Here is a 71612-nt window from a genome sequence, read left to right as displayed (position 1 = left end):
AGCGAGCGTCTCTAGGCACCATCTTCCTTACCATCGGTTATTTATTTGAGCCATCAGCATCTCCATCTGTTCCCACCCACGACAGCGCAAGGGCAACATGGTACAGTGGAAGGAGGTGGGCAGACCTAGGACGGAATTCTGGCTCCACCGCTTACTTCCGGTGATCACGGACCCCTTCATCTTTCTGAGCCTGTTTCCTCAACTGCAAACTGGGACTTGTTAGTTTCGGCCTCACAGTTCTAAGCATTCAAGAAGATAATATATGTAATGGTACACAATATCTGGTACACAGTGGGTTTTCAATAAACGGGGAGTTCGCGGCTCCCTGAGGAGCTCCCTTTCCTCAGGGTGGGGTACACTCCTGGATGCCCAGTTCCCTGCACTATCTGAGGGCTGCACCCCTGTATGTGTTTTCAGAGAGGTCCACCAGGAGAGCGGGGGCCCCCGGGCCCCCCGGGGCCACCGGGAGTGCCTGGATCCGACGGAATCGACGTGAGTCTCTAACTTGGGACGGGAAGGGGAGAGAGGCGGCGGACAAAGGGGAACTTTGTGAGCCCTGGGAGTGGGGGGCGGGGGGCGGGGCGGTGAGGTTGACGCCTGGAGATGCAGTGCCCCCTGTTGCCAGTAGGCGGCGCCAGCCTGCACCACAAGGAGACCGTTTGTTCTACAAAAACCTCAAACCAGCCTCGAGAGGAAGAGCCCCTCATAGCCGCCGGCGGACAAGGAGCTGCTGTTCCGTCTGCCCGCCACAGCTCACAGCGATTCCTTATCCCTCGCCCCCTCCTCCCTTCTTTTTTGGGGTGGGAGACACCCTGCCTCCTCGCCCTGCCCTCTGGCACGTCTGGATGCTTCTTCAGGGTAGCTTGGGAGCCTCGGCCAGACCGCTGACCAGCTAGGGCCAGACTCCGGTCTCTTCTCTTTGCATTTTTCTCCCCGATTTAGAACCAGCTGGTCTCGTTCCCTGCTCTCCCTACCACAGTGAGGGTTAAATACCACATTCTGGATGCTCCCCCAGGAGGTCAGCCTCATGTTTACCCATCTCGACAGCCTTCTATTCAACCTGGTGCCCCACCCTCCAAACACAGGGCGCAGGGTCCCTGCCAGGCTCTCTGGCCACCACAGGCTCTGAAATGCCTGGAAGCTTCTCTGGGGCTGAATGTGATTCCACAGCCCATGTCTGTCCTCCACCGAGGATCCTTTGTCACAGGGGGAGGAGGTCTTTCTTGCCTTGGTGACAGACTGAATCTGTCCCCTTGGTCCTTGTCCCTGCCCCATCTCGTTTTCCTGACCCCAACCCAGAAGGCCGCCACTGCCCCCTTCGCTTACCTCCCCTTCATGTTTTCCTAAAAACCCCACGTTTCTCCCCACACTTGCTCAAATCCAAGAGGCACCTGCTCTCCGAGGTAACTTGGAGCCAACAACCCTGTTCGCAGGTCTCCTAACTGGCCCCTTACCAACACTGGCATGACTAGAACCCACTCGCATGCTGTTATCACCCTGTCCAGCCTGCCTGGGATTGGTGTCAATCCACCTATGGTTTTCTTGAGGGAAAGGGAGCTATTTTCCTAAAAAGCACAAGGCTTGAGAGGACCCAGGACAGAAGAGAGGAGAGTGAGGAGAGGAGCATGTGGGACGGGCCAGCCGGGGCTTGTGTGCCCATCTGGGGGAGCACGAGCCATAGTGTGCTGTCTCAACAACTTGTATCTTACAGGGTGACAAGGGGCCCCCTGGGAAAGCTGGCCCTCCGGTGAGTGCTTTTTCCTCCTTGACCTCTGACCCTTCCAGGTCTTGCCCTCCTGTGTCTAATGTTTGCTCCACTTCTGTTTTCAAGGGACCTAAGGGAGAGCCTGGCAAAGCGGGGCCAGATGGGCCAGACGGCAAGCCCGGGATTGACGTGAGTACCTACCTGAGCGTCAGGTAGAGCAGGTTAGGGCTCCACTCACTGACTTCCAGAACCCAATTCTGGCATCTTCCCTGATCTGCTATTCGGAGCAAGATGGAGACTCTACAGCTGTGAGCCCCCCTCACCTTCATATGAGATCTTGACCTCACACCCACCCCAGGAGCACTGAATCACAAGCAAATGGGGGTCCAGACAGGGGTTCTGCTCATCAGCAGAATTTAGTCTCACATTTCTGGCCCCCAAGTATCAAACTGAATACTCTGGGCAGAGCTCTCCTTATGCTCCCTCTCCCTTCCTCTCCTTTTTCCTTCCCCACTCCACCCGTCCCAGCCCCAGGCACCACTCAGGAGAGAAACATTATTTGATTGATACCACAGAGTTCCCGGGGACCCCAAGGTCACAGGCTCCTGGACACAGCCAGGGGCAATGGGAAGTCTTCTTTTTGGGGCATACATTTGAGTCAGTCACTGAAAGATGGGAGGAAGAAGAGGCCCCCATGCGTTGCCTTTGCCCTGCTGGTGCAAGAGGTGCCCATTAGGGCTGTGACCAGCCACCAGGGCCATTCCAACTCGTCCACACCCTGCAAAGATTACAAAATATATTGCCTTCCACATCGGTTTTCATAGCCACCCAGAGAAGCAAGCATGATTATTAATCCATTTTGCAGATGAGAAAACTAAGGCTCAGAAAAAGTTGCCAAGGGCAGACATCAAGAAAATGGCTAATCCAGACCTATGTCTATCTAGGTTTTCTAGACTCCTAGACTGGAGGCATGAGGTCTGGGCTGACAAATCTTTGGGCCTTGGTTTCTCATCTTTCAAAAGACAATAATCGTCAAGGACTATGGTGGGGACTGGGGGAAGGGAAAGTGAGGTGTTGACGCCCTTAGGCCTTCACGGAGTGTGGTGAAAGGCAGCCTGGGCCCACCCAGGAGAGACCTCTGGACCCGCCCTGCCCCACGGGTCAGGGAGCAGGTTCGCCCCTCACGGATGTACCTTCTCTTTCTTCGCCAGGGTCTGACTGGAGCCAAGGGGGAGCCTGGTCCCATGGGGATCCCTGGAGTCAAGGTCAGTAGCCTGCTGGGGGCCTCAGCACGGGAAATCTAGCGCCAGAGTTTGGGAGGGGCTTCGGCAGACAGGAGCAGGGACCCAGGAGACCCCAGCCTCTGAGCCTCCCCCATTGCTCTTGCAGGGCCAGCCTGGGCTCCCAGGTCCCCCCGGCCTGCCGGTGAGTATAACTGGCAAGGGCTTTAAAGGACCCTTTGTGGGTAGGGGGACTTGTAAAAGGAGCCATGAACCTAATCTTTTCTTCTGTTCCAGGGCCCTGGCTTCGCCGGACCTCCTGTAAGTCTGCAGGGGTGGGGCGGAGTCCCTGGGACTCTCTGGGAAGGAGGGTACAGAGGGCTTCCAGGGGACTGACCCGCATGGGGAGGGGCCAGCGTGCCGCGGTGGTGTTGGAAATGGGCAGACTTGTCAGAGAACTCTGGGCGTATCCACTGGCTCTGAGATTCTCTGTCCCTTAAAGCCCTAATCTGTCAGCTTCTCTGGTGTTGGCTGCAAAGTGAAAGTAGGGAAGAGGGCTCTGGGTCCCTCTGTGCCAGGACTGGGCTGACCCTCTGAGGCATCCCAGCCACTGATGTCTCTGTCCCTAGGGACCAGCTGGACCTGTTGGCCTCCCTGGTGAGATGGGAATCACGGGCCCCAAGGTGAGCCCCAGCTACCCCTCTGCTCACTCTGCCTCCTGCCCTCTGCCTTCAAGCTGGCAAGCTGAGTATCTCTCCAGGATTTCCTGAGTCTGCCTCTGGCCACCAGGGAGCTCCTGCAGTTCTGGGGCAGAAACCCCTCCTGCTGAGCCCACCCTGTGGTAGGTCTTCCAGGGAGGCCAAGGGCTGGGGCCATCCCCCCGAAGATCAGGCCTTGATCTCCCCAAGAGCCCAGATCTCAGGAGGTGACCTGGAGGGCAGGGTGGACAGTGCAGTGGCAGGAACTGGAGGAGGGGGCAGGGGTGACCTAGGCAGGACTGGACAAGGGTATGATTTGGGCCCTTCTTGCTTCCAGGGGGATCCTGGACCAGAGGGACCAGCAGGGCCCCCGGGGCCCCCTGGGAAACCGGTAAGTGTCCTCAGACCTCCCACATGGCAGTGTGTGGCTGGGGAAGGACAAGAGTCCTTGGCGCAAGCCTGGGGTGGGGACAGTTTGCTTCAGGCTCCGTCTCCATACATCTTTTCTCAGGGCCGCCCAGGAACCATTCAGGGTCTGGAAGGCAGCGCGGACTTCCTGGTGAGAGGCGGGGTGGGGGAGGGGACGGGGCGGGGGCGGGGGCGGGGCTAATCCGGTGAAGGGGCGGGTCATCTTGAGAGGGGCGGGCAAGGAGATAGGTTCCTTCAGGAGGTAGGGTCAGAGGGAGATGGGGAGGGGCTGCAGCTGAGAGGTGCAGCCAGGTGCGGTGGGAGGGGGGATCGGAGCTGGCAAGGTGGGGAAGCACTGCCCAGTTGGCCTGGGACTGGCCAGTGACCACAGAGCCCTGCGGGATTTCCTTTCCAGTGTCCAACGAACTGTCCAGCGGGCGCAAAAGGGCCCCCGGGGCTGCAGGGAGTGAAGGTGAGCTCCTGGCCCAAGTTTTGGGGGACGGGGTGGGGGGGGCGGGGAGGGGACCTACTCTGAGCTCTCTCCTTCCCTGCAGGGGCATCCTGGCAAGCGCGGGCTTCTGGGAGATTCCGGCCGCCAGGGAAAGCCGGTGAGTGTGAGGGCTGAGGGCCCTGGGAGGGTGTGTGTGGAGAGGGGCCTACAGGAGCCTGCCCCCCATCCTTCTCCCTTCCCCTTCCCCTGTGGGGCTCTGGGGATAAAGCCTTGAGCTGGGAGGCAAGAGGCCTAGATTCTAGGTCAATGTGTCCCTGGGCAAGTCCGTTCTCCTTGCTGTGCTTCCATTTCCCCATCCGTCCGTCACATGGGACCGTATGGTTTCTAGGAGGGCTTCCTGTCTGCTTTTGCTGGGAAGAGGATGGTGTCTTTGGGTGTCTGTATGTTTGTCTCTCAATCTGTCTGCCTATCTGACTGCTCTTTCCTGCCCCTTAGGGTCCCAAGGGAGATGTGGGTGCCTCTGGAGAGCAAGGCATCCCTGGACCGCCGGTAAGGAACATTTTCCAAGGGCCCTCCTCACCTCTCCTGGGAGACCTTAGTGGAGTCATTCTCCTGCTCTGGGCTTTAACTTGTGAAAGAGACACTTGTGTCCAGCTGGTGTGTCTCTGGGTGCGGGCGGAGGGAGGCTGAGGCTGACTGTGAGAGACTGGGGGACAGGAACCAAGGCTGTCAGCCAGAAGACTCACCTGAGGCCCAGCTTCTGCACTGTCCCTTTTGAGTGACGCTGGCGAGTCTCTCCCGTCTCCGAGCATCAGTGACCATCCGTGATGGGGACTCCGTGCCTGCCTCAGAGAGGCACTGAGAAAACTGAGGTGGGGGGGTCAGGGAAGGTGTCACGAAGTGGGCCTTCTAGTGGCCATCGCTGTCATTCTTCTTTCTTGACAGGGTCCCCAGGGCGTCAGGGGCTACCCGGGCATGGCGGGACCCAAAGGAGAGATGGTGAGTGGGTCTGGGGTGTCCTGCAAGAGCTGCTGGAACCAGCCCCCTGGCCTCTGGGGTCCAGCCGGGACTGACCTGTGACCTCTGCTCTCCCCAGGGTCCTCACGGGTACAAAGGCATGGTGGGCTCCATCGGCGCCGCCGGGTCACCAGTGAGTCTGCTCCTGCTTCCGCCCCACCCACCTCCTCCAGACACACCTCCTAGGGCTGCGGAGGGCTGCGGCTCCCTCTGAGCCCTCATAACTTGCATTTCTGTTTGTCCTTCTTGCCAGGGTGAGGAAGGTCCTCAGGGGCCACCAGGCCGAGCTGGGGAGAAGGGTGACGTGGTGAGTCCTCAGGCACCCCTGTCCAGTCACAGCCCCTGGGGAGAAACGGGTGGACTCAGCTCCATCCAAGGCTCACGTGCATGCACAAACGTGTGTGTGTGTGCATACGTTATTCTGCGTGTCTGTGCGTGTGGGTGACTGATGTGAGGGAGGAACGTCTGTGCCCCGAGCCCAGCCAGCCCCAGCAGCCCCCTCCTCCAAGCTCAGCCTGTTGCTGATCAAATTCAGACTTTGGGAGAACCGTGTAATGCAGTCCCACGGTCACTGGGGCCAGACAATGAAATTCCAGGGAATCAGTCATGGGGCTAATGGGATTTGGTCCAGATCCCAGTTCTCTTAACTCTCTCTTTTTTTTTTTAAAGTAAAAGACTATCTCTTTTGAGCAGTTCTGAGTTTACAGAAAAATTGAGCAGAAAGTAAAGTTAGGGTTGTTTTCCTTTTTGTTAGTTTTTTTTTTTTTTTTTTTTTTTTTGCGGTACGCAGGCCCCTCACTGTTGTGGCCTCTCCCGTTGCGGAGCACAGGCTCCGGACGCGCAGGCTCAGCGGCCATGGCTCACGGGCCCAGCCGCTCCGCGGCATGTGGGATCTTCCTGGACCGGGGCACGAACCCGTGTCCTCTGCATCGGCAGGAGGACTCTCAACCACTGCGCCACCAGGGAAGCCCCTTTTTGTTAGTTTTTTATTGTGCAAGTTTTTTAACAAACGCAAAAGTAGGGAGAATAATATAGTGATCGCTTATGTACCTACCTCCCCAAATTAACCTTTTACCGCTCTCACTTCATCCATCCTCTTCTTCCTTTCTTTCCTTCACTTCATTGTTTTGCTCTGATATTTTCAAGCAAATTCTTAACATTACATCATGTTACCCACTTCTGAATGTATCTCTTACACATAAGGCTCTTTCCTCACATAACCACCATATCATTATCACACCAACAAAATTATCAATTATTCCTGAACATCATCTAATCATCAGCTTGTAGTCAGTTTTTCCCAGTGATCTCAAACATGTCTTTTCAGGGTTCTTGTTCAAATCAAGACCCCAAACCCAGTCCACACACTGTCTTTAGTTGTTGTGTTTCTTCACATCAGTGTCACTCAGGGCCTTGGTGGGTCTCAGGAGCGCGGGCTCCTCCCCTGTCCTGCTCCAGCCCAGCCTGCTTGGTGCTGACCTCTACTCCCTCCCGCTAGGTCCAGGGCAAACTCACACAACTAGGCCCCTCTCCTCCAGCCCCTGCACAGCATGGCCTGTGCCACAGGGACCCTGGGACCCAGAGGCCACTGTTCTCAGCTGTTCCCTTCTCTGAACAGCCAGACAGGAGTTCAGCCTCCTGCAGGTGATCTGATCTCTGTCTACTTTGCAGGGCAGCCAAGGTATCCGAGGACCCCAGGGAATAACAGGCCCGAAGGGAGCAACCGTAAGTGGACAGAGGGCGGGGTCCAGGCAGCTCTCCAAGCCCCCAGAGGAGGAGGAGCCTGGGATTCTAGACTAAACTCTGTTGCCGGTGGGCTGTCACCTCGGGAAATACTCTCTTTCTGCGCCTTAGTTTTTTCACATGTAAATAGGGTGGTGATGTAGGAGAGGTCCTGGGACACTCATCACCCACACAAGGGAAGGACTGTGGTCCATTCCATGAAATCCCTTCCCACTTCCACTCTCCCACCCCCAATTGGCTGGTGGGGCTTCCCAAGGTGACCTGACCCACTTCCTACACACAGGGACACGGGTGGGTGGCCTGACTGTAGGCATCTCCCCACTGTGAGTGTCCCTTCAACTTTCCTCCTGAGCAGGGCCCACCAGGCATTGATGGCAAGGACGGGACCCCAGGCACACCTGGCACGAAGGTAGGAGTGGGGACGGCTGGTGGGATTGGGGCAAGGGTCAGGGCCCTTTCCAGCTGAGGCTCTGAGTCCCATCACACTGAGCCTGGAGGCCTAGGAGCCTGGGATCCTCACACATGTCACGGACACATTCCTGGTTGCCTTGGGGCCTCAGTTTCCTGCCTCCACTCGGGTGGGAGACTCATCTGTGTCTCTGGTTCTGTCTCTTGCAGGGCAGTGCAGGACAGGTGGGGCGGCCAGGAAACCCGGGCCACCAGGGCCTAGTGGTGAGTATGGGGTGGAGCCATGGGGGCTGCCACACAGCAAGTTGCTTATCCTCCTCCAGGAGGCCAGGCACTCTGTGGCCCACCTCCCCAAGGTGGCGTGAGTGGCTGATGAGATGGAAGTCACACACCCAGGGCTCGTGCTCTAGTCCTTGTCCCCACCCAGCTCAGGCCTCCTCACCAAGTCTGGCCTGGCTTAGGCTTCGTCATTCGGACAGTTGCTCCGGCCTTCTCTTTGACCATTCCAACCGTCCATGTTGGCTAAGTGGAATCTGACCATTTCTCTGCTAAACACCTTCCGTGCTCCCCCTCCACTGCTGCCTCCAGGAAAGCCATTCTGTCCAGTCACTCAATAGAGTTACTGAGGTACAGTAAGTGGCAGGGAAAGTTACGAACAGGACAGCTACACTCCTCGTCCTCACAGCTCATCTTAGCATCTAAGGACCACCCTGATCTGAGCCCAGCCTACCCCTCTGCCTCATCAGCCACTGCCTCTCTTCATCCTCTCCCTTCTCAACATGGCCTTGGCTTTTCTGCCTCCACACATTCAAGCCTTACTGGTCCCTCTGCTTGGAATGCCCTTCCCATCTCTCTGTGCCTTCTCACCGTCAGGCCCACCTCCATCCCACACCTTCTGGGAACCCCCATCCCTCCCTGCCAGGGGTACTGAGGCAGAGGCCTGCTAACATGTCCATGTGCAGACTGTGTTCCTGTGTGCACTCACATGTGGCCCTCTTCTCCCCATGGGCCACAGGCACTTGTAGGCAGGCCCTTCTGTACCCACCTCCTCTCTCACCAGGGATTCGCGGCTAGGCACAGTCAAGTTCATGGCTGGGCCTTCTGCTGTTCAGCTTCCATAAGGCAGGGGAGGAATCCGGGAGGCAAAGCAGTAGGTGCACAGGGCTCCCCCTGCCAGGGGAGAAACTGACATCAGCTTCCTTCTACAGGGTGTGCCCGGCCAGCCTGGGACAAAAGGAGGCCCTGGAGACAAGGTAAGAGGGCAGAGTTCGCTTCATCTGAGCAAGCGAGCCTGGGGGCAGGGACCAGGGACGCGGCTTAAAGACTGCAAGGCCCAGTCCTCAGCCCAAGCTCAGAGACTTGGCCTGGACACAAGTCCCTTGGGCCTAACCACTTCCCTCCTGTCACCTCCCTCCCACCCTCATCCTGGCTAGAGGAGACAGAATGGCATGGCTGCATATCTAGATGAGAAACAGGAAGATCAGTGGAGTCCAGAGGACCTCACCAAGAACCCTCTCCTCTCCCCAGCTCATTTGGTTCCAGAGTCCTTTTAAGGTTCCCTGGGCTTCTCCGAGGCCAAGGGCCTGACTGGGCTACACAGACTGACCTCAGAACTGTTTTCCTGCAGGGTGAGCCAGGCCGGCAAGGCTTCCCAGGAGTCTCTGGTTCCCCCGGGAAGGAGGTGAGTGTCCCCTCTTCTGACACAAGGCCTCTTGCTTTGCTCCCTTCCCCTGCTCCCCCAGGCCTGAGAACCCTGCATGCATTGTATGAGGCCTGAGTGAGACTGTGAGGTGGAGCCCTAGCCTAGGGGTGCCCTCGGTGCCAGTCGAGCCTCCGCCACTGACGCAGGGAAGCTCTCTTCTCTCTCTGGGCCCCGGTTTCCCTGTGTACAATGCAGAGAGGGTGGGAGCTGCTTCTGTCCTGGGGTAGGACCTCTCCAGATGGCCCAACTGACTGGGGCTGAGAATCCAGCAGGAAGTCATTCATTCATTCATTCATTCCATAAACATTCACCAAATATCTGCAACCCGCTAGACGCTGAGATAGACAGTCTCCTACTCACGTGGAGCTTACAGTTTCGTGGGAGAGACAGACATTAAATTAAATAAATGATCGCATGATGACTACAACTGTATAGGGTCCTATGAAGGAAAAGTGCAGGGACCGGAAGAAGAGGAGGTGAAGGAAGTCTTCCTGATGAAGCAAATTAGCTGAGCCCCAAGGGTGGGTAGGGGCTGCCAGGTGTGGAAGGGAGGGATCCTCCAGGCTATTGCTCACCTCTGATTTCTCTGTCCCCCAGGGAGAGCCAGGGCCTCGAGGAGAAATCGGTCCCCAGGGCATCATGGGGCAGAAGGTAAGTGCCTGGCAGAGTGGCCCCTCCCTGGGGGCCTCTGCAGCAGCTGGCACTGCTGGACCCAGGATCTGGGTCCTCTCAAGGCTCCAGTACCTGCCCAGTCCTGCCCAGCCTGCATGAGGCCTCCGAGTCAGGGCCTCAGTTTGCTGGTCTGAAGTGGAGCCAAGGACCTCCACGGTGGTGACAGCAGGAATGGAGGGCACCCTGACCACGCAGCGTCTGGGATCTGGCAGGGAGAGGCTGCCACTGCTGATAGCCGGGATGTGACCTTCACTTTCCATTTCAGGGTGACCACGGTGAGAGGGGGCCAGTGGGACAGCCAGGCCCTCAAGGCCGACAGGTAAGTGCAGGGTGGCTGAGATGGGCATGGGGAGCATGTGTGGGCACCTCATCTGACTTATTCCTCTGGTTTCTTTTCTCCTCAGGGCCCCAAGGGGGAACAGGGTCCCCCCGGAATTCCAGGGCCCCAAGGCTTGCCAGGCATCAAGGGAGACAAGGTACCAAATGGGGCTGGAAAATACCAGGGAAAGACGCCTTAAGACTCTGGGGGAGGAGTCGGTGGAGGGCAGTGAGATCCTTGAGCACCGCAAATCTTCGTGGAAAAAGTACTACCTGTGGGTCCCAAGGGACCCCGGGGTTGGGGGGCGGTGCGAGGCGGAGCTGCAGAGGGGAGTGTGGCCAGGAGCCGGGGTTGGGGGGACCCTGTGGACCCAGCCTCCCCTGGACCCGAGCTCACCAAGCCCCGGACTCCCCGCTTTCTCCAGGGCTTCCCAGGGAAGACCGGGCCCCGCGGCGGAGTGGTGAGTGCCAGCATGTCCCCTTCCCCCGCCGTCTGGGCATCACGAGTCGGGGCGGGGGACGCGGGTGTCACAGGCCAGCACAGCCGCCCCGCCTCTGCTCCCACGCCACGCGGGGCCACCGCGGTCTGACTCGGTCTCAATCTGCAGGGCGACCCGGGGGTGGCTGGCCTCCCAGGAGAGAAAGGCGAGAAGGTGAGCCGGCTGCGGGGGGGCGGCGGGCGGGCCCTGGGACCCCACCGCCTCGTGACTGCGCTTCCTTGTGCTTGCAGGGCGAGTCTGGCGAGCCGGGGCCCAAGGGACAGGTGAGTCCTGCAGCCGCGACACCACCTTCCCCCTCTCCCGCCACCCCCTTCCCTCGGCGCCGCTGGGGACCAGGACCGCGGCTCCCCAGGCTTCCCTCCCCCCCATCCCATCCTTCCCCGACCCCGACCCCCGCTGCCCACAGCGCGTGCGTCCTCTGACCCCGGCTCTGCCCCGACCCCTCTCGGCAGCAAGGAGTCCGCGGAGAAGCCGGCTATCCGGGCCCCAGCGGGGATGCAGGCGCCCCGGGGGTGCAGGGCTACCCCGGGCTCCCGGGCCCTCGAGGACTGGCTGGAAACCGAGGCTTGCCCGGACAGCCCGGGAGGCAGGGCGTGGCGGTAAGTTGGCCTCCGGGGGAGGAGGAGTCTCTTTGGAAGGCCATCTCTTTGGGTTGCTGTTTATCGCCCCAAAGGCTGGGAATTACCAGAGGAAGCTGGCTTCCCTGAGGCTGGTTCCAAACCTCAGGGTCAGAGAGGATGGGTGTGGGTGCAGGAGGGATTTCAGTCAGATGCTGAAACTACTTCAGGTGAGAAAACGGGAACAGGAGGGGGTCATCGCGCTGGAGCGGTCAGCCCTGGCAGCCAGGGGCTTCTTCCTGAAAGACCTCCTCTGCTTTCAGGGTCGAGATGCCAGTGACCAGCACATCGAGGATGTGGTGCTGAAGATGCTGCAAGGTGAGGGGCCGGGGGCCAACAACTCCTCACAAGTCAGGGCATCGCCATCCTTCAGGAGCCTCTTGAAGTGGCCTTGCTGGAGAGTCTGGAGTCAGGGGCAGCCATTCCAGCTCTGCCTCCAAGGGGCTGGGGACCTTACCTACATCCCTGCCCTCTCAGGACCTTTGACATCCGTGCAACAGCCTGAGGAAGGTGGAGGTTAACCCCCAGGCTGTTCTGTGTGCACACGTAGGGACCAGGGGCCAGGGGCCAGGATGCTCTGCCTTCCCCAGTTTTACTGAGCTGACACCCATCTTACAGACTTCTCTGTCTCCCTCCCTCCCTCCAGAGCAACTGGCAGAGATGGCTGTGAGTGCCAAGCGGGAGGCTCTGGGTGCGACCGGGATGATGGGTCTCCCAGGACCCCCTGGGCCTCCTGGGTACCCAGGCAAACAGGGACCCATTGGGCACCCTGGCCCTCGGGGCATTCCTGGCATCGTGGGAGCCGTGGGTCAGATTGGCAACACCGGACCCAAGGGTGAGTGCTATTCTGTGGTGGCCAGGGGATGAGGGTTTGGCCAAGACCAGCCCCTGGGGGGGTCTCAGTTACTGAGTTGATTGCCCTGTCTCCTGTTTTACCTTTCATCATTCCCCTTCCCAGGATGAGGTATAGACACTTTCACCCATTTCTCCCACATGTGACTCCTGGGCTTGCTTTTTCAGTAGCAAATTGATAGAAATGAATGTACTGTTTTACAGATTGGGTTTTTGGGGGGTTTTGTTTGTTCTAAATTTACTTAGTGGTACTCCATAAACCTCCTTCCACGTCTGTAAAAGTGGGGAGGCAGATTAACAAAATACTAAAGGCAAGCTCGAGTCACAAGACAGGTGTGAGTCCAGACTCTACCACTTTCTCATTGTGGCTCCTGAACAAGTTACTTGTTTATCTTCCTGGGCCTTAGATTTATCATCTGTAAAATGGGGATATTAATAGCAAGAACCTCATAGTTGTCATGAAGATTACACTTATAGGTAACTTACATAGAGTTGGCACAGAGTAAATGCCAACTATTGTTATTATTAGACACTTTCCTGTAAAGAACTTTATCAGCTGTATAGTCTTCCATCCTTTGGACTTGCCTTTATTTAATCAGTTCTGCAGTCATTTCCAACCTTCCCCTATTATAAACTAGCACAAAACAAATAATTGTTGTGTGTGAAATAGAAATTAAGTAGCAAGCCAAGTAGAAAAAAAGCATTTTCCTATTCTGAAAAACTAAGGCTTGATTCTTTCTCTGCAGGAAAACGTGGAGAGAAGGGTGATAGGGGAGAAGTTGGACGAGGGCATCCCGGGATGCCTGGGCCCCCAGGGATCCCAGGTAAGATCTTGGCACTGCCCAGTGGCAGTTGTGTCCCTCGGCTCTGGGATTAATGACCCAAAGACAACTGGGTCTCTTCCATGGAGGCCTCATGCTCAGCCAACTCAGTCCCACACATCCGATCTTTGATACTTTTGGAGCACCCAGGAGCCTCTGGGTGGAGTCTGGCTGAGAACTGGGCAGCTGGGATTCTGAGGACTTCCTGGGTTGCACAAAAATCTGCTTCATGGAGGGAAAGGAAGGGGCATATGCTCCCCAGGGTCACTGATTGGGAGTTGGGAGGAAAGGACAATCAGAACCTCTGTGTCTGTGGCAGAGTCCCTTCTTTCTGTGGTGTCCTTGGCTTCATTTTCCCCACCTGAAAAATGAGACAGGAATTCTAAAGCTGAGACAGGAGTAGGCCTTGATGTCTTGACCTTCTCCCTCTCACAGGACTGCCTGGCCGGCCTGGCCAGGCAATCAACGGCAAAGATGGAGATCGAGGGATCCCAGGGGCCCCAGGAGAGGCAGGCCGACCTGGCCTGCCAGGCCCCATGGGGCTGCCAGGCTTCTGTGAACCTGCGGCCTGCCTTGGAGCCTCAGCCTACACGTCTGCACGCCTCACAGAGCCTGGATCCATCAAGGGGCCATGAGCATCAGGCCAAGACAGAGCCCAGTGGGCATCCTGGGGGGAAAGGACTAGGTGCCCTCTGGGTGGACATGCATCCCATTCCTCTGCCCAGGAAACTAGCTTTCCTGGGACCTTTGTCTGGGACCCAGGAGTCCTGAGGAAAAGGAAATTCTAAAACATGGGGGAAGGGAAGGGAGGACATCGGAGTGAAAAGGTGAGGCTAACAGACAGGGCAAGTGGCACCGGAGAGTGCACGGTCCAGAGGATGGGGTGGCTTTCCTTCCCAGAGCACCGCTCAGATGTCACCAAAACAAATGTCTCCTTAATTTGCACCATCCTCCACTGGCCATCTTGTCCTTGGGGCAAGTGGACTGACGCCTTTGCTGGTTCCTGATTCCATTTTCACCCCCTGGGCTTACTGGGTGACTGCCCAGAGGTGGCCATCCTTAAGCCAGTCCACTACTTCCTCCCTGCCTTCCTCCCATCTGAGTATTTAAACACCCATCTCCCTTCCTTTCTGGCATCACCTTCTCCCACCAAACCGCTAGATCCACCCAGGCCTTTCTGTAAATAAAAGCCCCTGACTTGGGTACAAACCAGGATGTGAGTGCTGGGCTTAATTTCTTGTGGATTAGGGGTGGGCCTCCACAACCTGAGCAGGATGGTCAAGGGCTCCAGAAGGGGAGGGTGGAGGGCGGGGTACCTGCCTCTGGGTACATCCTGAATTATGAGGATGGCACAGCATATTTGAGGAACACCTGTGGGATGAACCTGCAGGTAGAGTTAGGATGGTGACCCTCTGTCTAACTTTGGGCAGATCGTTCCCAGCCTTTGTACAGCTGGGCAAGGACTTGGCCTTGCCTCATTTATTCAGTAGAGCGCACCCAATGTCTTGCCAGGGCCTGACACACAGGAGGTCCTCTGTGAGTTTTGGCACCCACCGTGTGCTGGCCCTGGGGCAGGAGCTGGCAGCCAAGACTGGAAGACCTGGCTCTTGCCTTCCAGGGGCTTCTAGGCCTGTGAGAAAAACAGACCTGGACCTGGATGATGAGGGCAGAAGTGACATTCACTCATGCCACTTTCACTGAGGGAACATCTAGGGGAGACTGACTTAGATCTGATGTGTCGGTCTGAGGGCTCCCAGCCTCATAGCCATGTAGGCCAGCAAGGCCACTCCAAGCAGCAACAGCAGGAAAGGGCATGGCAGGTACCTCTGACCCATGCAATGATGGGAGCTTTTGAAATTCAGGGAGTGACCAATCCCTTTGCGCCATTATTGATTTGGGCATTTATTCCCCCAAATGAAGCATTCTGCCAGCTTCCTCCTGGAGACACAGGACTCCGGCCTGAGGTCCCAGCATTTGTGAAGCTTGGTCTCTCTTACACCTCACCCTAAACTTGGCTGTAGCTCTCCACTTATGCTGGAGCAGGCTTCTCTTCCTCTGGCCAGCAGATGCCGAGAACTCCCCTCAGTAGCCTCCCCTGCCCCAATACACACACACACACATACACCCCATGGGTGACCTCTCAGCCTCCTTACCTCAATCCAGGGACAGACAGGAAGAAGGCAGGGTAGCCCTAAGGGCCACAGAGGTGGCTTCACCCTCAGAGCTTTGGCAAATCTGGAGTCACAGCATCCCAGGCCCCTCCGAAGGCCCCGTTGCTGCTGTGGCTGCCAGGGGAGCTGCTGGAATGCAGCATCTAGAGCTCAGTGGAGGGGAGAGGGTGAGGGCTACAGGAGGCAGCTGAACCCTGGCCCTGAGCAGCAGGCTCTCAGGCATCTCCTACCTGCTGGGGGAGGGCTCGCCTTCCCCAGGCCATGTCACTTTACTTGTCCCGGTGCCTGAAACTTTGGGCTTAGAGAGCCGGTCTATTCCTTGAGGTTTCCTCATGCGCTGGCCCTGGCCTCTTTCCTTCTCCCTCTCTGTGACTTTCCCTGAGAGTAGTTCCACTGGAGGATTTGAATTACACGATTCACAGATCTTATGCAGAGTTACACCTCATTCCTTATGACTCAGGCATTTGAAGGAGCCAAAAGGGGGCTGATTCCTAGGAACTAGTGGCTGGTAGCCTTTCTGATACTTCCTGGAGGGTGATTCACTCAGGAAAAACACACATCCTTACTTGGATCTTACAATTCTCCCAGAAGCCTCTCTGACCTCAGGTCCACACTTGGACCCTGGTACATTCCATTCCAGCCACTCCAGCCCCTGTGCTGCTCCTCAAACATGCTGCACCAGCACACATGCTATTTATGCTCTCTACCTGGAATGTTCTTTTTCAAAATATCACGGTCAGCAACCTCACGTCAGGTCTTTACTCAAAAGTGACCTTCTCATCCCTACCCCAATATTGATACCCACCTTGGGTTTTACTATTTCTCCTTAGCACTTATCACTATTCAACATACAACATATAACATACAACATATAAGCTCCATAACGGCAGAAACTTTGGTCTTGTTTGCCACTCCATTCCCCAGCACGTAAAACAGTGCCTGGTAAAACATAAGTGACTCTGGTTGATAAGACTATATAATTGAAATTTGCTAAGAGGGTAGAATTTAAATGTTTCACCAGAGATACATACATACATACCTCTGTACATAAGAAAAAAATCATTTGAAAAGAGAAAAGTAAACAAAAGAAAGTTTCAAAAACAAAACCTCAAAACAGTGGCTGGCACATAGCAGGTGCTCAATAAAATAGTTGTTAAGTGAATGAATAATATGTTCAGGGTGCTCAAAGAAGACCCCACCAATCGTCAAACCAGGAAGGAAGGGATTTGGTCTCAGCTTGTGTGTGGCTGAGGCGTTTTCCAAGATGACCCAGAGCATCCAGGTTATTCCCTCCACCGCCAGGAATGGGTATCATATGATGGCACCAGGTGGGCTTAGAAGCTGACAAACCCTCGGCCAGGTAAGCGCTGGCAAGAGCAGTGGAGCAGCAGTAGACAGGCTAATCCAAAAGATCCTGGTAGGGGCAGAAATTTCCCCAGGATCAATGGTGGGTTTGTATCTTACCTGTAAAGGAAGGCTTCCATTGGTGACAGGACCCATAGCCAGTTGTCCTGGTTAATGGGCCTCTGTCATGCTGTTCATGAGGTTACAACCAACTAAAGTCAAATGGATGAGAAGAAATGTGTCCTTTGCCCCTTTGCACACCCTCTCTGATAAGCACCTCAAACTCAACTCATCCCAAACTGGTCACTCCCTGCCCCTAACCTGTTCCTTCAGGGTCCCCTATCTCAGTAGCTAGTTCTGCCATCTACCCGGTACCCAGGCCTGAAACCTGCATCACCTTTAACTCCTTCTGCCTTCACCCCTTCTTGCTAATTCATCTCCAACCCTGTCAACCACCTTTTCACTCATTTGTTTAGCAAATATTCATTCATTCTGTGAGTGCTGTTGTCTCAAGTAGAATGTAAGCTCTATGAAGCAGGGGATTTTGTCCTGTTCCCTGCTGTACCCTCAGAGCCTACAACAATGTATGGTATTTAGCAGGGACTTAATACATATTAGCTCCATGCACGATTGTATTATTCAGGACAATATCCATTTGCTTTATTATGGCACACAGCCCTTTACACCTGGCCTTCCTCTCTAGCCACATTCCTCGCTCTCACTTCTCATAATCCCCCAAACGCCCCAGGTTCTCATGGGTTTGTACCTCTGTCCCTGGAATACCACCCCCTTGCCCTTCCTTGTCTAGCCGATTCCTACTCCTCTTTCAAAACGTGATCATGTCTTCCAGTAATCGTCTCCTCACTGCAAATGCCAGCTGGGTTAGGCATTTCTGGTTTTGTGCTTATTTACATCATAGCAATTATGGTGAATTATTCATATCATTATTAACAATTATTATCATTATTAACCAGTTATTGAGCTCTTATTATTATTATCAGCTAGTGTGCTAAACACCCTGCAAACATGATCTCATTCTACCCTTACGACAGCCCTGCAAAGCAGGTATTATCCCCATTTGTCATGTTAAAAAAGGAAATCTCTCTCAACCCCACTTCTCCCTACAGCTACCATCCCATACGTTTTGCTCCCTTTTCTGGGACCAAAAGATTGTATAATCTGGCTTCTAGCTAGACATCTAGTAGACATCTCAACTTTAACAGGAGGAAAATGTTAAATGCTCTGCCCCTCCAAAAGTCCTCCCTCGCCCCCCTCTCCCCGCCTCAGTTACTGGCAACACCATCCCTTCTGTTACTTAAGCTAAATATGCTGGAGGCATCCTCTACTCCACTTTCTGTCTTGCACCTCACCTCTGACCCATCAGCAAATCCTGTTGGCTCAGCCTTCAACATATTTCCAGAATCCAACTACTTCCCATCACTTCCCTGACTACCACCCCAGGTTCCATTTTTACTTCTTGCTGGAAGTATTTTTTTTAAACATATTTATTTATTTATTTGGTTGCATGGGGTCTTAGTTGCGGCAGACGGGCTCCTTAGTTGCAGCACGTGGGCTCCTTAGTTGTGGCACACAAACTCTTAGTTGTGGGATGCACGTGGGATCTAGTTCCCTGACCAGGGATCGAACCTGGGCCTCCTGCCCTTGGGAGTGCAGAGTCTTATCTACCGTGTCACCAGGGAAGTCCCTTGTGGAAGTACTGCAAGAGCCTCCCAACTAGTCCCCTGCTTGTACCCTTGCTCCTCAGCATAGCAGCCAGTGATCCTGTTAAAACTTAGACCATGTCACTCCCTGGCCCAAAACCCTCCAATGACTTCCACTGTAGTCTAATAAAGCCTGAGTCCCTCCAATGGCCTACAAGACCCTGTAAATCTGCTGCATCCCTACCCGTCAGACTTTATCTCCCACCATTTCTTCCTAGAACACCCCACCCCAGCCTCTCTGGCCTTCTGGTGTTCCTCAAACAGCAGGCCTGCTCCCACATCAAGGCCTTTACACTTGCTGTTCGCTCTTCCTGGAATGCTCTTTCCCCAAACACCTGCAGAGATCACCCACTCACTTTCTCCAGGTCTTCGTTCAAACGTTACCTTCAGTGACACCTTTTATCAACTCCCCTCCTCCCCCCACCCCACAAACACCTCAGGTCCTCCTTTTTCTCTAAGACATGCATCACCATTTGATATCTGTTTTGTGTATTCTGACTGTCTATTTCCCACACTAGAATGTAAACTCCACGAGGCGGGGATTTTCTATCGTTTACTTACTAACGTGTTCCCTAGCACCTGGAGCAGAGCTTGGTACAGCGCGTGGGCACAGTATTTGCTGACTAAATGACAGATGGAGAAATAAAGGCTCAGTCAAGTTCCTTACCCGAGGTCTTCCTAGTAAGTGGTGTGTTGCATTCTAGAGCCCTGCCCCGGATCTTGACCCTAAGTTATGCTTCCCTGTTTGTCAATCATCAGGCAGAGAGCCAGAGGGGAGCTCTGACCTGAAGGCACAGGTTATTTGTTAACTGAGATGCCAGCTTCATCCTGCTTGCTGGGTAAGAACAGTCCTGGTTTCACAGGTTTTTAGAACACATGGAGATATCTTCCTATCTGTCTCTGGTCATATTGCTTGGGAAACCCTCCTCCCTGGAAACTATCCTGGATAATAAGAGAAGAGCCAGAGGTTTCCCTATCCATATTGTCTGAATAGGGCCATACCATCCCACTATGGATTATTCCTGCTTTTCCACCAAACTGTACACAGCCTGACACAAGAGTTACTTGCTCACATCATCATGATCTTGAATCAGGAGTTTCTGGAAAGAAGTTCTCTGTACTTTTCTTTGTATAGCATCTATGACAGAACTGAAGGCCCTCAAGGTAAGCTTTCTGCTAAGGTAAAGCTTTTCTGCAAATGACGACAGAAAACTCAAAACAGTCAAAGCTACATAAAGTATATATGTATAAACGAATCCAAAAGATTGATGACAAAGACCAACTGGAAGAACGAGTCCTCAGGGAGGGGAAATATCACATAAAGGATTAGGGGTGAGCGTGAGAATATACAGGTAAAGGGCAAGCTGGAACCACCATTGATACTAAAGTCGTTGATTTAATCCCAGCTCCTATCCTAAACAGAGGTAGGATTTATTAGTAGCTCTCAGACTTCAGCAAAAAGCCAAGTCAGATAAAGGCAGTATGTACACACAACAAGGACTCTGCCTTAGATTCAGAGATAAACCCTGCTGAGGTCATGCCATTTTATCTGAGGCCTTGATCTACTTCATTCTGCCCCCTGCACATCCACCAAATATTAGGGTGCAGAGCGCCACCTCTTTCCCTCCTTGGCTGGCCTCTTTACTCCTTCCCCGGATTGGTCAATACCTCAGGAACCTATCAGTATCCTCTGGCCATCCCTATGCCTCCCATAAACTGTAGGTGACCAGGTCAAAACAATCACATATTAAAAAGCTAGTTACTGGGACTTCCCTGGTGATCCAGTGGTTAAGACTCTGCGCTTCCACTGCAAGGGGCGCAGGTTCGATCCCTGGTCAGGGAACTAAGATCCTGCATGGCACGGGGTATGCCCCCCCCAAAAAAAGCTAGTTACTGCTGCCACATGAAAGGAAGACTAAAGAGGCAGCTGGAGCAGACCAAACAGGCCCAAGACAATGAGAGGTTATGGGAATGGAGTAGGAATGGTTCTGAATGACACTTCTGAGAAAACATCAGCAAGAACCAGTGGCACTCTGGAGTGGAGCACTGAAGAGGACTCTGAGTGAGGTGCAGTGATGGTCCTGCTGCCACTCGGCACTCAGGCCGCTCCTTCACACTACTCTTCATGTAGTGGGTTGGCCAAAAGGTTCATTCTGTTTTTTCCGTAAGATGGCTCTAGTAGCACTTAGTTGTCTTTAACTTCATTCAAAATAATTTTGTTAGATTGTACGTGACAGCTGTCATATCAGCGTGCATTTAAAAAAGACTTATCGGGCTTCCCTGGTGGTGCAGTGGTTGAGAGTCCGCCTGCTGATGCAGGGGATACGGGTTCGTGCCCCGGTCCGGGAAGATCCCACATGCCGCGGAGCGGCTGGGCCCCTGAGCCAAGGCCGTTGAGCCTGCGCGTCTGGAGCCTGTGCTCCGCAACGGGAGAGGCCACAACAATGAGAGGCCCGCGTACCGCAAAAAAAAAAAAAAAAGACTTATCAAAGTTGGTGAATTTTTATGTAGCCATTTTAATATTGAAGATGGAAAAAAAAAGCAACATTTTCAGCATATTATGCTTTATTATTTCAAGATAGGTAAAAACGCAACCGAAATGCAAAAAAAAAGATTTGTGCAGTGTATGGAGAAGGTGCCGTGACTGATCGAACGTGTCAAAAGTGGTTTGCGAGGTTTCGTGCTGGAGATTTCTCAGTGGACGATGCTCCACGGTCGGGTAGACCAGTTGAAGTTGACAGCGATCAAATCGAGACATTAATTGAGAACAATCAACGTTATACCACGCGGGAGATAGCTGGCATACTCAAAATATCCAAATCAAGCACTGAAAATCATTTGCGCCAGCTTGGTTATGTTCATCGCTTTGATGTTTGGGCTCCATAGAAGTTAAGCGAAATAAACTTTCTTGACCATATTTCCACATGCGATTCTCTACTTAAACGTAATGAAAAGTTCCATTTTTAAAACAAATTGTGACAGGCGATGAAAAGTGGATACTGTACGAGAATGTGGAATGGAAGAGATCATGGGACAAGTGAAATGAACCACCACCAACCACACCAAAGACCAGTCTTCAGCCAAAGAAGGTGATGTTGTGTATATGGTGGGATTGGAGAGGAGTCCTCTATTATGAGCTCCTTTCAGAAAGCCAAACAATTAATTCCAACAAGTACTGCTCCTAATTAGACCAACTGAAAGCAGCACTCGATGAGAAAAGTGTCCAGAATTAGTCAACAGAAAACGCATAATCTTCCATCAGGATAACACAAGGCCGCGTGTTTCCTTGATGACCAGGCAAAACTGTTATAGCTTGGATGGGAAGTTCTGATTCATCCACCATATTCACCAGACATTGCACCTTCAGATTTCCATTTATTTTGGTCTTTACAAAATTCTCTTAATGGAAAAAATTTCAATTCCCTGGAAGACTGTAAAAGGCACCTGGAACAGTTCTTTGCTCAAAAAGATAGAATGTTTTGGGAAGATGGAATTATGAAGTTGCCTGAAAAATGGCAGAAGGTAGTGGAACAAAAGGGCGAATACATTTTTCAGTAAAAGGTTCTTGGTGAAAATGAAAAACGTGTCTTTTATTTTTACTTAAAAACCGAAGGCACTTTTTGGCCAACCCAGTACTAGCACTTGGTTCCTCTAGGGTAATAAATATATAACTACTAGGTAACAAATGACAGACAAATTTTGTCAAATTAAAGACAAAGAACATCAATATGCATTGACAATTTTTAATGTTTCACTTGTGCAGAGCTGAAATTTGTATTTAAAGGCACAGAAGGAAGGAAAGGCAGTTATCACAGCATGAATTCACAGATGAAAGATGCTGGATCAAATCATAGCACTGTTCCTCTTTAGCCTTAGGAAAATAAATAATGCGGTACTAAACTAGATGTTTATTTTTATTATATTTCCATGTAAAGACATCACCCAAATATCAGCTGAGCAAAAGACTTTCTGGCCAGATACCAAGCACACACAGTTGATCCCACTTTGGAATAAATGCCCAGAAGGCACACATCACCAGTGGGTGGGAGCTCTAGGCACAAAGTTGGGTCTCATTCAGAAAGTGGACAGAGATTTGAATCAAACATGCAGCTTCAAAAACTGGAAATCTTTCATGACATTTGTTTTGAAAATAAAAATTGTCTGCATATCAAGAACTATAATTTTCTAAAATGGAATCAGGCCTGATTAAATAGCACTTATGACTTACTGATAAAAATTAGAAAAATAAAAACGGAAACTCTTCTGTCCTTGAAAGAGATAGAAAATTATATATTTTCCTGTAATATCATAAGAGAATCATCAGTCTTTCAATCTTACATCTCTTAAAATGTCATTTCTTCTTTCCACATTCTCCCACTTTTAAAATAGAAAAGCCTGTTCAACATGGCAATTTCTGCTAAGTAAAAGGATGCACTATTTATTGAATACAACAGTATGAATGAGAAAAAGCTGAATGTTTAGAAAAATACTCGTGAAGGGCCTCCCTGGTGGCGCAGTGGTTGAGGGTCCGCCTGCCGATGCAGGGGATACGGGTTCGTGCCCAGGTCTGGGGGGATCCCATATGCCGCGGAGCGGCTGGGCCCGTGAGCCATGGCTGCTGGGCCTGCGCGTCCGGAGCCTGTGCTCCGCAGCGGGAGAGGCCACAGCAGTGAGGGGCCCGCGTACCACAAAAAAAAAAAAAAAAAAAAAAAAAAAGAAAAATACTCGTGTACCCCTAATGGGATCATACCCACCAGGTGGAAAGAAAGAGAAAGACTTTCTTAAAAACAAAACCAAAACCCAGTGATTTAAAACATTCTGTACATAATTTCTAATTTCAAAGCATTATTAGAAACTCCTGATCAGTGTATAGCAAGAGGGGGAACAGAGAAATTTGATAGAACAGGAGAGAGCATATTTCTAACTACTTTCATTTACAAAACATCAGCCTTACCAATTATTATCTTTCTTCCTTATTTAAAACATTTATTGGCCAGCTTAAATCATAACAGCATGAAAGTAAAAATAAGTCTCAACTTAGGTATGAACACAGTGATTCAGGACCACTGTTTCTACCTTACAGTGAGGATTCAGAGGTGGTGTTCCCTTTTAAACATATGCCCCCAAACGCCTTATATGCAGGTTCCATATAAGCATGTAAATAAAACAAGTTCTGTATTTTCTCAAGTAATTTTACAAGTGATGGTAAACTAGATTTTAAAGATAAAACTATGCCTTTAAAAACATTAAGCCTCAAAATTTCCTCCAGTGTTTTCTTTAAGAAATGGATTATTAAAATCATTTTTGAAATGAGATATTAAATGTATTTAAATCTTGGCTTTTCCATACTTAATAATTTTTCTTAAAAAAAAAAAGTTTAAAAACATCAAGAGCCAGAACATGCTGCCAGGACAGAAATAATCAGAAATGTCATCAGTTGCAGACCCTGGGCAACTCAGTCTTGTTTTGAATTTTTCAAAGCCTGAAGTCTCTCTAGTAGTGGAGGATGAGAATAATGCCACATAGAAAACAACCAGTCAGAAACAGGGAAACCCAAGTTATCTTTGTTTAGTTTGATTAAAGCAGAATATAAGTCTTTAGCCTTCCCAAGTTTCTTGGCAAATGCATCAGCTTGAAATTCAAATCTGCGGCTTAGGACTGTTAGGCAAAAAGAAAGAACCTGAAAAAGTAAATAAAAGTGTTTTAACCACTGCTCCCCTCTTTGTTGTCACTAAAGGTTTCATGAGCCAAAACTGTAGAGGAAGTTTGGCTCAGGATAAGAGAAACAGCAGGCCAAAGGAAAGATCACTCATATTTAGGGGACCTAGGGTGGGGGAATTATTAAAAATTGAGCCTTTTCCCCCAAAGCCAACAGACCAGGAACAGATATATATATCCAAAGGAATGTCAGTCTTAACAAAGAAATACTAATATTTGAGAACCTGCCATGTGCTGGGCACTGAATTGACGCTTTACATATTCTCCAACAATCCTACAAGGTAATTACTCTTACTCCTGTTTTACGGATGAGGAAGGTGTATCTCAGAGAGGTGAGATAACTTGCTTGTAGTCACACTGCTAGAAGATGGCAGTGCTGAAATTCTTGATGATTCCAAAGCCCATGGACACTACCTTCCTCAGATACAGGTAAGATGTGGTGATTTATATTCAGACTCTTCTTTTTCTTTTTTAAAAAAATTCTTGCTCACTTATCCACCTTTAAATGATAACTGAGAACATTCTAATATATATATATGTGTGTGTACACGCACACACACACATATATATATATATACTATAGCCACTAATGACAATCTCAAAATAGAATTTTCTAAAGTGTTCTGAGTTATGGTAGCTTCATCAGAATAAATGTTCGGTCCCTGAAGGTGACAACTATGAAGAGGACAAATTTCATCCGAAAATATAAATTTTGAGGGAAAAGTAATTTATTTGCATATTGAAGTATTACAGGTTGAATGACATGATGTCTATTTCTTACCTTAAAATATGTCAGCAAAAAAAAAAAAAAGTTTAAAAAGTCTCTCCTCTGTACCTCTTATTGCCACTAGCAGATGCAGAGTTTCAACATAAAGTCTGGGAGTTCCTGATACCTTCTTAGATATGTTCAAAGCTAATATCTGAATTCTACCTGAAATTTCTTTCCAAATCTTGAATGTACTTTTTGGGACAGAATCATTAACTAGTATCTATCTATCTATCTATCTATCTATCTATCTATCTATCTATCTATCTAATCTATCTATCTCCTGATTTCAAGTGTCCCAGGCTAACTGTTCCTTGAATCTCACTGTAAGACATAAATAGAAACATAAGCAGATACTAACCTATATCTACCTACTCTGCTGTAGGTTTCCGAGCTCTTCTTGATGGGGCAATTTCCCCATTTTCTGGGAAAATATGTCTTTCCTATAATGACCTCTTAAATGCTGACATTAAACATAAGATTTTCTGTTTAAATATTTAGTCTTTTTGAAATGAATCTCCTGGGCTCACCAAGGTTTTTAAAACAGTTGCTAATATCTCACATTTCAAATTACTCTAATACCCCACATTTACTTAGACATTTTTTGAAGTGAACTCAACTACTCAATATAAGGAGACAAAGACAAAAACTGAGAGGCCAAATTAGATGCCCAAAGGAGAACCACTAACGTTACTGGTGCCTTACTTATAAGAGGACACTTATACTCAGTCAGAATCTAGTAACTTTTACTTAATGAGTTTGATTATCTGATTTCCCAGTCTATGATTGGTTGAAGAAGAAAATTATAAACAGATAATGACCATAACAGAAAGTTACACTGATATTAGAAAGGATTATCAGCCTGACAGTGATCGAAGAGATAAGAAAATTAGTTAAACAAATAAACAAACAAACAAACAGCATAACTGCTTAAAGAGCAAAGCAGTCTGGGGCATTTCATACACATAGCTCAGTGTCCTTAAGGCATTCCTGAATTGTGACTGAAGACAGAAATGACAATTGCCACTATAAGGTGTTCTATAACCTCTTTAAGAAGTAACAGTCTGTATACAGCATTTTATAAATATTCTCAGCAAAAGGTAAAATAAAAAATTAAAACATTTAGAGTTTAAAGATAATAAATCTCAGTTCTCTGGAAAATGAACGTAGATTCTGTGGACAACGCTATACAAACATGATCTATTCCTCTCCATTTTTCTTTGCTGGTGCCTTACACCCCAGCCCACCCCCACCTTTTTTAGAGAAAGTTAAAACCTTAACTCTACAACCTGTCCCAAGAAAGAATTCTTCTGAATGGAGACATCTCAAGATCCCCGATACTACTTCTTGGCTTAAAGTGGAAGTCTAATCAATTAGTATCAGGACATGTTGCCATCACTAGATTTATTCATATACAGTCTCATTAATCTATGTCTTATCACATATACGGAGTCCCCCTACTGAGTGGTTCTTAAACTACACTCATCATAAAACACCCAATTCTGATTCAGAGGGTCTGGGGTGGGATGCTAAGGCTATTATGAATCAGGTGGTCAGGGAATACAATCAGAGGAACACTGTCATACAGCCTCCCTTATCCAGTCATACTTACACTCAATTATTATTTGCTTTGTCCCCTCACACACAGAAGGTTTTCACCCAAGCACTGGTGAATATGTGGTCTAGGACATAGCATTCCAATAGTTAATCTCCATCTACCAAGTCTCTAGGTACCTGTTATATCAAGGTTTTCACCACTAAAGTCTAATTCTCCACTTTTTTTTTCCCCTAACAGTATGCAAGCACTTATTATTTGGGATTGGGTTTTTCTGCTATTTTCTTATACTAGCTAGTAAATCAAGGGACTAAAACTTTGTTTCATCTGCTTGTTAAAACTATAGTTTTGTTTTGTTTTTTCACCACCCTAAAGGTTCTATATTTGAAATAGACAAGGGCATATGTGAGATAATTTTAAAGAATATACATTACCTCATTATAAGGTGAAAAAATAAACTGGAAGATGATCAATAGTCCAATTAGAGTGGGTTGGCTGTCATAAAAACCAAATGCAACAAAAAGCTCCTTTCGACCAATTAATACAGCAAACAAGAAAAAACACAGGAAAGAATTCATCTAGAAAGAAAGATACAAAATTTCTAAGTTATTTCTAAGCTGATTTCACTGTGGGATCAGTAGAACAAGACATCATGATGATGTGATTTTAAGAATGATGTTAGTGTAATCACAGAAAAAGTTATTTAGGTAGTTTTATAGTTTTACTTTTATTCTAGAAGGAGAGAGGGCCTGAGTTGAGGATATATATACTAATTCATTGTTAGTGGATAAATAATGGTTTAGCTGGATGATTAGGTCCTTGGAGCAAACTAGTGGATGGCTAACAAGAAGATCTGGAAAGAGGTATGTGGTAAAACTTCCAAAATTAGCCCAGAGTATGATAATACTTAGGTCTAACGTGAATGTAAACCAAAAGCGTTCCACAGTAGAGGAAGCCCTCTCAATGATCAGGTGGAGAAGATACCTGCTCTGTGGATGTTAGCCAGCTTCTTTCCTTAGCCACTCTAGGACTTGGTCAAGGGCTCATGAACAGAGTGGCCATGGTGATAGGGATGGAGTCAATGCATTAATCAACAACACAGACATCCCCCCACTGGCTCTTGCTGAGTGTCCAATTTTTCAGAAGAGGCAATCAACCCTAGCCCTGATGAGGTACCTCAGGGACCAGCCCACCACCCTCATGGTAGGCTGATTCTATTGGACCCCTTCCTTCATGAAAGCAGCAGTGATTTTCCTTATTAAACTGAATAACTTACATTAAACTTGGATTTGGACTTATTTAATGTCTTACTCACTGCCATGTATCCGTACAACATAGCTTCCAGCCAAGGAATTCATTTTTATACCTATAGATGTAAGGCAACAGGAAGGCACGTACAGGGGTACACAAGTCTTCCCATATAATCCATCACCCAGAACCAGCTGGCCTTTTAGAAAGGTACAAAGACCCATTTAAGTCTCAGTTGAGGCCATATATGCTCAGAACCAGTCAACAAAACACAGTGCTACTTCACTTAGAGCCTTAAAACTGTGGTCACTCTGTTGGTTTAGTGGAATTAATACCCAGAAGAGGAGTATTACAGAAATTATTATCTTCTTTATATTTACTACCTTTTCCAATTTTTTTTCTATGGGTATATAATGACATTTTTTTAAAGAGAAAAAATGTTCTTTAAAAAGTATTTTAGGGCTTCCTTGGTAGCGCAGTGGTTGAGAGTCTGCCTGCCGATGCAGGGGATGCGGGTTCATGCCCCAGTCCGGGAGGATCCCACATGCCGCGGAGCGGCTAGGCCCGTGAGCCATGGCCGCTGAGCCTGCGTGTCGGAGCCTGTGCTCCGCGGCGGGAGGGGCCACAGCGGTGAGAGGCCCGCGTACCGCAAAATAAATAAATAAATAAATAAAATAAAATAAAATAAATATTTTAATACCCAAGTTATCTGGGCTCACTCCTTTTGATCTTCACAGCTCCTTACCTGAGCGACTCAGGAGGTGGTGATGATAACAACAGTAAATACTTATATAGTACTTACCATATTCCAGGTACTACTCCAAACTCTTTACATGTATTAACTCATTTAATTCTTACATCAGTCCTATGAGATATCATCACTCAATAATGGAATGGAGGCAGAGAGAGGCTCAGGAACTTGCCTGAGATTACACAGGTAGTAAGTCAGGGAGCCGTGATGTGAAGCCTGGCTACAGAGTCTGTCTTAACCTCTCTACTATATGAACTCTCATGCCTGCTATATTTATGCCTGCTATATGGCTATCCTGCCATAAAAAGAGAATTGTCACTCCAAACTTACCTGGCTAATAATGATATTTTTGACTGTGTGTCCCAGCTTCCAGTGCCCCAGTTCATGGCCTAGCACAGCAAGCACTTCCTCATTTTTACATCCTTGTTTCTTATTCTGAATCGAAGAACAAATTGAAAATAAATTATCAACAAACTTCAAAAAGTTTATACCTTTTAACCCAGAAAGAGCCCTTCTTAGATTCTAACTTAAGAAAACAATTGGACTTTTGTGCAGAACTGTTCATTCACTTAACAAAACATTCCCTGAACCACTCCACATTAAACACCGGGTTAAGCTTGAACACAGAATCATGAACAAGACAGACATATTCTGACTTCATAAGTCTACTTTAGATTAGAAAAAATATAAACTTTTATCAATAGGACAATAGTTAAATAAATCATGACATGGTCATGTGACAGCCATATTATAAACCCATTAGAAATGTTGCTTTCAAAGATTATGTTGCAACATGGGAAACTGCTCATGATAGTGCCAAATAACATTTATGTTATACATCCACTAGATGTATATCCACTAGATGTTTTCAAAGATTATGTTCTGACATGGGAAAATGGTTCATTAGGTGAAGAAAGCAGGAAACAAAACTAAAAATATATAGTATGATTCCAATTATGAAAAAATGCAAATGTGTATGTAAAAATACACAAATATAGAAAACAGACTGAAAGTATATCAAAATGTCAACAATAGTTTTTCTGTATGGTAGAATTACAGTGATGTTTATTTCATATCTTTCCTATTTTCCAAATTATCTGCTAATAAGCACATTTCACTTATGACCTCCAAAAACACCAGGAAATGCTATTTAAAAAACTGAAACTTCCAAGCTAAGATGGCAGAGGGAACATTCACATCTAATTTTATTCCCTCTAAAAACTCCAGTAAAACTACAATCAAGAGTTGTTTTTTTTAAAGATATAAACCCACAAGGATAGGGAAAACAGGTGAGGTGGAAATAGCAACAACATTTTGGAAGCAGACAGACAAATGATAATGGACTATGCAGGCCAAAGAAAGTTACATCATAAGCTAGCAGTGGAGAAAAGAGAACCAGCCTGATTTACACTGGCTGAGAACACTGATTAACACTGAGAGTCTTTAAAGGGCTCGAGAACTAACAGTACCAGGTAATTCTGGAACTGGGGAACAGGAGGTGGTGGCTGAAATAAGAACTGAGAGCTGTTTGAGAAATGGTTAAAGCTCCAGATTCCTTCTCCAACTCCACACCAAAAGGCAAGTGCTCCTCCTCGTTCTGGCAAAAGCCTGAAAGCTCATTCTCCCTGGATAGGGCAAAAGAATAGGACACTTCAACTGGGAGTTCGACATAGTTGAGGGCCTGGGTACACTAGCAACAGACCATGTATTTGCTTACCTAATTGTATGGTACACTGAACACTGAGAACTCCCTCTCCCAAGCTAGTCCTCTCCCCATACCTGGCTCCCAGATAACTACCCACCAGGCAAAAGATTAGAAGACTACTCCCTGGGAACTGACCATTCTACCAGGAAAGACCTGAAGATACTAACAGCAGGTATTCCTCAACTACAAGCACACCCAAGCCAAGCTACAGTGAAGCTCAAAGTTGATAAGCCTTATCTATAGGCTCAGAGATTCCAGTCAGGTTTTCAGTCCCATTCCTTTACTAAGGAGTACACGAACAAGGATTATCAGGTATACAAGGTAAGTAAGCTGTTAAGATGGAAGACCAGATACAGAAAAAAATGCAGTATGGAAGAAACAGAAATTATAGAAGGAGAAAATTCAGAGATAAGATATTACATTCGTGGAAAAACAGAGGATACTGTAAAAATGGGAAATTCAGAGAAAAATAAATCTTGGAAATTAAAGCTTAATAGAATGATTGGAAGGACTTCCCTGGTGGCACAGTGGTTAAGAATCCACCTGCCAATGCAGGGGACATGGGTTTGATCCCTGGTCTGGGAAGATCCCACATGCTGTGGAGCAACTAAGCCTGTGTGCCACAACTAATGAGTCTGCACTCTAGAGCCTGTGAGCCACAACTACTGAAGCCCACACGCCTAGAGCCTGTGCTCCGCAACAAGAGAAGCCACCACAATGAGAAGCCCACACACAGCAATGAAGACCCAATGCAGCCAAAAATAAATAAACAAATTTATTTTTTTTAAAAAAGGTTGGGAGATGATGGAATCTCCCAGAAAATAGAAGAAATAAAGAAATGGAAAAGCAGGGGAGAAAAGCTAAGAAAGTTCAATATAAGGAAGCCAACATTCAAATAATAGGAACTCTGAAAAGAGAGAATAAAAAAATGGAGAGGAGAAAATCATCAACAAAACAATTCCAGAAAGTTTCCTAGTACCAAAGAACCTCAACTTCCAAATTAAAAGGGCCCAGTGCATACCCAGCACAATGGGTAAAAACAGACCCACTATGTTACACATTTGAAACTAATATAATATTGCAAATCAACTATACTTCAATTTTTAAAAAAGGCTCACACCAAGGCATGTGAAATTTCAGAACACAGAGAAAGGATCCAACAATTTTCTAGAAGCGTAAAAATTAAGGTAACATACTAAGGATAAGTAAACTGAATGGTTTCAGACACCTCACCAGCAATGTTGAAATCAAGAAGACAATGGAGAGAGTTCCCTGGTGGCCTAGTGGTTAGGATTCTGGGCTTTCACTGTTGCAGCCCAAGTTCTATCCCTGGTAAGGGAACTGAGATCCCACAAGCTGTGTGGCGCAGTCAAAAAATTAATTAATTAATTTTTAAAAATAAAAATAAAGCAATTAAAAAAAAAGATGATGGAACAATGCCTTCACGATCTTGAAGAAAAAGTATTTCCAATCTAGAAATGTAAACCCTAGTCAAAGTGACAGAAAAGAATGTGACAGAAAAGTGAAGGCATTTTGATGCAAGGACTCAAAAATTTTACTATGCAGTCTTTCTCAGGAAGGTACTGGATTGAGGATGTTCTTTACCAAAATGAAGGGGTAAATTAAGGAACAAAAAGTCATGGAGTACAGAACACAGGAGACCCAATGTAGGAGAGAAGTGAAGGAAATCTCTAATGGTAAAGGGCAACCCCAGAATGACATCTATACACCAGCTAGAGAGGGTAACCCACCCAGATTTGAACAGTGTGACTCGAAAGAAAATCTGTTGAGGGCTGCCATGATCACACTCTCAGTCACCATACCATCTTTTTAACCTGAAGAAACTAGTAGAAGATGTACACTATCAAGAGAACACAGCAAATCAACATGGAATCAAGGATGAGCACAAGGGAAGTCCAGTATGAGAGCTGAAGAGCAGGGCTTCAGGGAAACCACCCCAAAGAAAGAAAATAGAGACCTCTCTCGGGGTGTGGCAGGGATGAGGGGGACTAAAACTAATAAGGTTAATGATGCAATTAAACTTGTAGGAAATTATACTGAAAGACAGCAGAAGTTGTGAGAAGAATTAGCAAAAAGATAAAAGGATAACTAAGCACACTTTAAAAAAAAAGCAATTATTAAGCAAGAGGGAAAAAAGGTAAGGCATGCTCAGCAGTGAATAGGTACAACACTGTTTTACAATAATGTTTACAAAAATGTTTTGATACTGATTAAACCAAGAACTGTAACAGGACTATATTGGAAGAACTGAGGGAAGGGAGGAGCAGAGCGGATGTTACGACAAGAGCTAAATCCTCATCTACTGTACGTGAGAGTCAAGAGATATAGTGTCAGGGACTTTGCTGGCGGCCCAGTGGTTAAGACTCTGCGCTTCCACTGCAGGGGGTGCAGGGTGGATCCCTGGCTGGGGAAACTAAGATGTCACATGCCGTGCGGTGCAGAAAAAAAAAAAAAAAAGAGATAGGGTCAATAAATAATAGTACACATACAATATAGAAAAATGATATGTGTAAATGTCAGAAGAAGCTAAAAGAGTTGCAGTCTGTGGGGAAAGGGCCCTGGCAGGACGTGAGCAGCACAGAGAAGCGAGAAACATGAAACTGCTATATTTTATTATATACTTTTTTTGTACTCTGAATTCTAAACAATATGTTTGTGTTACTTTAATAAAGTAAAATTTAATGTTAAAATTTATTGGAGCCCTGCTTCCCTAACTTTATGATAGCCTCTCAAACCAACATTACAAATATATATGTAAATACACACATACACACACACACATATACACACAAAAATATATACATACACATGCATACATATGTTTTTTTCCTTCAACACATATGAAGAATAGGCCAGGAAAGATTTAAAAAGTAACAACAAAGTTGCTAACATTTATTAAACAGTGACTATGTACCAGGTCCTCTGTGCTAAATACTGTATTATAATTCATTTATACATCATAATCACCATATTAGATAAGTACACTTATTACTGCCCTTTAAAGATGAGAAAATCTAGACAACTGATGGGAACATACTGTATAGCACAGGGAACTCTACCTAATGCACTGTGGTAACCTAAATGGGAGGGACGTCCAAAAGGGAGGGGATATCTGTATGTGTATGGCTGATTCATTTTCTTGTGCAGTGGCGGCTAACACAACATTGTAAAGCAATTAATTAATAAAAATTAATTTAAAAAATAAATAAAGATGAGAAAATCTAGGTACAGAGAAATTAACTAATTTTCCTATGGCCACACAGCCAATAAGTAGAAAACCTGGGATGCGAAGCCAAGTAGTCTGATGCCAGAGACCAGTGCTTTCAACTTTCACACAGCTATAGATATAAAAGTAAATTATTCAACATTTATTAAATAAACAATTTTTTAGTTAACAGATATGTAATCATTTGCATATTATTATAGTACTGGTTTTAAAATAACTAAACATAGGGAATTCCCTGGTGGTCCAGTGGTTAGGACTCCATGCTTCCACTGCAGGGGGCACAGGTTCGATCCCTGGTCTGGGAACTAAGATCCTGCATGCCTCATAAAAATAAATAAATTAAATAAAATAACTAAACCTAAATGGTAGGTGGTCATATGAATGATAAAATATAATGTTTACAAAGCCAAATAAAATTCTCACTGTTTATAAACTTTCCAGATTCAATTTAAATAGTGCCAGGACACAATGAACAATTTAATCTTATACACACACTCTCACATGTGCATACCCACATTCACTCACCAACACACACATACTCTGAAAAAATCTTAAAATGCTTAATAAGGTAAAACAAATATCTTTTAAACATACAGTTTAGTTTATTTTAAAGTAAGAAAAAGCCAAAGGTGAGGAGTTGAAATTAACATCCCTTGCATGATCCCATGAAGGGGTATACTCTGAGTCAGAGTGAGCCAGAAAAAAAAAAAAAATGCTGGCAAAGTAGTCCAACTGTCAAGCTCATCTAAAGTGGAAAAAAAAAGAAAAGTCTCCATTAAAATTCAAAAACATCATCTGCATGGTCCAGAAAACCCCAAGATGAGATATTAAAGTGCTTCTGGGGCTTCCCTGGTGGCGCAGTGGTTGAGAGTCCGCCTGCAGATGCAGGGGACACGGGTTCGTGCCCCGGTCCGGGAGGATCCCACATGCCGCAGAGCGGCTAGGCCCATGAGCCATGGCCGCTGAGCCTGTGCGTCCGGAGCCTGCGCTCCGCAAGGGGAGAGGCCACAACAGTGAGAGGCCTGCGTAACGCAAAAAAAAAAAAAAAAAAGTGCTTCTGGCTTGGTAGCACTGGAGCCAACTGATAGAAGCAAATACAAATCCTCTATTGAGGAATGTACCCTAAACCCAGATGCTTCAAGATTCCCGAAGATTAAGATCATTGACATATTATGAACTCACAATAAAAATTACCAAATACTTCAGAAAACAAGCCACAATGAGCAAGAGTTAGCAGAAACAATATGGAGCTAGCTGCATTAGCTCCTTAAGACTTCAGATACTGGAATTATCAGATACAGAATAAAAAGAAGCATGTTTTATACAAACAAGGGAACTAAAAACATGAGGAAGGAATAAGAGACTACCAGAAATGACTGATTTGAAAAAGAACCAATTAGAACTTTAAAACACAATGGACTGGTTAAAGAACAGATTAAATATAGCTAAAGAAAGAATCCATGAACTGGAGTGTAGAGCTGAAAAGTTACAGAATGCAGCTCCAAGAGACAAATATAGACGAGTGGTTAGCACCCATGGGAGACAGAATGAGATGGTATAATATTCATCTAATTGGAATTCCAGAAAGATAGACTAGGGAGAACGGGAAAGAAGGAATACTTTAGATAATGGCAAGGAATTTTTAAAACTTCAGGAAAGAGTCCTTAGATTTAGGAACCACAGTATATCCCAAACAGGACTGGGATAAAGAAGTCCATACTTTCACAACACGAAAATCAAAGAGAAATCTTAAGAATAACTGGAAAGAACTAAAAAAAAAAAAAAAAAAAAAAAAAAAAAGACAATAGGCTCAGAGAAGACTTTTTTTTTTTTTTTTGGCCATGCTGCAGGCAGGATCTTAGTTCCCCGACCAGGGATCGAACCCATGGCCCCCTGCAGGGGAAGCACAGAGTCCTAAGCACTGGACCGCCAGGGAATTCTCACAGAGCAGACTTTTTCAACAGGAACAAAGGAAATCAGAACAGAATAGAAAAAAAATAAATAAACAAATATTAGGATGCTAGGATAAATAGCTGTCAATCTTGAACTGATATCTAGAATGAGAGTGATATAAAAACAAAAACAGGGACAACTCCCCTGGTGGCACAGTGGTTAAGAATCCGCCTGCCAATGCAGGGGACATGGGTTCAAGCCCTGGTTGGGGAAGATCCCACATGCCGCGGAGCAACTAAGCCAGTGCATCACAACTACTGAGCCTGCGCTCTAGGATCTGAGAGCCACAACTACTGAGCCCGAGTGCCACAAGTACTGAAGCCCGCGCACCTAGAGCCTGTGCTCCACAACAAAAGAAGCCACTGCAATAAGAAGGCCGCACACCACAACGAGGAGTAGCCCCCGCTCGCCGCAGCTAGAGAAAGCTCGCGTGCAGCAACGAAGACCTAACGCAGCCGATAAGTAAGTAAGTAAATAAATAAATAAAACAAAAACAACTTTCCAAAGAAATTTCTAAAGCATATGCTCTGGAAGAAGCAAAGTAATTTCTAAAAGGAAGGTGTGAGATGAATACAGAATGGTAAGCAAAGACACAGGTAAGCACATAGGTAAACTTAAATAATGACTGCATAAAATAATAATAATGCTAATTTTAGGGGTAAAAAATAAACAAGATAAAACTAAAATATAATATGAAGGGGGTATAATTAGATCAAAGTGTTTATTTAAGGTTCCTGGATTGTTCAGGAAGCAGTGAAGATATTGTATATTTTAAGATTTTAGGTTATATGGGCATGATTTATTTTTAACAGCAACCATTAAAAGAATAGTCATATATGAACCTTCAAATCTTAATGACAACCCAAATATCATTTTTTAAAAACCTTCAATAAGTTCTAAAAATAAAGCAAGATGAGGATGTGTGTGTATATGTTTGGGGTGGAGGTGGGGGGGATATGAAAAGGATAGAGGGGAAAAAAGGCATAAAATAATATGGTAAAAATAATTCCAAATATATCAGTAATCACAATATACATGAATAAATAAAGCTTGTCAAAAAAAAAGATAGTGAGTGTTAGATTGGATTTAAAAGCAACCATAACAACAAAGTCTATCTATGTATGAGACATCTAAAATATAAAAACAGTAAGGTTAAAAGTAAAAGGATGAATGTGATATGGTGATGGTTGCACATTATATACTAAAACCCACTGAACTGTACACTTAACCAAAACATTAAACAGAAGCAATATTGTAACAAATTCAATAAAGACTTTTAAAAAATGGTCCACATCAGGGACTTCCCTGGTAGTGCAGTGGATAAGACTCCATGCTCCCAATGCAGCGGGCCCAGGTTCAATCCTTGGTCAGGGAACTAGATGCCACACGCATGCCACAACTAAGAGTTTGCATGCCGCAACTAAAAAGTCCGCACGATGCAACTAAGACCTGGTGCAGCCAAAATAAAAAAATTAAAAAGTAAATATTTTGGGGGACTTCCCTGGTGGCTCAGTGGTTAAGAATCCGCCTGTCAATGCAGGGACACGGGTTCAAGCCCTGGTCTGGGAAGATCCCACATGCCGCAGAGCAACTAAGCCCCTGCGCCACAACTACTGAGCCTGTGCCCTAGAGCCCTCAAGCCACAACTACTGAAGCCCGCGCACCTAGAGCCGGTGCTCCCAACGAGAGAAGCCACCTCAATGAGAAGCCCGCACACTGCAACGAAGAGTAGCCACTGCTGACTACAACTAGAGCAAGCCCGCGCGCAGCAACTAAGACCCAATGCAGCCAAAAATCAATTAATTAATTAATTTAAAAAAAAGTGTGTTGTTATTTAAAAATAAATATTTAAAAAATATTCTTAAATAAAATAAAAAATATTCTTGTTTTAAAAAAATAAACAAAATAATAAAAAAGCTTCATCTATGGGACACATATCTATCCCGCAACCATTACACAATATATACCCTAGAAAGTGAAGGCTAACAGTTTTGAAATAAACTCCAGCTACTTAAAAGAGTGAAGTACAACGGCTTCCCTGGTGGCGCAGTGGTTGAGAGTCCGCCTGCCGATGCAGGGGACGCGGGTTCGTGCCCCGGTTTGGGAGGATCCCACATGCCGCGGAGCGGCTGGGTCCGTGCGCCATGGCCGCTGAGCCTGCGCATCCGGAGCCTGTGCTCTGCAACGGGGGAGGCCACAGCAGTGAGAAGCCCGCGTACCACAAAAAAAAAAAAAAAAAGTGAAGTACAAAAAAATATAGACAAAAAGGGAATTTATTTTGTTTTATACACCTTAGAAAAATGCAACCTAATGGAAACACAGGCAGCAAGATACTGGAATCTAGATATTCTACCACTTTTCCACTCCTTCACCAATTCCTCATTTTTAAGGAAAATGATCACTTAAAAATGAGGCTGGGTAGAGGGATAGATTAAAATGACTGGCAAGATAGCATTTACATTTATTATCTCTTTTCCTTTTAAACATCAGTATTTAGGTCAGAATACATTTGGAAGAGAAAGTAAAGAATGAGATAACTAGCCTAGTTTCTTAAATGGCTAAGAGACACGTGTACCTGTACCTTCAGGGAATGGCCATCAAGAGGGAATAACGAACAAAGCACCAATTAATAGACATGTATTCTAAGGGGGAAATAAAGAGGTGCAACTGAAGATTTATATACAAAAATATTCATTGCAAGAATATTTTTAACAGCAAAAAACTGGAAACAACCCATACACCCAATAAGAGGAGAATTATTTTATTTTATTAATTAACTGATTTATTTATTTATTCATTTATTTATTTATTTTTGGCTGCTTTGGGTCTTCGTTGCTGCGTGTGGGCTTTCTCTAGTTGCGGCGAGCGGGGTCTACTCTTCGTTGCAGTGTGCTGGCTTCTCATTGCGGTGGTTTCTCTTTTTGAGGAGCACAGGCTCTAGGTGTGCAGGCTTCAGTATTTGTGGTACGTGGGCTCTAGAGCACAGGCTCGGTAGTTGTGGCGCATGGGCTTAGTTGCTCCACGGCATGTGGGATCTTCCCGTGGGACCTTCCCGGACCAGGGCTCAAACCCGTGTCCCCTGCATTGGTAGGCGGATTCTAACCACTGAGCCATCAGGGAAGTCCCGAGGAGAATGGTTTTAAAAAATGATGATTTAGGGCTTCCCTGGTGGCGCAGTGGTTGGGAGTCCGCCTGCCGATGCGGGGGGCCGCGGGTTCATGCCCCGATCTGGGAGGATCCCGCGTGCCGTGGAGCGACTGGGCCCGTGGGCCATGGCCGCTGGGCCTGCGCGTCCGGAGCCTCTGCTCCGCGGCGGGAGAGGCCGCGGTGGTGGGAGGCCCGCGTACCGCAAAAAAAAAAAAAAAAAAAAAGATGATTTAAAATAAATATATATAGTATACTATATATATTTATAGTATACTATATATATATAAAGTATATATATAGTATACTATATATACAGTAAGATGTTTATGGTTAGTTGGATTATTCATGTTTTCTAATTTGTCTATTAGTTTAATAATAAGCAAAATAGGCTGCTTTGTTTAATGATAACAGTTCCCACTCATTAAATGGTCTATGTACTAGACGCTGTATTATTAGATATTTTACATATAGTTTGTTAATCTCCACTACTACAAGGCAGCTATCATTATCCTCATTTTATATAAAGTAACACAGTCTTTAGGTTTCTGTTTTCACTAGTTACCTGCTTCCCAGTATGGACTATGAATTAATTCTTTTATAAAACAAGCAGGTCTCTATTAGATAACATAGGCTCTTGTCTCTTGGTTTAATGTCTGGGTTTAGGAAGCTATTCAGAACTGCATGGAGTCACATTCAAATATATGGAATGAAAAGAGCTTAAATAAGGGTCACTTTCTGCAGAAAGGAGACTTGTTTATTGGTGGTAGATTCTTAGACAAAACTGGATTTTCTTTTCTTCCCATGCAAATTTCACATACAAGAACAAAAATAAGTACCACATATCTTTCACTTTTCTATAGCACTTCCCTTTTCATAAAATTCATATGCTGATTCATTTGATCCTCACAACACCAAGCTGCGCAAGATGGGAAGTAATATCTTCATTTTAGAGATAAAGGACACTGAGAAGTTAAAATCTCTTAAGATCACCTTGCTAATAAGTAGTGGGTAAAAGCCAAACCCACATCTCTGGATCTTGTCCTCTATTATACTTATCAACTGGGAATACTTTCACATGACCCTAGCACTTGCTGGGGAAATACTTGTTTTCTTCTATAAAAGTACAGCTTTTATACATTAAAATTTTTCCTTTTACTTAAACTGCTTTTGAGACAGGTTGTTCCAGTGATCGAATTTGTCTTCTGAAGGATAAAACTGCAGACAGTAAGTTTCCTAGACATCTTTTAAAATGTGAATAGCCAGTATGGAGATATTCATCAAAATGTTAATAGTAGTTATCTCTAAGAGGAGGGATTTCAGATAACTTTAGTTTTCTTCTGTTCAAAATGAAACACTTCATCCTTTCTACATGATCCAGACTTAAAACCATTTTTGCATCCTCCACTGTGTTGTACATAGTAGGCGTTCAGTAGCAGGTGCTGAATAAACCACTATTTCCTAAACTTCTGCCACACCTATGTATTCTCTGTGTGATTATTTAATATCTTTTAAAAAATCAATTCACTTTTTAAAACTTAACCTTATCCTAAATGACAATTTTCATGAAATCATGATAAGCTAGTTTTAGCTTTTTCCTAATATACATTAATACACATATAGCCATTCAAATTTCAAATATTGGTATACTACCTAAAATCACCTCACCTGTGGTACATGCACTGGCATTCTGCGTCAATCTTTGACTTTCTCCTTTACTCCCCATAATAGCAATCACCCAAGTACTTTAAATCCATCTTTTATTATGACTCCACACTTATTCTCACCTCTCACTCTAGTGTAGGCCCTTATTTCATGCTTATCTTGGTTATCTTGATGCAATAGGCCCCTAGAAGTCCCCCTTGCCTCTAATCTTTGCTCTATCATATATGTTGCCACCAAATTTTAAACTTCCTAAAACAAGCTTTGGCCTCTACCCAAATCAATCTAAACTTTCCAGGCCACTGAAAATGACCACTCAATGTCTTCAGGAAGAAGTACTTTACAAACTGGTCCTGGCCTATCTTTCTATCCCCTTCTACAAGAATCCATTTATTCATTAGTCTCAGAATAGCCGTTGTATAGTTGTCTTTATAGCTTTATTCATTCCATATCTTCAACCTGAAAAGCTCCATCCCCAAGTCAAAATTTTGCCTAGTTCAAATATCCTCTCTTTTAAGAAACCCGTCTGACCATTAGCATCTGCATTAATTTCTTAATTTCTAAAAGCCACACTATTTCAGCCACTCATTTACCACCCTCTGCCTTAAACTATGGGCTATTTGTATACATATCTACTCTCCTCTACTACAGGTTCTCTAGGTAGGACTATGTAACTTATACATAGATGCTAAAATATTTGCAGCTACTCTTCAAGAAGCCAACAAAATAACTCAAACTCCATTCAACATGGTTCAAAAGACTAATCTTTTCTAAGATTTAAGCCAAAGAACACTGTTCTCACAGATACTAAAGGTCAGTTATTTCATTACTGAAATCAGCAGACCACTATCTAACACCCAGGTTTGGCTATAAAGTAATCCACCCTGTATGTGGATACCTCTTCAGCAGGTTGACTTGCTGAACTTGCATGATTCCCCACTGTTGTCACCTGGTTACTCTTTTTGGACTTCAGTTTTCCTGTCTATAAGATGACCTTAAGAGCTCTTCCTAGCTTAAATTCCTATGACTCTTGGTCAGACCAAAATGACTTTTATTCCAGTATCCGGACAGGATAAACCCACTTGTTTCCCTTTTTTTTTTTTTTTTTTGGCCCCACCACACGGCATGTGGGGTCTTAGCTCCCCAACCAGGGATCGAACCCGTGCCCCCGGCATTTGGAGCACAGAGTCTTAACAACTGGACCGCCAGGGAAATCTGATAAACCCACTTAAAAATAAATATAATCAAAGGAGTTAACCTTCACCCAATGCTGTTTAACCCCTTCACAGAATTTTGTTCCATCTACATATTTATAACAGGCTAGGCACTCTATTAGACCATCTCTTTAGAGGCAAAACAGATGCTCAGTGATAATAGTTATTTTCTGGTACTTAAAGTACATAGAGTACAAGGTTATTCCCATATATTATTTCATTTAATCTTAACAACCCTAAAAGGTAGGCATCTTTATCCCAGTGTTTTTCAACTAGGAGTGATCTTGCCCCCTCCTTCCAGCACCCCCCAACCCCGGGGACATCTGGCAATGTCTAGTGACATTTTTCATTGTCACAGTTGTTGGGAAAGGAGGGATTGATACTGGCACCTAAAGGGAGAGGCCAGAGATGCTGCTAAACATCTTATGACGCACAAGATAGCCTCCCATGATGAAAAATTGTCTGGTCCAAGATGTCAATAGTGCCAAGATGAGAAACCCTGATGGCATTGTCTTTCAGTTAAGAAATCAAAGACTTAGAGAGCTTAAGTTACTTGCCCAGAGTTACACAGATCCAAAATCATCTCTGAATGACACCAAAGCCAATGGCACATTCCGTCATACACACAACTACTGGAGACTGTTTCTGATGAAATATGTACTGTTTTCTTATCAGTGTTTCCCCTCCCCATTTAGTCTTGGTATGATTTTGCTAATCAGCATTAGCTGACCTCATCCAGGAGAAGATTCAGAAAAAGCTTTCTCAGACTAAAAGGTCAGATTTAACAAATGTCTTCTCTTGTGCTCTCACTGCATCCACTATTTATAGCTTCAATGCAGCTATTACCATATTGTACTGTGCTTGTATGACTTTCTCCCCTTTAGACTATAAACTCCTTAAGAGCAAGGTTTGCCTCTTTATTTTTGTATTCCTAGTGCCAAGGAAAGTATCTCAGCACAGAGTTTACATTTCATAAATATTTGTTAAACAAACAAAAGAAAACTGACCAAGTTACATAGTTTACCCAAGAATGCACAGCTACTAAATGACAGAACCAGGATTCAAATTCAAGTCTCTCCACTGCCAAAGCCTATAGTTACTATATCTCAATGAAGCTAAAAATGAGATGTTTATTGCCTTTTTATCTTGCCTGTGGGAATTCTTCAATCATAAACATGTCAGGAATTATATATAATAAGTCCCTGTTTTAAAGACAGCTTATAATCATAAGAATTTTCCTACCTTATACATGTGTACATTCTGTGAAAGCTTGCAAGGTAGTTAGCATGTAACGATAGTGATAATCTCTCCCAAATACCACAGTTATAAAGGGGCCACTGTGTTTTTATTTGATAGTCTCCCTGAATTCAACACTCACTACATAGAAATTAATGTTATTTTGAGTTGTCACAGGAACTGTTCATAAAAACTAAGCCAGGGTCTCTTAGGAAGAGAAGAACTCACTTTAACTTTAGCTTTTATTTCTTCACTGTCCCCTTCTCCATCATTGCAGGGTTCCATGCCAGACTCCTCCTGGATGTCTTTGTTTAGTACAGAATACTCTTCTAGTAGAGTGTCAAACAAAACTATTCGCTTGTTCTTGAAGAAGCCATAAAAATAAGCATTGCTGTGGGAAGAGCGTTTAGATCCTAAGGAAAAGACAGTTCAAAGCATGGAAAATAATTAAAAAGTATGGGGTTTTTTGGAGAGATGCCTAGAAACTGAATTACTGGAAAGGACATTAACATTTTCAATTGTTTAACACCTGAAGAATATTATATCAACATAAATCACCACCAGCAGTGGAAAGTGCCTGTTTCTCTGCAGTCTTGACAACAAATATTTATGCTCATTGCAGCTTTATAGCAATAAGTAAATAAATAAAGCCTAAATATCCAACAGTCATGGAATGATTAAATTATGGTAAAGCTATGAAATGGAATTTTAAGCAGCCAGAAAAAAAGTATACTTTTGAAATATTTTAACAAGATAGGAAAAAGCTCACCAACATAACTGAAAAGGATGTAAAACTTCATGTATATAAAATTCCATTATTGTCATGAAAAAATGTACATGTAAATAGAAAAGCAGAAACACAAACCTATTAAGAAATATATTAAAATATTGAAGCGTTTATCACTGGCTTCTAGAAATATGGATTTTTGTTCCCTCCCTTATACTTTTCTCTGTTCCAAGGCTTTTAAAGTCAGTATACTTATTTAAAACTATCTTAAAAAGACTGAAAAAAAAAACCCTAAATTTTTAACAGTAGCTGAACTACAGTTGATTTTTATCTTCTTCTTTATATTTTTCTTTATTTTCTATACTTTATTTTCTTTATATTTTATGTTCTAGCATGTGCAGTGAATTTAGTGGTTCAGAATGACTTTAGGTTCAAATCTTGGCTCTGCCATGTATTAGTTGTGTAAATGTAAGAAACCTTCTTAATTTCTTTAAGCTTTATTTGCCCGTTTATGATATGAGGCCAGGACTTTTTGGTTTGGTTGCCTGGAAGTTAAGAGCCAAATATGTGGTCCAATTTTATCAATAATATAGGATCTTAGGATCTGGAAAGCTGGGTATCTAGATCTTATACTTCTATCTCATTTCTATCTTCTCTGATTCTAATTTTTAAATTAATTTTAAAATATTTCTTAGAAGCTACCTGAAGTTATCTATGGAAGTAGGCAGATAAATAAAACAAAATGAATGTCTTAGTATCTCCCACTGGTCTAAGTATCTCAAAGTGTGGCCCAAAGAATGCCTACACCAAAATCACCTATGGGTACTTGTTAGACGTAAATACTAGAAACACCCAATATCTGAGAATGGAGCCGAGGAATCTTTAAACAAACTCTCCAGAGAATTCTTATACTCACTAAAGTTTTAAGAGTCCCTGCACTAGACCATAAGTTTTTTGGCATAGTATCACTATGCCTTGCATGTAGTATTTATTCAATAATGCTTGTTTACTGAATGGATTTATCGTACCACTTGAGGTATGAAGTAATGTATTTGGGAACTCTGAAAACCAAAACGTTCTATGAAATTGTAAGGCATGGCCAGCTGTCTCTTCATCTTTCATTTATGATGTCTTATCTTAATCAGCTTCTTGGCAGCATTTCATACCGTTGACCACTCCCTCCTTGAAACACTTTCTTCGACGACTATCTCAAGAGAAACACCATCTTCTCCTGGTTTTCTTCCTACCTCAATGGTCTCTCCTCTTCAGCCTCCTTTGCTGGCTCTTCCTCCTCTGCTGACTCTGACCTGAGCCCCCTTCTCTTCTCTAAGTGCCTTCATCCAAGGAGGTATCTACATGCCAGATACAGATACTTCCATATCACTATTTCTAGCCCTGACCTCTCCCTAGAACTCTGGATTTATATATCCAGCTGCTTATTTGACAGGCCTACATCTCCACATGGATGGCTAAAGTACCTATCTGTTGTTTATATTCTCAAGTATAGTTTTTTCCCAGACCAGTATTAGAATTCCCTTGCAGAGTTTAGGGAATTTCGTATCATGCAAGTCTTGTGAGAGACTGCTTCTCATTTGAGAAATCTAAAAAGCTAGCTATCTGCTTCCCCAAGCACTCCTGGCAGCTAGCCCAGTGCCCTGGCTCAGTCAATCAGATGCACCCACTGGGGACTCTGAAACAGTTAGCTAATTACATAAAGAAACAGGGCAGTGAGGAATGAATTCTGCAGGTGCTAGTGGAAGGGGTGTCAGGGATACACACTGCTGACTCCAACATCAGGAGCTACTAGCAGTGTCCTCCCCAGACTGGTTCTGCAGGACGATTCTGAGTTCCTAGTCTCCCGATGGAGAGCCCACTTCCCAAGTTTGGTAAACTTAACTTTCCTGGTGACTTTGTGAGTTATCAAATATTGTTTCAATAAGGAATTTCTCTGGTTAAGTCAGCCATAGTTGGTTTCTATGGCTGGCGTGCAACTAACTACTGCTTGTAGAACTCTAGTACAATGTTCAATAGGTATATAACACACCCATCAGAACTTAAACCCTCACAGACCTGCTCTTCTCCCAGTTTTTTCCCATCTCAGTAACCTACCATTTATCCAACTGCTTAGTCCAAAAATCTAGGTCGTTATCTTTGATGTCTCTTTCTCTCTTATCCCTTTACATGTCATCTACTGGCAAATTCCATCAACTCTACCTCTAAAACACATCCCCAGTATATATCCACTTCTCTCCATCAGTTACTACTATTCTAGTCTAAGCCACATTATCTCCTCCTGAACAGCACTGGCCTCCTAACTGCTCTCCCTGCTTCTACTCTTGCCTCCCCTACCGTCTATTCTCTATATAGCAACCTAAAATAGGTAAAAAGTACAAACTAGGCCATGTCACTTTCCTGCCTAAAACCTTCAATAGCTTTAACCCTAGACTTAAAATAAAATCCAAGCTCCTTACTCTGATTTACAAAGGCTTATGTGGTCCGACTCTCGCCTACGTCTCAGATTTCATGTCATAACACTTCCCTGCCATGTGGTAGCCACACTGGACTTTTTTCTGTTTCTTGAAGATACAAAGCTCTGGAGGGTCTCTCCATTGATCTTGGCATGGATGGCTCCTTCCTTCAGATCTCAGCTTAAATTCATTTGCTCAGAGATGTCTTGTCTGATGACCTAATCAAAAGTATCTACTCAGCCTTTCTTTACCACTTCACATCAGTTTAATTCTCTGCACAATACTTACTGATACTTTCTGAGAGCAAGATTCTTGGTTTTTCACTCGGTTTTTCCTTTCAATTTACAAATCCATCATGTGTGTTGTTATTGTTATTAACAACATTCATTCACTCAAAATATTTTTGACAACATGATTAACAACAACAGAAACATGCATTGCAGATTAGTAACTTCTGTTTAGCAGAGGTAAGTTGTCCAAAGTCACACGGGGAATCTGTGCTAGAACTAGAATTTAAACGCATGCCTATTGGCTCCACAGCCTGACCTCTGAAATGCTACCCTCCACCTACTCAAATTTTGATTTTCCACAAAGTCCCAGCTCATGTTATAACCCTCCATAAAGCCTTCCCTGACTATTTCAGCTAAAATCTTATAGCACTGATGGTATATATCACATATCTTCTCGACTACCTCTGTTGTTATAGCATTAGCATTCAAGTTATCTGATTATAAGTGATCGGCAACTTAGGTTGCCCCTTCAGTAAAAGCGCCTCAGAGATTGTTCTAATACTGATCATTGTGCTACTAGTTTAATATTATTAAAAGACTAGTAATCTCAGAGGCCAAGCAGTAGTATGAATTGGCTTCTTTTTCTACTATTTCCCCACAGACATGTTCTAACTGTGCCTTTAGTTGGCCACCAAATGCCCGAGATTTCTACACTCTTCTCGTTGCTGTTAATTCATTCTTTCTAGTTGTGACCATCTCTGTCCTCCCAGACCCTGCAATTACTTCTCAGTTTCTACTCCTTCATCTGCCATAGCTACTTCTCAATGGTGATTTTTACTTTAGAGGAGGAATGGGCAAACTATGGCTTGCAGGTCAAATCAAACCTGCTGCTTATTTTTATAAATAAAGTTTTATTAGAAAACAGCCATGCTTGTTTCTTTATGTATTACTATGGCTGCTTTTGTACTATCATGGCAGAGTTGCAACAGAGACCATGTGACCTGCAAAGCCTAAAATAATTACTGTCTAGCCCTTTACAGAAAGCATTTGCCAGACCATAGTTCAGAGGAAGCAAAACTGAAACCCAGAGATGCAAAGTGACTTGTCCAAGATCCCACAGCTGGTAAGTGGCAGAGGCAGAACTACACTCATTCATTTACATGGATTTTAATTTACAGATTCTGAAAGTCATGGTACCACACAGTTTTTCTTTGCATCTTTGTAGCTTTCCTTGAGACTTTAGTAGTCTTACACAAGCTAATAGATAGATAGCTTAATTTTCAAAAGCAATCATCAGTAAAGCAGAGTATAACTAATCTAAAATACCAAGTGGTACCAATCTTGGGTAATCTGCAGGTGAAATCAGAGTCCTGCAGAACACTGGAAGTTTTCTTGGTGGAGACAAAGCCAATAACATTGGTTTTGTTTTTGAGCCCCCGAACCAGTGCCAAATGGAATCTAAGCAAGAAACCAACTCAATTACATATAGGAGCCAGGCAGGTAATAGAAGTGAATAAATCAGTCTAATATCATGACATAGCAGGGAGTGATAAAGGCCTTGGTGCAGAATTAAAAACAATAAAGCCAACCAAACATAGCTGTAGGCAAGAGCGGGACTTGGCATCAGGCCACCAGTTTCTATCCCTGGACTATGTCATCAATTCTTATAAATCTTCAAAAGCCAAAATGTAAAATCTTAATCTTTAAATAACAAAAACAAACAAACAAAAAAACCCCCAAACCAACTGATTTGTTCTTTTATTAAAGTTTTAAGAATAAACTAGTCAAATAAAACAAACCACTCAAATAAAATCTTCTTACCCCAGGGAGCCTTACCTTGAACAACATACACCTTAGTCAAAGGGAAATCAATACTCTTTGCCATGACTTCAATTTCTTGTTTAAGCTTTCCCTCAGGAAGAGGTGTGAATTTGTCAAATAAAGGGGCAATGTAATCAGCATAGATGGTGACAAGCACCTGAAACGCAAATATGAGAACAACCTATGAATATGTCCTTAAAGAGAAACTACTCACTATACAGATTCAATATTAAAACTATGTGATCCCAGTCCTGAGAACAGGGACCTTATCTTATTTGCTCTGGTATTCCCAGCCCCAAATAGTACCAGTATAGCATTCAATATCTGTTTGATGAATTAAATCAAAATGAATAGTCTCTATATGGTAATAACTGAAAAGCCAAATGGTCCATTCAAAACTATCTTGGGGATTTCATAAGCCCATCATAACTTGGAATTCTGTCTTTCAAGGTAGTCATAATAGACTTGAAGTGTTTGCTAAAAAAAAGAAGTACTAGAGCTTGACTGTGTGCTATTATTTGGTCTGCCTGCTAACATTACTGACCTGCAGTTCATAACTATACACACTGGTTGAAACAGCACTTCCTTAAGCATTTTGGGAGCATTTCCTCTGCTCTCTCTCCTGTCACTTCAATTTGCCATACAACATATATTTCTAAGTCCAACTAGCACCCATTTTCCGGTCATGATCCCACCAGCAGGAAGTGAAGCAACGAGCATCATGGTAATTCTGACTAAAAGAAACCTCACCATCAGTGCAGCTGAAGGACGTATTTTCTGGGGGCTGTTAACAGGCCATTTTGATTGTGTTGTAGTGTTTGTGCTGTGAAGCAGTTTGGAATATGGGAAAGAGAAGAGGAAAAGAAGACGTGAAGAAGGGACAATGGGGAAGCAGAGAGAGGAGAAAGGAGGGAGAAGGAAGAGGGGGAAGAAGCGGGGGCTGTGGGGGGAAAAGGGAAGAGGCAGGGCGAGGGGGAGGGGCAGGAGGAGAGGGCAAGGGACAGAGAAGAAGGGGTAGAGGGCAAAGGGGAAAGGAGGAAAAGGGAAAGGCAGGGGAAGGAGGGCAGGAGAAAGCAGATACGTTCATGCTTTCTTTTTCTTATCCCGCTTACATCTATTCTCTCTCCAAAATATCCATGGTTTTTAGACACTGGAGCTCAGTCAAGAGTCATCAAATTGTCAAACTTAGTCATCATTCTGGTGGCAACTCACAAATGCACAGCCCCAAACTGCTTGGCAACTGGATCATTAAAGCTAACTAACAACTAGCTTCTAGAATCTATAAGAGCCAGTATAAGGAGAAGAAAATCTATCGTCAGTCAACTCTCCCGTTTCTAAGCTAAAAGCAGAAAACAGAAGGGGAATTTATATGAGCACCTATTTATATTTCTTCTGCTTCTTAAGAACCATTTAGATGCTAATGACGATTAAATGACAGTTATCTCACCAAGGAACATTTTGTAAAAGAAAATCAAAACAAAGATTTCACTTACCAGAGACACAACTAGTGTGAACAGCCAGGCATAAATAAAAAAATAGTCTCCCCCAATTTTAATAATGTAAAGTAGAAGTGAAGACACAGGTAATAAAATGCACTGAGTCACAATAAATTTCTTGATTGCATCTTTCATGAAAAACCCCAAAGTCTGAAAAAATAAAAGGTCATCATGAGAAACTAAGAAACTGCTTTTAAAATAACAAATAAGTGAATAGAAAGGATACATTATTAAAGCAATTTTAAAAATTAAAAGGCAGTGAGTGACAACAGGTAGCCTAAGACAATAAGTCAATGTCTTGCATTTTATAGTTTAAAATAAACTCATTTAAATGTTATTAGCTGAAAAACACTAGACATTAGTGCTAGAAGAGTTTATGGCAAGACTTTAAACTATGATCTTTACCATATCTGCAGTTCCTTTTCCCTCGATTAATTCATGCTCTAAAATAGCAAATTATGTTTTAATTATTCCCAGCAGAGGACAAAAGCACAAAAGAGAACATTTGCATTCTCTATTTTACCTGCTGATTGAAACCATGTTTTTCTTCTATCACAAAAGTATTATAAAGACTCCACGGCAAACCAGTCAATGCACTGAAAAGTGTAGCCAACAGCAGAAACACCAAGGACTGAGTGATCTAAACACAAGAAAAAAAGAGGCAGTTTTTTAATATTAATTCGTTCTTCAAATGAAATATCAGGGAACCAATCAACGAGTATTTGCTGAGTACTTACTATAACTCAAGCAATGTGCTTGATTCTAAGGGCCTGAAACATCACCGCTACCCTCAGAGTTTATTTGCAAGACAGGGAGGCACTAAAACACTTCCTCTTTTATTACACGGGCACCATATGAAAGTTAACTGAAGTCATAGAGACAAAATGGTTAAAAGAACTTAAATTGAGCCACATATGCTGGTGAATTCGAGAAAGGCTTACAACACTGATGAGAAATGGAATGCTACTCTGAAGAAAGAGATAAATTAGTGGGACAGAAGAGGCAAGGAGGAATTCCACACAATTTGCAACAGCAAGGAGAAAGAAAAGAGCACCTTAAAAGTGAAAGATGACAAGATGATGGGCCTAGATGGGACCAGGCAGAGAAACAAAATGGAGCATCAGGAAAGCTGGGCCAGGGCAGGTGGGGCAGAGTGTGCTAAAGTTTTAACAGAGCCAAAATTCAAGAGAGAAAATAACCCTCTAGAACTCCTTTAATTGCCTTAACAACAGGTCCTTAGGAGATCAAAAGCCAAGAACTGCCTCATTTTTCTTTACAAATATCTTTTCCTATGACAGTGGAGGATGAGGGCTAATTGGTATGAAGGGACTTGGGGGGAGGGGAAGTCAATGAAGCAAATAAAACCCTCGCTCTCCCTCCCACCACACCATCACTCTCCCTCTTACTCCCCAGTGTAAAACTGAATTCTTTTAAGTGTGAGTACACCACCAAAGCATATTTGACTTGGTAGTAAAGATGCAGCCATTACGTTTCTAAACATAGGAAGAGGGAGAAGGGAAGAGGAAAAAAGGAGATTTGTCTGGCTACAACATGCAGGGTGGTTTATTCCAGCATTTGTCCCCAAATGGGAAATGAGAAATTTTTTAAAAGTAGATTCCAGGACCTTCCTCAAAACTACTGAATCGGAATCCCATCTTCAAAAAATACAACCATACTGTATAGATTGTTTGAATACCTGCTTTACTCATTTAACGTATCACAAACATCTTTCTATATCAATAAATATAGATCTACTTCTTCATTGCTAATGGCTCCATTACATATATCTCCATTATAGCATTCATTCCAATGCTACAATGAACCCGTTTCATTCATTCCCCATAAATTCATAAAAGTGAAATGTCTGGTGTCAAACTTTTAAAAGATTTTTGATACACACTGCCAAGGTGTCCTCTAGAAAAACTATACTAGTTTTCAGTCTGACAGCAGCATGAGACTAGTTCCCTATCCCTCAACAATTCTGTCCTATGATTCTTTTAACTGTTTTTTACCCAATATGATATGGTAGGCCAAAGCAAAGAAAGAAGCACAACTCCTCGATTCTTCATTGTTGTATTAAAACACATTTCTTTGATTGTCAGTATGGATTTATATTTTTCATGTATTTTATAATCATACGAATTTCTGCCTTTGCCCATTTTTCTGTTGAGGTACTCAATTTTTTCTAAAGTGTTCTTTCGGGACTTCCCTGGTGGCATAATGGTTAAGAATCCGCCTGCCCATGCAGGGGACACGGGGTCGAGCCCTGGTCCAGGAGGATCCCACATGCCGCGGAGCAACTAAGCCCCTGCGCCACAACTACTGAGCCTGCGCTCTAAAGCCCGCGAGCCACAACTACTGAAGCCTGCGTGCCTAGAGCCTGTGCTCCACAGCAAAAGAAGCCGCCAAAATGAGAAGCCCGTGCACTGCGATGAAGAGTAGCCCCCGCTCACCGCAACTAGAGAAAGCCCGTGCACAGCAACGAAGACCCAACACAGCCTAATTAATTAATTAATTAATTAAAAACTCTAGATCATATTAAAAGTTATAGTTTCTTCAGACTCACAGACTTAGAGAACGAACTTATGGTTACCGGGGGGAAGGGATAGTTAGGGAGCTTGGGATTGACATGTACACACTGTTATATTTAAAATGGATAACCAGGACCTACTGTACAGCACAGGAAACTCTACTCAGTATTATGTGGCAGGCTGGATGGGAGCGGAATTTAGGGGAGAATGGATACATGCATATGTATGGCTGAGTCCCTTTTCTGTGCACCTGAAACTATCCCAACATTGTTAATCGGCTATACTCCAATATCAAATAAAAAGTTTTTAAAAATTTATAGTTTCTTTTTGTTTAAGTATTGTCAGTGTATATTTGTTTATATTTAAATACTCAATTCATCTAAGTCTTTCTTTTTCTTGGAGGATATAAAATTGGAATTTATTTTTTTCTCAGTTGTCCTAAGAAAATTTATAACCTATATATTCCTCACCAATCTGAAATGCCACCTTTATCATATACCAAGATTACATATAGGCCATTAATTTAAGACAACTTGATTTCTTCTTAATCTCACTTATCTTATGCATAAATACCATTTTTAAATGAATAATTCTATCAATAAACCATTTTTCTTCTTAAAGAAGATGAACAGTAAGTCTAATTCCCCAATCAGTAGGCTTATTCCCTCCTTAAAACACTAAGATTCCAAGAGCATTGTAAATTATTTTGCCTTAAACAGTAAAACAGCCTCTTAAATGGTCCCCCTGCCTAATATCAATCCCTCCCCTTTCGATCCATCCTACATACACACCAGATGAATCTAAAACTCCACTTCTCTACTTTAAAAGCTCGTAATGGCTCTATAACAGGGGTCCCCAACCCCTGGGCCACAGATCGGTACTGGTCTGTGGCCTGTTAGGAACCAGGCCACACAGCAGGAGGTGAGCAGTCGGGGAGCGAGTGAAGCTTCATCTGTATTTACAGCCGCTCCCCATTGCTCGCATTACCGCCTGAGCTCTGCCTCCTGTTCAGATCAGCTGTGGCACTAGATTCCCAGAGCAGCGTGAACCCTATTGTGAACTGTGCATGTGAGGGCTCTAGGTTGTGCACTCCTTATGAGAATCTAATGCCTGATAATCTGAGGTGGAGCTGAGGCAGTGATGCTAGTGGTGGGGAACGACTGCAAATATAGATTGTCATTAGCAGAGAGGTTGTTTTTTTTTTTACATCTTTATTGGAGTATAATTGCTTTACAATGGTGTGTTAGTTTCTGCTTTATAACAAAGTGAATCAGTTATACATATACATATGTTCCCATATCTCTTCCCTTAGCAGAGAGGTTTGACTGCACAGAGACCATGAAAAATCAATTGCTTGCAGACTCATATCAAAACCCTATCACTGAGTGGCAAGTGACAATTAAGCATCTAGTGGCAGGCTTTATTGTGGCAAGTGAGTTGATGTACTTCAATTGTACAGCTGCATCTGGTGGCAGGCTTTAAGTCAGAATCTGACACGTTTTAGTCTGCGCGTGGCCCGCCCATTATTTTATCTACTTCCATCCATGCCTCTTTCCTACACTGTGCACTTGTCTCAGCCGCAGTTTTGGTAAGCCCACAAGCTAACCCTAGCCAGGATAAGTAAAAAAACAAACGTCACCAGAGAGCTTCTTTGAAAAGGGGAAAGACCCAGTGATAAGACAGCAGAAGACTCTAAGACTGCCAACAAAAAGAAAGCTACATTTAAAAGAAAATACCATGAGTCCTACTTAAATTACGGGTTCATTGCAACAGGGGATTCACATTCTCCAAGCCTGCTTTATATAATATGTGGCCACCGGCTACCCAACGAAGCCATGAAACCTTCAAAACTGCTTCGCCACATGGAGACCAAGCACCTGCATTGAAAGACAAGCCTTTGGAGTTTTTCAAAGGAAAAAAACCATGAACACGAAGAACAGAAGCAATTACTGAAGGCCAGCACTTCATCAAGTGTGTCTGCACTGAGAGCATCATTCTTAGTGGCTAACCTCATGGCTAAAGCTAAGAAGCCCTTTACTGCTGGTGAAGAGTTGATCCTGCCTGTGCTGAGGACATTTGCCATGAACTTTTAGGAGAGGCTGCAGTTCAAAAGGTGGCACGTGTTCCTCTTTCGGCTAGCACCATAACTAGATGAATTGATGAAATAGCAGAGGATACTGAGGCACAATTGTTAGAGAGGATTAATGAGTCACCATGGTATGCAATCCAGGTTGATGAGTCTACCGATGTTGACAACCAGGCAACAATGCCTGCCTTGCGATATATTTCTGTGCGATATATTTTTCAGGAGGTGCACTTTTGTTGCCAACCAGCACCACAGCTGTGGAACTATTCAAGTCTTTGAACGATTACATATCAGGAAAACTGAATTGGTCATTTTGTGTCGGTATATGCGTGGACAGAGCGGCTGCCACGGCTGGATGGCTTTCTGGTTTCACTACTCGGGTCGCTTCTGAGGTCGCTTCTGAATGTGAGTCTACGCACTGTGTCATCCATAGGGAACTGCTGGCTAGCCAAAAAATGTCACCTGAACTTAACAACGTTTTGCAGGATGTGATTAAAATTATCAACCACATTAAAGTACATGCCCTTAACTCACATCTGTTCGTGCAGCTCTGTGAGGAGGTGGATGCAGAGCACACACATCTTCTCTTTTTAAAAAAAAAAATATTTTTTTTCTTTATTTACTTGGCTGAGTCAGGTCTTAGTTGCAGCGCACGGGCTTCTCTCTAATTGTGGCACACGGGATCCACAGCGCAAGGGCTCAGTTGCCCTGCGGCATGTGGGATCTTAGTTCCCTGACTGGGGAAACCCGCGTCCCCTGCATTGGAAGGTGGATTCTTTTTTTTTTTTTTAAGATATGATTTATTTAAATTTATTTATTTATGGCTGTGTTGGGTCTTCGTTTCTGTGCGAGGGCTTTCTCTAGTTGTGGCAAGCGGGGGCCACTCTTCATCGCGGTGCGCGGGCCTCTCACTATCGCGGCCTCTCTTGTTGCGGAGCACAGGCTCCAGACGCGCGGGCTCAGTAATTGTGGCTCACAGGCCCAGTTGCTCCGCGGCATGTGGGATCTTCCCAGACCAGGGCTCGAACCTGTGTCCACTGCATTGGCAGGCAGATTCTCAACCACTGCGCCACCAGGGAAGCCCTGGAAGTCCCACGTCTTCCCTTATACCCAGAAGTGAGATGGCTTTCTAAAGGTAGATCACTGGCCAGAGTTTTTGAGTTAACGAGAGCCGCTCCAGAAATTTCTTTTAGAAAAACAGTCACCACTGGAAGCACATTTTACTGACACAGAATGGGTCACAAAACTTGCTTACTTGTGTGACATATTCAACCTGCTCAATGAACTCGATCTGTCACTTCAGGGGAGAACAACTGTGTTCAAGTCGACAGATGAAGTAGCTGCATTCAGAGCCAAACTGGAATTATGGGGTCGACAAGAGAACACTGGGATTTTTGACATGTTTCAAACATTAGCAGAGATTTTGAAAGAGACTGAGCGAGGGCCTTCTTTCTCCCAGCTGGTACATGATCACATATCTCAGCTTTCAAAAGAGTTTGAACATTACTTCCCAACCACAAAAGACCCCCGAACTGGGAAGGAATGGATCCGCGACCCATTTGTGAATAAGCCAGGTGAACTAACTTTGTCTGTGCTAGAAGAGGATCAACTGCTTGAGATCGTAAATGACAGTGGCCTTAAAAGTGTGTTTAAGCCAACTTCAAATCTCCATACGTTCTGGATGAAAATCAAGGTGGAATATCCTGAGATTGCCACAAAAACACTGAAAAGCCTGCTTCCATCTCCAACATCCTGTCTTTGTGAAGCAGGGTTTTCTGCAGTGACAGCAACCAAAACGAGATTATGGAGTAGATGGACATAAGCAACACACTTCGGGTGTCACTGTCTCCCGTCACCCCCAGATGGGACCATCTAGTTGCAGGAAAACAAGCTCAGGGCTCCCATTGTTTCTGCATTATGGTGACGTGTATAATTATTTCATTATATTTTACAATGTAATAACAATAGAAATAAAGTGCACAATAAACGTAATGTGCCTCAGTGGTTAAGAATCCGCCTGCCAATGCAGGGGACATGGGTTCGAGCCCTGGTCCAGGAAGATCCCACATGCCAAAGAGCAGCTAAGCCTGTGCGCCACAACTACTGAGCCTGTGCTCTAGAGCCCGCAAGCCACAACTGCTGAGCCCACGTGCCTAGAGCCTGTACTCCGCAACAAGAGAAGCCACCACAATGAGAAGCCCGCGTACCGCAACGAAGAGTAGCCCCGGCTCGCCGGAACTAGAGAAAGCCCACGCACAGCAACGAAGACCCAACATAGTCTAAATAAATAAATTAATTAATTAATTTAAAAAAATAAAGTAATGCTCCTGAATCATCCTGAAACCATTCCCCACTGTCCCCCCACCCCATCCATGGAAAAATTGTCCTCCACGAAACCGGTCCCTGGTGCCAAAAAGGTTGGGGATCACTGCTCTATAAGACTGCAAACTCATTATGCTTTTAAAGATTTTCATAATCCAACCCCAAAATGCTACTTTTCACTACTCTTCTCTAAGACCCTTCTACTTCTAACAGACAACTGTGAGCTGGAGTTTAGACAGGTGACTGAGTTAAGGAAGATATTCTAGCTGAAAAAAGGAGTTGTGACAGTCACACTGGGGAAGTTGGAGAATACACAAACTTCCAGGAGTTTTTCTCAGAAGATCTCTAATTCTAATTCAGGAAGGAGAAAATATCCTAGGAATAAGATCTACTGGGCAGTGAGGGGAAGGGGTTTTGACTCATAGCTTCTCAAAGGCAACAAGATCTGGGCTCTAGCCCTATCAGTGAACACTTGCAGACTCCAGGACACAGAACATTATAAAGTGCTGCGCCATGAGGGCAGAGTGATCCAGACCAAAACATCCTGATGGCACAGTTCACCTCTTGTCTGAGGTGAACCTACTCATTCCATCTTATATGCATAATGTGGCAACAGAACTCTGGAGCATCCTGAGTCATTAAGTCGATTACCTGCTGAAAAAGGCTGGGCCAAATATCACTGTCAAAAAATAAGAACACTGATTATGAGACCACTTGTTGGTGGTTTGGAAAGCAGAAAGTCCTGCCAAAAGACACATTGCCTATGCCTAAGGATAAGCTGAGGTCCACTTAGTTTTCTTCTTCTTCTTTTTCTAGTGAATAAATTGGTTTTAATTATATGAGAAGTAGATGCTCATTGCTGAATTTTCTTAAGAGATAAGCAAAAATAAGGAAATAAAAATTGCCAAAATTCTCTCCCGAGAAAACCACTTTTGGGATTTTGGTATATACTATTTCAGACTTCTTATAGATGTGGAATATGTGCACAACGACATGTGTACAAGGATGGGCACGAGTGAATGCAATTAAGAAAAATTGAACCATACTTCCCTGGTGGTGCAGTGGTTAAGAGTCCGCCTGTCAATGCAGGGGACACGGGTTCGATCCCTGGTCCAGGAAGGTCCCACATGCTGCGGAGCAACTAAGCCTGTGTGTCACAACTACTAAGCCCATGTGCCACAACTATTGAAGCCCAAGCACCTAGAGCCTGTGCTCTGCAACAAGAGAAGCCACTGCAATGAGAAGCCCATGCACTGCAACGAAGAGTAGCCCCCGCTCTCCACAACTAGAGAAAGCCCGCGCACAGCAACGAAGACCCAACATAGGAAGGAAGGGAGCTGGGGGAGGCGGGGGGAGGAAGAAAGGAAGGAAGGAAGGCAGAGAGGGAGGGAGGGAGGGAAGAAGGAAGATTGAACCAATCTAAATGTTCATCACCAGGACACTAGTTATATTAAAAATCTGTATGGATATTCACACACACTTTTACTTACTTATGTTGCTTCATAAGTGACTTTTCCATTCAACAAGTTCCATTCAATAAGTTGTATGAAATAACAGCACAATAACATTTTTTCCCTGACTGGCAGAAGTTAAAAATCATGTGTATAATAAGAACTGGTGAGGATCCAGGGAAAGGGTATTTTAGTGCTTCATACATTATGAAACAACAAAAATGAAAAAAGCTTGTTTCAGGTGGGAATTTGGTCAGCTGTTTCCTCTGTACCATGTACATTAGATTTGAATTTCTTTTTCTTTTTTTGGCCGCGCCGCACAGCATGCAGGATCTTAGTACATCAGCTAGGGATTGAACCCATGCCCCCTGAGTGGAAGCGTGGAGTCTTAACCACTGGACTGCCAGGGAAGTTCCTAGATTTGAATTTCAATTCCAGTGTTATCGTCTTCCATTTCTTTGCTACACTTTCATCTTTGTTGGCCAATTCCCTCTTTCAGTGATCCATCTTTGTAAAATGTCATGTGGATTTATAGCTGGGAGACCAGGAGGCAAGACGACTGCGCGCTCTGAATCACTGAATAGCAGATGTGCAGTGACCAGTCACCAGCAGAATTTGAAAAGAGTGACATGATTGGTCACTGCATGAGCATCTGTTATTTGCACAGTGATTTGTGGACTGAAGAGCTAGCAGGGAACTTGTACTTTATGCAGTTATGTATGTAACATACTGTGGTAACTGAAATTTGAACCTGCTGAGGGACTGGTGTTACTAACTAAACCATGGTAAGTGAAATGTGTGTATATCAGAACTGTGCAGAGTGAGGACTGCCAGTACCATGCAGCCATTAAAGAAAACAAAGATCTATATAAACAGACAGGAAAAGATCTCTAAAGCACTGTTAAATACAAAAATAATGTCTCAGAACATTATATAAAATATGTCCCATTAACATAAGGAATATTTTTATATGTATGTATATAAATTGGGTTTATTCGTTCGACAAATACTTATGGAGTACCTACACCGTGACTGGCATTGTTCTAGGCACAAGTTACAGCAGTGAAGAAAATATGTAAGGTCTCTGTCCCCTTGGAGCTTAAAAGTCTTGTCAGGGTGACAGATAAAAAGTAAACGAATAAGCAGTAAGATAAATGCAAATAGTGGTAAGTGCCTCTATAAACAAAATAAAATAAGGTGATATGCTTCACTAAAGAGTGACAGGGGGAATTCACTGGCAGTCCAGTGGTTAGGATTCTGCACTATCACTGCCAAGGGCCTGGGTTCAATACCTGGTTGAGGAACTAAGATCCCACAAGCCACGTGGCTCGGCCAGGGGAAAAAAAAAAAAAAAAAGAAGAGTGACAGAGGGATGCTATTTTTTTTTCCTTTTTTTTTTTTTTTGCAGTACACGGGCCTCTCACTGCTGTGGCCTCTCCCGTTGCGGAGCACAGGCTCCGGACGCGCAGGCTCAGCGGCCATGGCTCACAGGCCCAGCTGCTCCACGGCATGTGGGATCTTCCGGGACCAGGGCACGAACCCGTGTCCCCTGCAGCAGCAGGCGGACTCTCAACCACTGCACCACCAGGGAAGCCCGAGGGATGCTATTTTAGATGAGAGTGGTCAGAGAAGGCCTCTCTGAGAAAGTGACATTGAAGATGGGAACTAAAATAGGAGCCAGTCATGTTTATACAAAACCACCTTAAATTTTTTATGAAACAATACAGAGAACATGCAATTAAACTATAACAGCGCACATAGCAGGTCAGGACAGAGTCTATGAAGATACAGAGATATCACAGGAAGAAGAGGTCTTAAAGAGTTTGGCTCCTTTAGAAAATGGTACACAGAAAAGGGATACAGGATGAGCTGAATTAAAGCCCAAGGTACCTACATGTATATATAAGACCCATCATTTCAAATAAACAATCAGGAAGGAGAGAACAGACTTGGCAATTTCCAAGAAAAAGTCAAAAGCAGTGTCCCAGCATCCATTATAGGCAGAGTCTCAGGTCGAAGGCTTTGATTCCAATAACTAGAATTCCTGGAAAAGTGGGCAGTCAACTCAAGCAGCTCAGTGGAGATTTTAAGAGGTATACTCTCTGTCTCTGTTGAAAGTATCTGCTAAGCATGTGTGGCACAGGGTATCTGCTTAGCGTGAGTTCAACATAATTCATGCTTCCCCTTTCATAGAGTTGTTCCCAAGAAGCAGCTGCCTACCAGAGACTACATTACCCAGCTCTCCTGTATCTGAGACTAAATGACTGGCTCACCAATGAAATGTGAAGGACAGGTATCACTTCAGAGCCAAGGGAGTTAAGAAGAGGATGTACTTTCTCCACCCTCTCATTCCATCTGCCTGTTGGATGCAGAGAACTTAGGGGCACTTAGGGAATGGCAGAGCCATATGAGAAGAGACTGGGTCTCTGACTTACCACATAAAAGGATGTCACCTGCTGACACCCAAAATTCTCACACTGGGCTATTATGTGATTAAGAAATAAACTATTGTAATAAGCCATTGAAATTCTGGGGTTTGCTACAGTAACTTGCATTATGCTAACACAGGTCAACAAGGACTGCAGAGACAGAGAAACCTAATAACGGTAGGAGCCAAAAAATTAACTTTAGGGCTTCCCTGGTGGCGCAGTGGTTGAGAGAGCGCCTGCCAATGCAGGGGACACAGGCTCGTGCCCCAGTCTGGGAAGATCCCACATGCCGTGGAGCGGCTGGGTCCATGAGCCATGGCCGCTGAGCCTGCACGTCCGGAGCCTGTGCTCCACAACGGGAGAGGCCACAACAGTGAGAGGCCCGTGTACCACAAAAAAAAAAAAAAAAAAAACTTTAGTAGAAAGCTGGCCAAGGAAAAAGAAAGACTGACAAATATATGCTAATGAATGACATACCTCATATTCTGGTCCAAAGCCAGCATAGTCACAGAACCGCCCAGAGAGTCTCCAGAGATAAGGGATTCCTCCAAAGAGAAGAATAAGCTATAAAACAAAGCACATGTTGGTTACATTGAAGCAGTACTAGAAACTATCATATGAAAGTATGTTAAAAAAAAAGAGAGATCTTATTTAGGATAAAATATGCATTTAGACAGATACAAACCAATTGAGATACTAAGTTTAGACTGTTAAAAGGTTTTTGCCTGTATACTTTATATGGATGAACTGTATGATTTGTTAATTTACCTCAATAAAGCTGTTTAGAGAAAAAAAAACTTTTGCCAAAAGACCTTAATAATCAGGAACTAAGCTTAGAAAGGCTAAGCAATGTGTCAAAAATCCCACAGCTAACAAGTGAAAGAAATGGAATTTGAGCCAGGCTTTATGGCTCCATAGCTGGCTTTTCCTTGAAAGGAAATAGCCTCTTGGTTAGGACAAAGTATTAGTATCGGTATAAGTACAGAGTCACGTCCACCTACCATGTTGGGGGACAGAATGAGCTATCAGAGCCTTCTCTGGGTCAGGAAAAAGTGAATCCTGAGGTAGGAGTCAGGGTATCATAGGAGTAAGGCACTTTCTCAGCACCACCCTTTGTCTTGGGCAGATAAAGTGAACACAGATATTCACCAAACCAACAAGACATATGAATGAGGGAGCAGCTCTTAAAATGTGAAAAGAATACATGCTTACAAAACACGACATCTCACAACAGATACCAAGTTCGTGGAATCATTTTGCCCAGAGGAGTCAACGTACTGTTTCTTCACTTGTGGAGCTCTGAGAACACAATGATCACACTCCTTGGTTAGAAGCACAATATTCCCATCCGTTCAGACATGGTTCCTTGTGGCTTTGAGGGTTTGGGGCACTATCATATATTTCTTAGGTGTCCTTCCAATCTACTTTCCAGTTTTATATATGTATCCATAAATAATAAAGTGGTTTACATATGCTTTTTTAAGAATACACACACACACACACACACACACACACACACACACACACACACACACACACACACACACATAGGGACTTCCCTGGTGGCGCAGTGGTTAAGAATCAGCCTGCCAATGCAGGGGACGAGGGCTTGAGCCCTGGTCCGGGAAGATGCCACATGCCGCGGAGCAACTAAGCCCAAGCACCACAACTACTGAGCCTGCGCTCTCAGCCCACGAGCCACAACTACTGAGCCTGTGTGCCACAACTACTGAAGCCCGAGCACCTAGAGCCCATGCTCCGTAACAAGAGAAGCCCGTGCTCCATAACAAGAGAAGCCACTGCAATGAGAAGCCTGCGCACCACAATAAAGAGTAGCCCCTAGGGCTTCCCTGGTGGCGCAGTGGTTGAGAGTCTGCCTGCCGATGCAGGGGATGCTGGTTCATGCCCCGGTCCGGGAAGATCCCACATGCCACGGAGCGGCTGGGCCCGTGAGCCATGGCCGCTGAGCCTGCGCGTCCGGAGCCTGTGCTCCGCAATGGGAGAGGCCACAACAGTGAGAGGCCCGCATACCGCAAAAAAAAAAAAAAAAAAAAAGTAGCCCCTGCTCGCCGCAACTAGAGAAAGCCCGCGCACAGCAACGAAGACCCAACGCAGCCAAAAATAAATAAATTTGTTTTTTAAGAAAATTAAAAAAAAAGAATATATATATACACATATAAATGATATCATATTGTATTTATCATTCTACAACTTACTTTTTACACTCTACATCTTTTTAGACCAATATATGGTGAGTTTTAACTCTATTTGGCATTATCAGCTTTTTCTTTAAAGTGTTTACATCAATTTACACTCCCATTAGCCATACTTGAGCATTCCTATTTCCCCACAATCACACTCATACTTGATGCTACTCATCTCTTAGACTTTTACCAGTATGCAGGGGATTGATACAATACCATGGGTCGCAAATATGGTCTCTGGACAGCAGCATCAGCATTGCTGGGAATATGCTAGAAATGCAAAGTCTCAGCCTCCACTCTAGAACTACTGAATCAGAAACTGGAAGTGGGGCCCAAGAGTCAGTCTCCAGTTAAATGTGATGTGCACCAAAGTTTGAAAATCACTGTTTTAATAGACTGCCTTTTTAAAGGCCCCTTAACTCTACATCCAGCTATTTCCACTTTACTTTAACTAACTCAATCTTGGATATAACCTGTTTTCCCAGAAGACATGCTTTGGCACCACTGTATGTGGTATATGCTCCACTTGCTGAACTAATTCACTTGGAGTGGCATTTCCTTCATCCTATTCTCAATACTAATAAATAATGCAGAATTAAGGATTTATAATGCTTTGGGGGAAAGGCTGGAACACCTACTATTAAAAGTCCAGCTTTTTTGGTTTTAATTTATTTTTGGCTGCGTTGGGTCTTCTTTGCTGCACGTGGGCTTTCTCTAGTTGCAACGAGTGGGGGCTACTCTTCGTTGTGGTGCACGGGCTTCTCATTGCAGTGGCTTCTCTTGTTGTGGAGCACGGGCTCTAGGAACTCGGGCTTCAGTAGTTGTGGCTCGCGGGCTCTAGAGTGCAGGCTCAGTAGTTGTGATGCACGGGCTTAGCTGCTCCGCAGCATGTGGGATCTTCCCGGACCATGGCTTGAACCTGTGTCCCCTACATTGGCAGGTGGATTCTTAACCACTGTGCCACCAGGGAAGTCCCAAAAGTCCAGCTTTTAAGTAAGTATCAGGGGTACCTTTAATATAAACTTTGAATGCATTTATGAATGCATTTGGAAACTGCTATTGCAAACTTGTTTAGCATGCTTTGGGGAATAAAAAACAAAACACGGCGAACAGTAAAGTTTCTCTGTGTTGATAGGATGTCCTGTAAAAAGAACTAATGATGCCTACAAAAACAAGTCCTGTGCTTCCACATATATTATTTCACTAAAGTCTTGAGAAGCAGGCAGGGCAGGGAGCATAGTCCTCTCGATTTTACAGATAAGGCAACTGAAACTCAGAAATGTTAAAGTAACTTGCCCAGAGAAACCCAGTGACTAAGTAATTGCTCTGTGTTGAGTACTATACTAATTGCTTCATTACATTATCTTACTCAGTCCCTGCCACAAAACCTATGAAATATGGTTTAATATCTATCTTCTTCTCATCTTAAAGAGGAGAAAACATGAGACTCAAAGAGGCTAAACTGCTGACTCAGAAACAAGCAGAAATTGGAGAAGCTACAATTTGAACTTTTCTCCTCTGCCTACTCTACTCCCCAGCCATCCCGTTTCTTGAGAGGGCTCTTTATTGACACCTATGAGATATCAGGAAAGTCTGTCTCAGAAAGGGGGGACATTTTATCTCTGGGTGCTCTGTCACATTTGTGTGAACAGTGGCATCTGTAATTGGTCACAAGGGCCTCTTATGTTCCCTCAGGTAGAAAGTACCATGGCAAAAAAAAAAGTCTAAATTAATCTTTGTCCTTGTTCTTTGTGACCAAAGCTTACAAATCAATTAATTTTAATCAACACAAAACAGGAATTAATGAAATTGTTTTCAAACAGAACAGGATTTCAAAGTAACACAAAATACTTCCTATCTAATGGCAAATGTAGTTTACTAATTCCCCAAGGATAAATTTAGCACGTTCATGTTGCAGTCCCTAGAGTTTCAAGAATGGTTTCTTCTGTGTAATTTTAAAGACTCAGAAGAGCAGAGTTTGAAATTCAGTTCTTCCATTTAGCAGTGAGTGTCACCTGGCCATTATATGGGCAAGCCATTTAATCTTTCTGAGTCTTTGCTTTAACCACACTAGTCTTAGTAGTCAATATTTGTCAATGCAAATGTTGTGACTAACTAGACAATTTTGTAATCATTTAACAAAGCTACAAACAGCCAGTTTCTTCTCTTTAAGTGAGGAAGCAATTATGGTAGCCAATCTCAATTATTTTTACATGTCTGTATCTTCGCCATAAGCTTCTTTGCCTTAAATACCTTTTTGCAAACATTTTCGCTGCATAACCAAATGGCTGTAAGGAAATTTTGCCTGTGAAGGATAAAATAACTGGTTGACAGTTTTGGGGCTGACAGTTTGGTTTCAACTGGTTTGCATATCCTCCAGTTAGCGATGTTATTGATGGCTTTATTGAGCTGACAGATGATTTGCCCCAAGAGTTGGTTTCTTACTTTGAAACACACTACTTTGGAGGAGAAAGAGGTCTCGAAGGTGCAGAGTTGAACCCACATTTCCCATAGAGCTTCAGAACGTCTATCAGTGGACATTTGACTACATACCAAGAACGAACTATGGTATAGAGGCTTTCACAACGCAATACAGAGCTCTGTTACAAACATGCCTCCTCGTATTTGAAAACTGATACTTCTCTTAACAAAGGAAGAAGTTTCAGCAAAAAAGAAAAAGTGCAATGCTGAACGATGAGACAAATCAACAAGAAAAAATTGTATAAAATACTATAAACAGAAGACTTGGAAGACAAGTGCTTAGGTACAACTCACAAAATAAAATCAGTTATTTGTGCAGTATTGTCATGAATCCACACACATTTTAAATGTATTCAAATGTTTTGTATTTTGCAATAAAGTCTTTTTAATTTTGTTATTCATTTTACGTGTTTATGTCCTTTTTTTTTTTTTTTTTTTGCAGTACGTGGGCTGTTCACTGTCGTGGCCTTTCCCGTTGCGGAGCACAGGCTCCGGACGCGCAGGCTCAGCGGCCATGGCTCACGGGCCCAGCCACTCCGCGGCATGTGGGATCTTCCCAGACCGGGGCACGAACCCGTGTCCCCTGCATCGGCAGGCAGACTTTCAACCACTGCGCCACCAGGAAAGCCCGTGTTTATGTCCTTTTTAATGTCCCTCTTTTATTTTTCATTATTTTATCTTTTACTGCAAAATTGCCTTACAGTCAATTGGTAATGTGGTGAAAATGCTTGCAGCAAAGCTGTCTACAGCAAACATGCTTATGGTGAAAGTACCTACAACCTTATTTTCAATTTAGGAATCTGTCTCTTAGTGGTACTGAGGGACCTAAAAGAGTTCTGGAGGAACTATGACAGAGCATTTTTTCAAAAAGAATATAAAATCAAGCCATGCAAAGACATGGGAGACCCTTAAGTGCATATTACTAAGTGAAAGAAGCCAATTTGAAAAGGCTATAAACTATATGATTCCAACTATATAACATTTTGGAAAAGGCAAAACTATGGGAATGATAAAAAGATGAGTTATTGCCGAGGATTAGCGGGGAGGCAGGGATGAACAGGCAGAGCACAGAGGATTTTTAGGACAGTGAAGCTATTCTGTGTGGCACTGTAATGGTGAATACAAGTCATTATATTTTTGTCCAAACCTATAGAATGGAAAACGCCAAAGGCGATGGTAATGTAAACTGTGGATTTTGAGTTATAATGATGTGTCAGTGTAGATTCATCTATTCTAACAAATGTACCACTGTGACTCGGGACATTGACAGTGGGAGAGTTCTGCACATATGTGGGGGCATGGGGTGTATGGGAACGCTCTGTACTTTCTGCTCAAATTTGTTGTCAACCTAAAACTGCTCTAAAAAATCGTTTATTTTTTAAAAAGAATACATACCCATTTTTCATTAATATAAACTTCTGGATTCTATTCATGTTTATATCACTTTATATTGCACTATTTTGTAGCCCTTAAAAATTTCAACAAGGGATTTCCCTGGTGGCACAGTGGTTGGGAGTCCACCTGCCAGTGCAGGGGACACAGGTTCGAGCCCTGGTCCAGGAAGATCCCACATGCCAAGGAGCAACTAAGCCTGTGCACCACAACTACTGAGCCTGTGCTCTAGAGCCCGTGAGCCACAACTACTGAAGCCTGCGCGCCTAGAGCCTGTGCTCCGCAGCAAGAGGAGCCACTGCGATGAGAGGTCTGCGCACCGCAACGAAGGGTAGCCCCCATTCGCCCCAACTAGAGAAAGCCCACGCAGCACCAGGACCCAATGCAGCCAAAAGTAAATAAATAAATAAATAAATAAATAAATAAATAAATAAAATTCAACAAAATATAACAACTTATTTTTTTGCCTAATGAAATAAGTAGAGTATGGTGGTTTGGCTCAGTTAAATATATGATAGATATGTAGAATTAGTTACATTTCAGAACGACAGAATGGTGCTGAATTTTAAACTAAGTTTTATAAATGAATAAAGAGTATTAGATCTGTCTTTAAATGTTTATTACATGTTCCAGTTATTTATGGCTGTTAGTAAAACCACCCCAAAACTTAAAGTAAATAAATAAGTAAAAGAGTTCTGGAGGAATAGTGATGATAATCATGCTTATGATGATAGAAAACACAATAGCCAATGCTTCTGGAACACTTACAGCAGATCCAGCACTATTCTAAGCATCCTACATATATTAACTAATTTTCAGTCCTCTCACCAACACTATGAATGAGGAACTATTATTACCAAACGATTTTAACAGAAAACCGAGGCACAGAAATGTTGAGTGACTTGCTTGAGGTCTCATAGCTGGTATGGTACAGCTGAGACTCAAACTCAAGCCACCTGAGTTCAGAGTCTTCTCTCAACCTCAACGCCATGCACTTTCAATTGTTCTTAGGGGTAGAAAACCAAGAACTGGTCTGTGGTGGCAGGGGGAATCTTACTCATTTTATGTGTAAAGCACATATATATATATATATATATGTATATATATATGTGTGTATATATATATGTGTGTGTGTATATATATATATATATATATACATACAGTACAGAAACAGACATACAGTATATCTCTGGTATTAAAATTTCATGGAGGGGCAACAGGAAAATTGGCTAAAAAGGTACCAGGGTCAGGGGCCAGGGGAGATCATGAAAAGAAGACTGAGAAACACGGCTCTGTACTTTACAGCCTCTCTTCTTTTAGCGTGGGGGAAGACTGGCCCTGTTTTACTAAGTAAAAATTATCTGTCACTCATTATTTCATTCAATACATATGAATTATGTGCTTATTATATGTCAGGTACTAGGTATAAAATGATGAACAAGACTTTAAAGTACCCTATCTTTAGGGAACTACCAGTCTGTCAGCTAAACAGGCAAATTCAATATAATATGCTAAGTACTCTGATAGGAATAATGATGGGATGCTACTTTATCCAGACTTGAGGGATGGGGAAGTTTCAGACGGTTTCTTAGAAGAGATGATGTCTCAGCTGGATCCTAATGGAACAGTAGGGATTTATCAGGCCCCAGTGAGAGAGTGGAGACGAAGTGGGAGAGGAAGGGCACCCCAGACAGAGATACCAGCATGTGAAAAGACTCAAGGTCATAAGAAACCAAGCTGGGTATGAGATGGACAATAAAGAAGCGGAAAGAATTTGGGGGAAGGAATAAAAAGATGAGGCTCAAGTAAGCAACTGCCAGGTCAAAAGGACCTCATAAAGCGTGCCAAGAAATTTGGACTTTACCCTGAAGGAAACAGCGGGCCAGCAAAAGGTTTTATGTAGGAGAATAACATGATCAGAATCGTGTTTCAGGATTCCTTGCGCTACAATGTAGAGGACAGGTTACAGAGTTGAGAGGCAGGAAGAGGAGCTGGGATTGCTACAAGAATAACCTACAACAAAAGGTTCTTTTTTGAGACTTCACTGGTGGTCCAGTGTGTAAGACTCTGTGCTCCCAGTGCAGGGAGCCCAGGTACAATCCCTGGTCAGGGAACTAGATCCCACATGCCTCAACTAAGAGTTCGCATGCTGCAACTGAAAGATGTTGCAAGGAAGATCTGGCATGCAGCAATGAAGATCCCACGTGCCCCAATGCAGCCAAATAAATAAATATTTTTTTAAAAAAGTTCTTTTTCATACCTGGCCTCAGGGTGACAGTTACCATATTCTACAGTTTTCAACTGCCTAAACAGTTATGTTTCTGCCTCTTTTGCTCCACACTCATTACCATCAATAACAAAGGTTAAGAAAGCATTCTGGGATTTGTAGGTGTGGTACCCTCTTTTGTGTCACAAAAATACAAAAATGAAAATAAACATTCCGAAGTATTAAATAAGTTGACAGACTGTTTCCCCAAGAAGTAAATTACTCACAGTGCCTTCAATCTCTGAATAGAGTCCTGACCAGAAGCTGAAAGTACTTTTATCCAGCTGATACAGTCGAGATTTCTCAAATGTTTCTGAATCCATGATCTGTCCTAACTCCAGTGGTACATGAGTTGTTGTTTTATATATCCGTCTCTGAAATATTTTGAAGAAAACACCTTAAGGAAACAGTCAAGCTAACTCATTACTTATTACAATAGTCATTTACGATCAAACTTTGGTTTATAACAATAACTTGTCACTCAAGCCTGTTGAATTTGCTTTATACATACACAAATACTGCGTTTGATGAAGTACACTGACCACTAAAACAACTCGTGCAGGAAAGTAAAAGCATAAGAGAACCTGCAACTAGTTGACTAGGTGAAACCTTAAAATCAAAGCTGTCGGGCTTCCCTGGTGGCGCAGTTGTTGAGAGTCCGCCTGCCGATGCAGGGGACACGGGTTCGTGCCCTGGTCCGGGAAGATCCCACGTGCCGTGGAGCGGCTGGGCCCGTGAGCCATGGCCGCTGAGCCTGCGCGTCCGGAGCCTGTGCTCCACAACGGGGGAGGCCACAACAGTGAGAGGCCCACGTACCGCAAAAAAAAAAAAAAAAAAAAAAAAAAAAAAAAAAAAAATCAAAGCTGTCACACGCTTTGGTTTGCAGAGGTAAACCAAAATTGTAACATTACAAAGAGTACTACTCATCCAGGTATAGCATACATCCTATAATATAGAAAATAAATTCATGGAGAGAAGGAAGTAAATATGCTATTCATGAGTTTTAACAGATAATGTGGCTAGTCATTAAATTTGATTCTAGAAGCCAAATTAAGGGAAGTTTGAGGAATGACAGAAACAGATCAGGTCTTCAAGAAAGACAAACTTTCTCGTTATACCAAATTCTAGAAAGTAATTTCAGCCCATGGTACATAATACAGAGAACAGATACCAAACAATATAATGGACAGCATTTTCTACAATGGTTTTACAATAAACCTCTATTCTCTATTTATTATTGGATACCTTACCAAACCCTTGATAAAGGGCATTACATGAAAGCATAACTGAAGAAAGAAGACATTATTGAAAGGTAGTTACTGTAACTAGGCTTATTATTAAAGTAAGACAAGTAGGTAGATGTTCAATACCCCATCTCCAATTTAGACAGTACATACTGTGTGCTTACTTTCTGCAAAGGATCTTCCGTAGGCCTACAGCATTCTGTACTAATGAAGCTATCTTAAGAGCTAGTCAGAGAACCTAGTGCTAAACAGCTTAACACCTCTTTGAATATCCTGGACTAAAAAAAGAAATCTAGATATAACCCAGACAATGACAGATATAGAAAATTTTTTAATTTTCAATTTAAAGATTCATACAGAATGTACTCTGAGAGGAGAAATTTGCAGAGGAAAAAGATTGTAGTGCTCAAGGAAAAGGTTCCAGCAGTTAAAAAAAGAAAGGTTTTCCTAACCATTACAGTTGACTTGATTCAGTGCCAACACAGAAGAAAACCAGCAGTGAAAGACTGCCATAAAGTGGTCAATTAAACTTCAAATCTATCTCATTTAAAAGTTCAGATCTCAGAAATTCCCTGGTGGTTCAGTGTTTAGGACTCCGAGCTTCTACTGCCCGCCAGGGTGGGAGAACTAAGATCCCACAGGCCACATGGTGCGGCCAAAAAATAAATAAATAAATAAAGTTCATATCTCTAATCCATCAAACTGTTAATTGTGATTATCTCCAGGGAGCTGTTATTAAGTAACTTTAACTTTCTACTGTATTGTTTAATTGTTTGAATAAAAACAATAAAGAAGCTTTTAAGAAAATGTTCTTTGGGCAAAAACAACAATATACACTTTTTTTCCTTTCTTTTTTATTTTTTAAAGGGAAAAGAGTTCAGGTCTTTGGAAGGACTGAGAAATCTTCATTTTCAGAAAATGGCTTCCCAGTGCTGTGGTTGAGCATGACACAAATATCATGGGGAAGTTGTGATTCTAAAATTTTAGCATCTTCTTTCTGAAGGTTTATGAGTTGCTGCCAAAAATAAAGGAAGTAAGTCTGGGCCCGAGAATCCTTAGGAAGCTGTGGGGCAGGTACAAGAGCTCAGGCCTGAAAAGGCGGCAGCCCTGCCTACCCTTTCACCAGACCCTAAGCGGCCTGGGGCCCATGATCACGTTGCTGAAAACGTCCTGAAGCACCAGATCCCCTCAAGGCCTACCCCATCATCGGGCCAAGTTAGGAGGCTCAGTAGGGACCCATAAGGTCGGGGCCGGTGCTGGGGCCGCAGCAATCATCCAGGGACTTGGAGTCGAGACCGAGGCTGGCCTAGAGCTGGCCGGGTGTCGGGGTCAGGTGGGCCCTGTCTAGGCTCACCTGCCGCCGTGCTAGGAAGGTCTCCCAAAGATACACTGTCCAGGAGAAGAGCAACACGGCCCCGAAGATACGCTTCTCGGCCGACATCTCCCACATCGCGTCCAGCGACGCCCACATCCCCATGACCACCCCGTTCCGCCGGCTCCTTCAGCGAGCACTGGTGCCACACCGACACCCGTCCCCTCAGAGCATCCCTGCAGTGTCACAGCGATATTCGTCCCTCCCGAGAGCCCCTATACCTACACCCGTCCCATCCCACGCCCTCTGCTCAGCCCGCAGTGTTACACAAACACTCTTCCCCCGGCTGACGCTCCCTAGGGCCGCCTAGTGTCTGCAGAACAGGATAAGCTCCGCCTTCCTCACTTCCGGCCCACAGTCCGAGTTCCGACCTACGCCAGCCGCGGCTCCCTTGAGTTGCGTTGCACCCACATTCTTTCCCCTCCCCTTCACGGCGTGTTCCTGCCGAGGGTCCGGCTTCCCTACTGGGCCTGGCAGAGCCGCGGACTCTCCGCTTTCTAGCCTTCCGAGTGGCAATTTCTTCTC

General features: G+C 44.3%; 2 protein-coding genes across 2 annotated transcripts in view; one reads left to right on the top strand and one right to left on the bottom strand.

Annotated features, from left to right (window-relative positions):
* The window catches only part of COL9A2 (collagen type IX alpha 2 chain), a gene marked incomplete at both ends in the record, with an annotated part of 14663 nt that extends 896 nt beyond the window's left edge, over positions 1–13767 (top strand). Inside the window, 31 exons of the mRNA XM_079697590.1 lie at positions 418–492; positions 1712–1747; positions 1832–1894; positions 2917–2970; positions 3095–3130; positions 3223–3246; positions 3555–3608; positions 3961–4014; positions 4135–4182; positions 4447–4503; positions 4586–4639; positions 4978–5031; positions 5428–5481; positions 5579–5632; positions 5753–5806; positions 7171–7224; positions 7598–7651; positions 7861–7914; positions 8859–8903; positions 9278–9331; positions 9950–10003; positions 10290–10343; positions 10429–10500; positions 10768–10803; positions 10951–10995; positions 11073–11105; positions 11295–11441; positions 11723–11777; positions 12106–12294; positions 13058–13135; positions 13568–13767. Of these exons, the coding sequence (XP_079553716.1) occupies positions 418–492; positions 1712–1747; positions 1832–1894; positions 2917–2970; positions 3095–3130; positions 3223–3246; positions 3555–3608; positions 3961–4014; positions 4135–4182; positions 4447–4503; positions 4586–4639; positions 4978–5031; positions 5428–5481; positions 5579–5632; positions 5753–5806; positions 7171–7224; positions 7598–7651; positions 7861–7914; positions 8859–8903; positions 9278–9331; positions 9950–10003; positions 10290–10343; positions 10429–10500; positions 10768–10803; positions 10951–10995; positions 11073–11105; positions 11295–11441; positions 11723–11777; positions 12106–12294; positions 13058–13135; positions 13568–13767 (1995 nt within the window). The remainder of the gene's footprint in view (positions 1–417; positions 493–1711; positions 1748–1831; positions 1895–2916; positions 2971–3094; positions 3131–3222; positions 3247–3554; positions 3609–3960; positions 4015–4134; positions 4183–4446; positions 4504–4585; positions 4640–4977; positions 5032–5427; positions 5482–5578; positions 5633–5752; positions 5807–7170; positions 7225–7597; positions 7652–7860; positions 7915–8858; positions 8904–9277; positions 9332–9949; positions 10004–10289; positions 10344–10428; positions 10501–10767; positions 10804–10950; positions 10996–11072; positions 11106–11294; positions 11442–11722; positions 11778–12105; positions 12295–13057; positions 13136–13567) is intronic.
* Positions 13768–23823: 10056 nt separating this feature from the next.
* ZMPSTE24 (zinc metallopeptidase STE24) lies at positions 23824–71192 on the bottom strand (the record flags this gene model as incomplete). Its single annotated transcript, XM_079727991.1, has 10 exons — positions 23824–24048; positions 26842–26985; positions 28737–28841; positions 42796–42980; positions 47829–47970; positions 49307–49459; positions 49833–49949; positions 60606–60692; positions 68699–68845; positions 71070–71192. 10 exons carry the CDS (start codon positions 71190–71192, stop codon positions 23824–23826), a joined length of 1428 nt encoding a protein of 475 aa, XP_079584117.1.
* Between the last annotated feature and the right edge of the window lie 420 nt (positions 71193–71612).

Source organism: Hyperoodon ampullatus (assembly GCF_949752795.1).
Source record: "Hyperoodon ampullatus genome assembly, chromosome: 2".
In the NCBI taxonomy this organism is placed as follows: domain Eukaryota; kingdom Metazoa; phylum Chordata; class Mammalia; order Artiodactyla; family Ziphiidae; genus Hyperoodon; species Hyperoodon ampullatus.
The sequence above is the reverse complement of the archived record's forward strand: the minus strand, read 5'-3'. Positions and strand labels throughout refer to the sequence as shown.